This window comes from Peromyscus eremicus, chromosome 2 (assembly GCF_949786415.1).
Source record: "Peromyscus eremicus chromosome 2, PerEre_H2_v1, whole genome shotgun sequence".
In the NCBI taxonomy this organism is placed as follows: Eukaryota; Metazoa; Chordata; class Mammalia; order Rodentia; family Cricetidae; genus Peromyscus; species Peromyscus eremicus.
The window spans coordinates 7,758,716-7,830,804 of record NC_081417.1 but is presented as its reverse complement, the minus strand read 5'-3'; the positions used below and the strand labels follow the sequence as shown (position 1 = coordinate 7,830,804).

At 41.4% G+C, this 72,089-nt stretch overlaps 2 protein-coding genes across 3 annotated transcripts in view; both read left to right on the top strand.

The window, feature by feature from the left end:
• Nucleotides 1-16,621, top strand: part of LOC131904520 (short-chain dehydrogenase/reductase family 16C member 6) — a 21,958-nt gene extending 5,337 nt beyond the window's left edge. Inside the window, exons 2-6 of the mRNA XM_059255642.1 lie at nucleotides 1,506-1,637; nucleotides 4,925-5,024; nucleotides 5,607-5,751; nucleotides 13,957-14,082; nucleotides 16,341-16,621. Coding sequence (XP_059111625.1) covers nucleotides 1,506-1,637; nucleotides 4,925-5,024; nucleotides 5,607-5,751; nucleotides 13,957-14,082; nucleotides 16,341-16,467 — 630 coding nt within the window. The 3' untranslated portion in view covers nucleotides 16,468-16,621. The remainder of the gene's footprint in view (nucleotides 1-1,505; nucleotides 1,638-4,924; nucleotides 5,025-5,606; nucleotides 5,752-13,956; nucleotides 14,083-16,340) is intronic.
• Nucleotides 16,622-35,615: 18,994 nt separating this feature from the next.
• Sdr16c5 (short chain dehydrogenase/reductase family 16C member 5) lies at nucleotides 35,616-51,149 on the top strand. 2 transcript variants are annotated; one of them, XM_059255640.1, is made up of 6 exons: nucleotides 35,616-35,954; nucleotides 40,665-40,796; nucleotides 44,032-44,131; nucleotides 46,385-46,529; nucleotides 47,843-47,968; nucleotides 50,923-51,149. In XM_059255640.1, exons 1-6 carry the CDS (start codon nucleotides 35,622-35,624, stop codon nucleotides 51,014-51,016), a joined length of 930 nt encoding a protein of 309 aa, XP_059111623.1. In that variant the 5' UTR covers nucleotides 35,616-35,621; the 3' UTR covers nucleotides 51,017-51,149. The 2 variants fall into 2 exon arrangements, with proteins under 2 accessions (XP_059111623.1, XP_059111624.1); XM_059255641.1 differs by lacking the exon at nucleotides 40,665-40,796.
• The last annotated feature ends 20,940 nt before the right edge of the window (nucleotides 51,150-72,089 follow it).

Below are 72,089 nucleotides of genomic sequence, written 5' to 3'. Positions count from 1 at the left end.
TGGGTTTTTTTGGGGGGGGGAGTGTTTTTGTTTTTATTTTTTGTAATGGTCTCCATCTGTCACAAAGAGAAGTTTCTTACCTATGAGTTTAAGGACAAATGTTTAGAATACTGTTAGGTATTACTCTGGCTTAGTGAGTGGAGGTAGTGGGTTTTCTTCCCAGATCCATGATCTCAATAGCCCTTGGTAACTGATAGGTTTCCAGTACTAGGAATGATTTTCTTCCTGTGAAGCTGGCGTTAAGTTCATATAGATAGTTTTTGGTTACTGCCAAGATATGAGTGCCATTGTTTCACCTTTAGGGATATTTTGCCTGCTGGTCATTGTTGTGGTTCACCGTTGTCACAGCTGGCTAGTAATACTGGTTGCTCCATCACTTGGCAGCTTTCAAAGCACCTTGCATTACTATGTAAGCTGGTCCTTAGGGAAGGGGGCTTTCAGGGCAGATCTGGCTCAGATTCTCCAGGTCCTGTGTCCAGAATGAATGATGTCTTCACCAAGATAGTGTAGGTGATATGAAGAAGGAAATGGTAAAGACGAGGGATGGCTTTAACTGGGTGGGGTGAAAGATCAATACAGAAGGAGAGGGATGAAGGAAGGAAAAAGTAACACTGAGGATGTTCAAAAAATCCATAAGGAAGTGTATCATTTTTTATGTACCTAAAATCACATATAATACATATAAGTGTATATAAACGTGCATATTTAAATGAAGTTAAGTCACTTGGGCTGACAATGCTCCCAGTGAGAGCCATAGAGTTCCTAACATTTGCTCAGCCTTGGTGTAAGGAGGAGGGGACTGGACCTGCCTCGACTGAGTCTACCAGGCTGGGCTGACTCCCCAGGGAAGACCTTGCCTTGGAGGAGGTAGGAATGGGGGGGTGGATTGTGGGGGAAGGGCTGGGGGTGGGAGGAGGGAGGACAGGGGAATCCGTGGCTGATATGTGAAATTAAGTTAATTATAAAATAAACATATTTTTTTAAAAAAGCCCCAGTGCCAGACGTGAGAAACCCCTTTTAAAGTGTTCGTCAGAGGACTCTGAGACTCTCAGAACCATATAAGCTGCTGCTATGGCCTCGGTCACCTTCCAGAGGAAATCATGTTCTTTAAGCAGTATTTCCAAATTGAAGTGTTCTTTTCAAAGATTATAATTGGTCATAGGATTACTTTTGAATTGCTGGATTTCTTTATGAGAAACAATAGCAATAAATAGTTTTAATGAAATAATAGTCAAGTATGGTTGAATGATGGAGATGTGTTCTGAAGTTCACACTGCTAAGTGATTTCATAGTAGTGGGTACATCATAGTCTCCTTACCCAAGCAGATATGGCTACAATGTCACTAGACAATTTAATCTCGGACTACCTTTATCTGCCATTGACTAACACATTGTGCATTCCACAACTACACTTGAATAATGTTAAGTGAAAAGGTGACATAGGAAAGTAAACATCAAAAATTCAACACTTCAATCCATGTCATGTTTCTCTCATTTCTGGCCAGGTTAGAGAAGAAGTTGGTGATGTGACCATTCTCATTAATAATGCAGGTGTTGTAACAGGGAAGCCCTTCCTTGATATTCCAGATCACATGGTAGAAAAATCATTTCTTGTCAATGCCATCTCTCATTTCTGGGTAAGTCTCTCTTTCATTTTTATTAGTGAGTGTAAAAATCTCAAGCAACTGTTCAGTCACTTGTCTATAAATATAGCATTTGGTTGTTTCCTGTTTACAACTGGTGGAAGTCTCACCCTCACAAGGCTCTACTGTACCTAGCCTGGATTAGTTTTTCCTGGTCTTGCCCTAGTCCAAATTGTCAAGGACGTCTCTAAATGCCTTTGACAATAAAAATGTTTTCTATCTGCTTCCTCATATGATAACCACTTGAAACATGATTGATGAGAATGAAAAGCTAAACTCTTAAATTTATGCCCTTTAATAATACTATATAGTTTATAACAATTAATGTATATTAGCCACAAATGCCTAAAGGCTGAAGCCTTGGACAGTGCCACTCTACAGAGTGGGTAAGAGACTGAAGGTAGCTGGGATTACCAAAGTTCTTTCCACTGGGAGGGATTACACTCGTTGTGATAGAAAAATGATTACTGGTGGTGCATGGAAGATGTGGGATGTTCAAGTAACTGGAGCCAGGGCCATGGATAAGACAGAGACTTGCAAGGGGTAGCAGAGCCTCAGTCCTTTTTGTCTCTGAGAGATCTTGGAGTGGATTTGTTTCAAGTCTCCTAACTCCTACTTATAATCTTCATAAAACATGTCTTCTTCCTTGGTCACCAGGAAGTGGTGCGAAATGACACTGGAGCCCACAAACCTATTTCAGTCAATACTAATAAAACAACTAACACGGTGCTTACATACTTTAGGTTTCCTGTAAACATTTCTACAAGTCACTGGTTTCCTTACCTGCATCATTGACATCCTAGGCTTTTGCCTTGGTTGATGGCAAATACCGTGTTGGTAGATGGAACTAGGATCCACACACTCCTGATCCCACCACAGACCTAGAAGTCACCCTTGATTCCCTCCGTTGCTTTGACACTGTCCTGCCTGTCATACAACTCATGCTCAAGTACATGTCTCTCCACCCTTGATGACAGCTGTTCAAGCCACCTCGTCCCTTTACTGGCAGCTTATCATGGCTTTCCATCTTCAACACTGATACCTTCTAACTTATCTTCTTCATATGGAAGCAAGTTGATATATCTACTGTATTAATCAAATAATCTCATTCAACATATGGTTCAAACAACCCTCATTCAGAGGGTCCCAAACACATTGAGAGTGAAGTCCACTTACATAACACAGCTTGTAAACCCTAACATGACATCATAGTCTGTTTCCCAACTCTCACCTTCTCCACTTCCTGCTCATGTTCAATTAACTCCTGAGACCCTGACTAACCCCAGGATGTCAAGCCCTCCTCAGGGGGTCTTGGCACGAGCTGTTCTTTCCCCTGACTTGCCTCCTTCTGGCCTCCTATAGTCACTGATTCTGTACTTTTATATTGTGTGCAAGTACAGTCATGGCCTTAACTGGTTCACACAATTAACAGTGAAAGGAATCAATAAACACACAAAAGCGACTGTGGTGTGTATCAGAAAATTTAGATGTGATTCTGAGCAACCAATAAAACCAGGGAATCCACTTCCATCCAAAAACTAGGGAGAATCATCACTCATTTCTAAAATTTGAGAGACAAAAAATTTTATATATTTCCCCCTCGTACTGGATTCACCTGCTCCAAAGCTTGATGGCCAAACTCTCCATAGATATCTCCAAACACTGTGCCTGTAGCACTTCTAGAGAAAGATTTCCTTTTCTCAAACCTGTTAAGCTTCCTGGTCTGTCAAAAACTGCCTTCCCTTGTTGCCTACAAACATTTTTCACTGGATTCTGGTCGTACCGCAAAAAGAATTCACAAAGAATTTCACTCTACCTTGCAAGCACCTACAGTTTCACTAATAGAGAATTATAAATAAACCAAAACTGCAACACTTAACTTACATTACAAACTCATTCAAAAATGTCCTTATGTAAAAGTAGTATATGTAATAATTTTTAAAGAAATACATCAAGAATAAAGGGAAAGTGCTTCCTCACACACCTATCCATATACTCATCAAAGAATAAAACATTAATTACATTAAGTATCTCTCACTGATTCCATATTGCAGCCCTTTACAGCTTGTCCATATCTACAAATTCAATCAAGCACTAACTGAAAATATTTGAAATAGGATGTTGCATCTGGAGGGAACATCTATAAACACTTGCTATTATTAACTAAACAATACAGTATAAAAATAATATATTGATAGCATTTACATTGAATTATGTGTTATAGGGATTACGGATTTAGCTCAGTGGTAGAGCACTTGCCTAGCAAGCGCAAGGCCCTGGGTTCGGTCCTCAGCTCCAGAAAAAAAAAAGACAATTATGTGTTATAAATAACAGAGACATTTAAAATTTACAAAAGAATGATCACAGATTATACATAAACACTATATCATGCTATATTAAGAACCCGTATAGCTTTTAATTTTAGTATCTATGGGAGTCTGGAAACCAACATTCTTCCAAGACGTGGTCAGACTCTACTTCTCCATAGTCACTAGTTTGAGTTAAATTCTAAGCAGTATAACTATAAAAATATTATTTTTATCTTTCAATGTAACTTCAATAATTAATCTTATCATTCCATTAGAAGATAAGATATATACAACATTGAACTCATCATCTCAATTAACAATTGCTTTTAAAAAATGAAAACTGTGCTTGGTGGCTCAATACTTACTTACTATTGTCCTGGGGTATCCACCAGAGACTGCTCAGACATGGGTTGAAGCCAATAGAAATTCTTTATTAGCTGGCAGGCAACTACATTAGATGTTCAGACTCCCACTGTAGCACCAAGCCTTTCTCAGGGTGAGCTTAAGGACAAAAACCATGTTCTGGGTTGACTTACTTCAATTAACAACAGAAGCAGAACTACAGAAGCCCAAAAGCAAGATTGGTACATTTAGAGACTTTCCCAGAACTACAGACTTTGATGGAGTAGGTCTTTGTTTTCATTTTGGCAGGTGATACTGTCTTATGTGTTGAGTTTTAGAGCCTGAGTGGTATTTCCACAATAGTCAGTTGTGCTAAGTTCTGGGAGCCTACTAAGGTCTGAGACCCAGTTATACCATGAATTTTTACTTCTTTTAAAATATTATGACTAAGATTCTCATCTAATTACCCAACTAACAGTGTCTCTATACTTCCTACTTGTGTGCTGCCATAGAATTTAACACACCATGAGGGTTAAATAAAAATTGACTTAGTGGATTAATAAGTTCATCAAATGCTTACAGAATACTGAAAATAATTAGTTAATCAATTAATGTGCTTATATTTCCCAGACTTGTAAGGCCTTCCTTCCTGCCATGATTAAAGCTGACCATGGTCACCTGGTCTGTATTTCAAGCATAGCAGGACTAGTGGGTATTAATGGACTATCAGGTGAGTATTTCCATTTACCACACATCCTTCTATTCTCCTAGAGATGGGGACCTTCCAGAATGCAGAGAAGCTCTTCCTGTCCCAAACAGAACTCTTGAAACATTCAACCCTATTCATAATGCCAGGTGCATTCCTTCCCATTTCCTACCTCATAAGGGCAGACTAGGAGAGATACTCTCCTTCTTTTTTTTTTTTTTTTTTTTAAGACGGGGTTTCTCTGTGTAGTTTTGGTGCCTGTCCTGGATCTCGCTCTGTAGACCAGGCTGGCCTCAAAATCACAGAAATTGGCCTAGCTCTGCCTCCCAAGTGCTGGGATTAAAGGTGTGTGCCACCACTCCCCAGCTTGGTACTCTCCTTTTTAAAAACACATAAAATAATGTGTGTATGTGTGTGTGCCTATTGGTTTGTTGCTATTCTTGAGTTAAGAGAAACTGAAAAGAATTCACTGTTTTTATTGGCCACACAGTGTGGAGATACTCTGTCCTCAAGAATAAGCCAGAAAGAAAGAAAAGGAGGTTTATTTTTAAATCGTTATGAAAATTTCCCAAGCTGTATCACTAGTGGCTCCTCATTTTATTTCAGATTATTCTTCAAGCAAATTTGCAGCTTTTGGCTTTGCTGAGTCCCTCTTCCTTGAATTAACTATGCTAAGAAAATCTAAAGTTAAAAGCACCATCGTCTGCCCATATTTCATCCAAACTGGAATGTTTGAAGGTTGTGCAACCAAGTAAGTGAGTGCTTTCAGCAATCTCTGCTTGTATATAATATTAAGATATAACAGAAGTTGGCAATGAGAATTTATTAAGATAGCTTTGTTTTATTGAGAAAATAACTTGTTTCCTATATAAAATATTAAATTATAGATATCCCCAAATATAAAACATTTTGAAAGGTTTATGAAGGAAATGCTGCAAAATGATTTTTAATAGGAAGATAAAATTTATCTAGAATAATTTGAACTAGAATGCTAATGCAGCGTGGAGACTTTTGCACAGGGAACAGTGGACTATAATGACCTTATTGTGAGGACTGTGCCGCTATTACCTTTGCTAGATGATGAACTCACATGATCTGTAAGTAGCACATGAGTCACCTGTATTTGGAGAAAGACAGAGCGCCAGCAAAATGACCTTGAGGATATTTTGAGTCCACTGAAGCTATAAAATTAAGTTAAAAACTCCAAGGCATATGGTAAAGCATTATTTGAAATGTACAGGGTTAGGGGGAGTTTTGAGCTAAAGGTTTATTTATTAAGCTGCTGAAAGTCATAAAAACAATCATTTAAGATTTCTGGGGACTGATCAAAGAACGTACTGAAGTGGAGAAAACTATTCAAAGAATTTTTTTCAAAATCCCGTAATAATCCTGAGAGGCCATGAGATCAGGAGCTCCATACTACACCAGACTGTGTTGTAGCCGCTTCAGTGGGCATGGTAACTAAGAGACAATTCCCACCTCTCCTCAGCTCCCAGGACAGAAGAGCTATTCTTCACTTGCTGGCAGCAGGAAGTCCTTGTCAAATCTGCTTTCAGCAGCTCTGCAGAGTAGACAAAGTAGACAAACTACACTGAATGAGTAGCCTCATCTAGACAGGGCTTGTTCCTCTGACACCAACTGTCCTGAGTGGGGAAGCTTGGAAGAGGCCTTTGGCAAGGAGGGCAGGTCCCGGTTCTAGAGTGGCAGCTTGTTGTTATAGAGCCCCAGGATCCTTAGCAGTCGCACATCCAGCTCCCATGTCTTCAAGTCTCCTAAAACAGGCAAATTTTAGGTAGACTTAAAAGAAAGATGATGTCGGTAGATCTTGTCTTCCTGGACTCTAGGTTATGTAAAATCCACACAGGATGGTGGCAGCAGCTGTGAATTCCAGTTTCTTCCATCCTCCTTCAGAATAAGATGAATTAAACAGATTTAGTCAAGGAAAAACAAGGACCTGTATGCCCTGCTCTGTAGCAGAGATCTTACCCAGGTGAAGGCCAAAGACAATCTCAAACAATGCATCTCTTTCTCTGTGGTCCTGGCTTCAGTTAGACAGGACCGTGGATTCAGATATGTTTGAAGAATAGCATAAGCACTTGGCAGCTTTTGGAACTGGATGTGATATGACAGCAGCAGGCTATAAAGTTAACTGTCAGCAGAAAAGCTAGAAAAAGTCTGCTGGCTGCGGACTAGGAAGCTGACTCCAGGAGTGAAGGACTTGCTGCACAAGAAGGAGGAAGAGAGTTCAGATCCCTATCATCTATAAACACAGCCAGAGTGACAATGTGTACCTCCAACCCCAGTGCTAGGTGTGAGAAAGAGTTCAGATCCCTACCACCCATATACACAGCCAGAGTGACCATGTGTACCTGCAACCCCAGTGCTAGGTGTGAGAGAGAGTTCAGATCCTTATCATCTATATGCACAGCCAGAGTGACCATGTGTACCTGCAACCCCAGTGCTAGGTGTGAGAAAACTGAGTCCTGGGGCTTGTGAGTCAGCAAGCCTGTCTGAAACAGGAAGCCCCAGGTTCAGTGAGTTCATATCTCAGAAGAATAAGTAAGGTTGAAAGGCAATAGAGAAGGACATCCTGATGTCAACCTTTAGCTTCCACATGCTTACACACACACACACACACACACACACACACACACACACACACACACACATAAGAGTTTTGGTTAAAACCACAGTCATTGGTGCCTTTCAACAGCTAGGAAAATTTTGTTCTACCCAAGACTACATCCTCTGGAAAATGACATCAAAATTACACATTGACAGCATTCAGTCAGAAGAGATGGACTTCCCTGAACTAATCCAATAAAGCCATTAAACAAAAACACAAGCAAACATATGCACAACAGGCCCCACAGGAGAGCAATGGGTGTTGCTGCATTTGTTTGTGTGTTTGGGACATAATATCATGATATAGTTCATGCCAACCAGAGCTAGTTGTGCAACCTGTACTAGCCTTAAACTTGTAGTCCTCCTGCCTCAGATTACCAGTGCTATGATTATAGGCATGTGCTACTACATTCAGTCCACAACACTCACCCTCATCTAGGCAGTGAATCATTGACCATCCAGGACATCAAACTGACTTGTGTGGCATCTTATGTGTCTGGGGCAGAGGATGTGGGGGCAGTGGAGCCCACTTACCCACTCCCTGTATGTGAACATGGTGTACTGCCTTGGTGGGGGTAAGCAGCCATGGACAGTGGGGAGGACAATCATGTGGAGTCCATGTGCAACAGAAATCAATAACTCAGTGCTTCCAGCTTGTATTTGTTACCTTGATCAGGAACACTGATCTTCTTAAACAACAGCACTGAAAACTCTGAGTAGCTGTTCACCCAGTTGTGCCATTCCTTTGCCATTTGTTTCTGGACTGTTTGTATCTACATCGAATGATGGGTTTCAGAAAAAGGCTTAGAGTTGTCACCAGAACAGTTTCAGAAACTACGCAAAATTAATCTGGACTAGGGGACTCACAGACATCTTTATTAGGTGCTATAAATGGATAAATCACAAAAACCATGAGCCCTAATTCTGAAAATCTTTATACCACCAAACTTTCTGAAATTATTGTACAGCAGCTATAAATGCCACCGAGTGGTGTTTATATTGAATGATGGGCAAAATTCAGGTTCCAGATGACGTCATCAGGAGCTTGAATTTGCCGCCACTGCAATCAGTCGCTGACTTTGTTAAGGATGTCTGAACTGTGTTGGAAGGCAGGCCATCCCTACCCAGACCTTCTCTTTTATCCCTGTGTGGACCACATAGGATGCAACTGGGAGAAAACATCAGGAATTTGGGGAATCAGGACAGAATTGGAAATAACAAGTAAATCACCCTCCTGAAGTGTTCAAAAAAGCTGGTTTGTCATTAAGCTTTCAGGAGACTGACACGTGGGCATGAAAGGCGGCCAGTGCAATGACTACAGTGTATTAGACCACAGTGGCTTTTTTTCCCCCAAGGCAGTTCCAGCACATGGGAGACTCTACCCTCCAGAAGAGGAGCTGAGTGCAGTTATGTGACAAGGGAATTTCTGGGGACTGCCATTCCAAGTATCAGATAGGAAGCTAAAAGATTAAAATACTAATTATTTCCATGTAGTGTATAAAATGAATATGTTTTAAAAACAAAAACAGTGGATTTTCATCAACTGTTTACCCAGGATCACTCAACAACTGGAGGTATTTTAGAGTTGTTTGCTAAAACAGACTGGTTCCTAGCCAAATTAATAGTCATGTTATCATGGAACCAATAAATGGATCTTTTAAACAAGTGAAGACAGGCAGTATAGCTATCCACTAAATTACAAATATTGGTTATGAGATATAGCCTCTATGATGTCTTCATGTCTAAAATTCTTTGTTATTATTCAAGTAAGTTTTAATCATGCTAGTAAACTTCATTAGAAATTTTCTAAAACCTCAGTGAGCTCCAAGAAAGGTAAGCACTTGGTGTTCCACACACGGGTATGACATAGTCAAAATAATGAAAGACACAACAAAAGATAATCTTATAAGCAGCAAGAAGAAAAGCATCTTATCATAAGCAAGTCAACTAAGGTGTGATTAACAGCTGAACTTCCAACAGAAACAATGAAAGACACAAAAAACTTCAGATGACACAGTCAAAAAACTAAACAAAAAGTCAACCAAGAATCTTGTCCAGCAAAGCCATATTGCAAAAATGAAGACCACTAAAAACAGAGTTCATACTCTACCCTAAAAGAAACAGAAAAGGAAGTATTTCAGGATGTAACAGGTGACGCCAGAGAATAATCAGAATTCACATGAGAAAACAATCAAAAATTCACCAAAGTAGACAACTGTGTAAGGGGCAGTAAAGATGTGTATTTCTTTTCCTTCCTTGAACTAATTATGAATACACTGTCATAAACAATGTGTACATAGTAGTACTGTTAAACTGTCATAGACAATGTATACACAATAGTATTGTTAAAGCTCAAATGAGATGAGTGGGAACAAAGCTACATTAGACTTGGAAAATGAGAGCAGATAGAAAGAACCAGCATGGAGGCACTCTGTAATGTGTACCAGCTCTCCCTTGTCCCTTCACCTTTAAAACAGAGAACTTAGTAATAACCACAATGTTGTAATATATATACACAATTATATATTATAGTATTTCTATAAAAATATTATTGTTGCATAAAGAAAGAAAAAGTAGTAGAGCTTTGTAGGAACAAAATTTCTATATCACACCCAAATTAAGGTGCTATATATCAAAAGCAGATTCTGCTAGGTTAAAATATATAGTATATACCTCAGAAAAGCTAAATGGCAAATAACTTCAAAAATAAAATTTTAAGGTACTAAAGAACACCCTTGATAGCAAAAGACCCCAATCAAGCAGATGTAATAGACATTGACATTCGCTTTGCTCAACAGAAACAGAGTGCACACTGGTTCTGAGCATGAATAATGGAGTGCATACTCATGCTGAGGATGCCTCAAATATTGCCAAGAAGGAAGCATCTGCCTGGCTATGAAGCACCATCAATAATATCTAAAAGAATAAAGTCATATAAAGTATACTGTCTTGTTAAAATTGATAAAATTATAAATTAAAACAAAAGAAAATTTGAGAAATTTCCAAATATGCTGAAATAAAACCTACAAACTTTTATGAGTTTCAACTATTCAGTAACATTTATAATTGTAAATTACTATATAAAATATTAGATTAATACTTCATCTTCTGCCTTCAAAAACTGTGTAAACTAAGATCACAATGAATCCAATGAAAGCAGAAATATTAAATCTCACTACCAAATAAATTAGAGTAGAAAATTAGTGAAAAGTGATTAATCCAAAAGCTGGTCCATTGAAAAGATGAATGAAACTCTGGCTGTACTAGCAAAAGGAGAGGAAAGAGAAGACTCATGGCCAAAACCAAGAACTGAAGAGAGAACACCATGCCATTCCAAATGGGAAAGGAGCATAAAAAAAAAGAGTATGAGAACTCACACATTATCAAGCCAGACGTCACCAATGAAAGGACAAACTGTCTGGGGACATGAGCTGACTGGGAGAAAAATAGTGCTGAGACAATTGAAAAAAAGCAAAGTTGAACTCAAACTCCATCACACAAAAGTTAACTGAAAATGCATGAAAGTTAGATCATAAAGAAAAACTGGATTTTTGTAGCCTTGGACTATGTGGTGACCTACCAATTGTGACACCAATTGTGACCCCAAAGGTGCAAACAGCAACAAAAAACAAACTGGACCCATCAAATTGTAAAATGTTTGTGCTTCAAAGATAATCATTAAATGAATTCAGTCTGTGGTTTTTCTCATTTGTGTATCCTAGATTTTACATAGATACATAAAACCCTGTGTGTGTGTGTGCGTGTGTGTGTGTGTGTGTGTGTGTGTGTGTGTGTTCGCTCACATGTGTATGTTTGATCTGAAAATAGAAGTGAATCTGTCTAGAGAAAGGAGGTTGAAGATGAGAGGGGAAAGATAGAGAAAGAGGAGGGGAGAACTGTGTGGAGAAGTGTGCTGCAAGTACATTATATACTTGTTTGAAAATGTCTTCGTGGCCGGGCGGTGATGGCGCACGCCTTTAATCCCAGCACTCGGGAGGCAGAGCCAGGCGGATCTCTGTGAGTTCGAGGCCAGCCTGGGCTACCAAGTGAGTTCCAGGAAAGGCGCAAAGCTAAACAGAGAAACCCTGTCTCGAAAAACCAAAAAAAAAAAAAAAAAAGAAAATGTCTTTGTGAAACCCAGCATCATATACAATTAATATATGCCAGTTTAAAAACTTACTGAAAAAAGCCTTCTAGGCTCCAAAGGATGTCAATAAAGTAAATATATATATATATATACAAAAGAATGAGGAAAAATTATAAATCCTATAGGTTATTAAGGACTTCTCTCTAAACTACATAAAGAAATTTTAACAATGGACTAGTAAAAAAAACTTGGCAAATCTCAGTAAACATTTCCCCATGTGTGAGGAGAGACACATGCTCAGTATGTCTTTGCCATCTGTCTTAGTTAGGGTTCCTATTGCTGTGATAAAACACCATGGCTGTAAGCAAATTGGGGAGGGATTATTTCTCTTACACTTTCATATCACAATCCATCATCAAAGAAAGGCAAGGTAGGGGCCTGAAGGCACAAACTGATGCCGAGACCATGGTGGAGTGCTGTTCACTAGCTTGCTCAGCCTGCCTCTTATAGCACCCAGGACCAGTTTCCCAGGAGGAGCACCACCCAAAGTGAGCTTAGCCCTCCCATATTAATCATCAATCAAGAAAATTAAACACAGGCTTGCACACAGGCCAATTTGCTGGAGGCATTTGCTCAACTGAAGTTCCTTCTTCCCAAATGGTTCTGGCTTGTGCCAAGTTGACTTAAAGCTAGTTAGCACAATATCTTAACTATTTTATTTCTAACATTAATTTAAAGCAATATCAGTAAGAACTGATAGTAATGTGAGTAAATACTTTTTAAAATTTTAGGTTCAACTATTTCATTTTATGTGTGAGTGGTTTGCTTGCATGTATGTATGTACATCATGTGTAAGTAACCCTGGTGCCTGAAGAGGTTTGAAGAGGTCATCAGATCCCCTGGAACTGGAGTTAAACAGGTCTATGAACTATGATGTGAGTGCTAGGAACAGAACAGAGCTCCTCTGCAAGAGCAGTAAGTGTTCTTAACCACTGAGATACTCTCAAGCACCAAGTATATGATTTTAATGATAGATCGTCAAGGTCACACAAGGAGTATAAATGCCAGGAAATTGTTAAATGGTTGCAAGTAAAGGCTATGATGTTAAACAATGGTTTATATAATCTTGGAGTACCTATGTACATAAAAGACCAAAAAAAAAAAAAAAAAGAAGAAGAAGAAGTCTCCAGAAAAAAACAAAAGCTCCTTAATCCTAAGGTGATGTTTAAAGGATGAAACAAAACTGGTCTGTAGAGTTTCTATCTAAATGTGCTGAGCCCCTTAAGCTGGAGCACTGGGGACTTTCAAGAGTTGTCAAACTTCAGTCACAGAAAACTGATTACTTTCCAAAACTCAGAAGAGAAACAGTGTCTGAATGTATATGGTTCAAGTGATTGAAAAAATATAAAATATGAAAGTCTTTACTTTCAGTCTAGTCCACCACCTCCTATTGCTTCATAAATCATTTCACTTAATGATGGAACTATCATCTGCCTAAAATGATGCTTTACTCATGCTCAAGAGATAGTTTTGGTAAATTATTTTGCAATTTTACTTCTTAATAACATATGGTTTTGTCTATTATAATTCTGTATGTTTGTGAGGAAGGAGAGGAAAGAATGATACAAAAATCTAAAAGTAATTGCATCATTTTTACATTGTGTGTATGTGTGTGTGTTGCATGTGCATGTTTCTTCAAGTGTGGGTACACACTCACATGTGTACATGCAAGCTTATGGTTGACATAAGGAATCACCATGACCACATTTTCATTTTATCATTGAGGCAGACTCTCTGAATCAAACTCAGAGCTTGCTGATCTGGCTAGTCCTGTTAACCAGCTTGATCCCATCTCAAACTTCTGAGGCTGGAATAATAAGTGGTCTGCCATGCCCACCTTGCATTTACATGAATTCCAGGCATCAAACTCTGGTCCTCAAGCTTGTGAAGCAAGTACTTTAATCGCTGAGCCATCTCCCTAGACTAGTAATTGCATCTTTATATCCAGAGCATAGAGCAGAAAATAAGGAAGGACTGGGCATTCACATGAGGCAATAGAAGATATCCACAGTGCTCCCAGTGTTGGTTATGAGAGAAAATGCAAGTAACTCCAAGTATTCATTGTCTTTTTACTATTTGCAGCTATTGTTTCTACTGTAATTCAGTATCTGAAATCTAACACTCAATACTGATCACCATGGAAAAGACCACTCCACTGACCCAACCTCTGCATTTTCATTCCAGGTATCCACTTCTGTTACCTCTCCTGGAGCAAGAGTATGTGGCTCGAAAAATTTTCGATGCTATTTTAGAGGAACAAGTTTACCTCCTCATACCCAAGTTTGCGTATTTTGCATTGATTCTCAAACAGTAAGTTAATGAAGACCTAATTGGCCTTTGGGTTGATTGTGAACAAGTTGTCTGATCATTGCTAGTTTTTCTAGCTACAAGGTAACTTCACTGTTACTTAAAATTATGACAAGTAATTTTAATACTACACAAGGACAATTTATTGGACTATTGTGAACTATATCTTTGTTGTTTCAGGTATTAATTAAATTAAGGCATTATTTAGACCTCTCAAGAACACACTGTATTTATTCCTACACAGAAAAAACAGCACACAAATTCTGGGGTGGGGGGCACTGGGGAAGTTTTAAGGTTTGTAGCTAGAGTTTTCTTGCCTGGCCCACGGTCAGGGCAAATCTCTCTCACCTGCCAGTCCCACAGCCTCTCAGACCCGACCAAGTAAACACAGAGACTTATATTGGTTACAAACTGTATGGCTGTGGCAGGCTTCTTGCTAACTGTTCTTATAGCTTAAATTAATCCATTTCTATTCATCTATACCTTGCCATGTGGCTCATGGCTTTCCGGCATCTTCACATGCTGTTTCTCATCGTGGCGCCTGGCAGTGTCTCTCTGACTCAGCCTTCCACTTCCCAGCTTTATTCTCCTCCTTGTCCTGCCTACACTTCCTGCCTAGCCAATGGCTAATCAGTGTTTTATTTATTGGCTAATTAGCAGCACATTTGTCATACAGAACATCCCACAGCAAAGGTTGTTTCCTGTTGTTTTGTTGTTGTTATTGGTGGTGGTGATGGTGGTGGTGGTGGTGGTGTGTGTGTTTTTATTCACTTACTTGGGTTCTTTGAGATAATAATCATATTGCATATTCCAGGTTTTCAACCTCCTGCCTCAACTTCCCTGATTACTGTATACAACACCACATTCAGCTTTTTATTGTTGTTTTTGTCTTTATTTTTGATCAATTAATTTAGTTTATATAATACAGAGTTATATTTTTTGCAATAATGCATTAAAATTCTGATTTTTTTCTGGGAAAAACTAAGGTATTTGGTAATTTCTCCGTTTCACTCTGTGAAAGAGTTCCCAAAACTTCCTTGAAGGCCAACACGGTGAATTCTAGGGTATTTCTGTGTAGACTCTCATAGGCCCACATCTAGTATGGAGGCATTGTCTTCTGTGTGTTGCCCCCAGCCACGATGGATGTTCAGGAGGCTTGCAAGCATTAGAGAGGACAGAGAAATGACAAGATGAAACGGAGATGCTGAAGCTTTCACATCAGGCCCTCCTCCTGCTGTATTCGCAAGATGGATTGCCCTTCTGAACAGTGCTTGGGATCAGAAGTGCTCAAAACTTTAGATTTATTCAAATTTGGATTAGTTTATCTTGGAGATAGAATCTAAGTCTGAATGAGTATCCATGTGTTTCCTGCATACCTACACATGCACACAACCCAAAGGTCATCTCATGAAGCGCTTTTATTATGACTTGTCATATGTCATGTGTGGAGTTTTCCTCTCATGGCATCATGTTGGTGCTTTGAAAGTTGGAGCATGAGGAAGGATTGTGTTCCTGTGAAACACAGTACTTCCTTTACTATTTCTACCTACCCCATACATTCCCTATTCTTCCTCAGCTGCCCTAATTGCTTAGGAAAGCCAACATTCGTCTTTGTATGACCCATCACACTTGTCATGGCCTTCTAGCTCTTAACACACTGGACACTTGTGTGTGCTCTCTGAGGGCACAATTTCTAAGTTCTTTCCTGGTCTATGCTTACACCCAGGACAGGACCTGATAAACACGCTCGGTTAAGTTGAGCAGAACTGAACTGATCCAAGCAGAAGTGATGTGAAATTCAACATTATCCTCGATCTAAGCAATGGTTCTCAGTCTCACATGTGCATTAGAGCCATCCTCACACTTAAAGTTAGTGTGTCACATATCGTCTTCTTAGTTGGTATGCTTTTATTCTAATTCTTCCCATTCTTGTCAAGAAAATAAGGGTATTTGGAGTAAAGAAGGAACCATCTGGTCTCTCAAAAAGGCCAGGGAGCATAGGATGTGCAGAAACTGGGTTTTTTTCAAAGCATTGAGAATGATTCTAGGGTGTAGGAAGGGCTGAAAGCATCCACCATCATCCATAATGTTGATGGACCTGAACTATGATTGGTGGTATCCTCCCACCATCCCTCCCAGTAAGTGACAGATGCACAGCATGACCTTTCACACTTGATTTTATTTGCACTTAGTCTTTGCAATGCAGTCCCTTCGGCGAGTTTAAGTCTTAAAGGATCACAACTTTCTCTGCTTTTCTCTAGAATGATATCTCCAAAAATGATGATTGCCCTTGGTGAGTACCTTGGCGTGGATACCTGTATGACGTCATTCAGAGGGAGAACAAAGGCAGAAGAATTGCAGGCTGAAACAGAAAGGAAACAGGAATGACCTAGGTCGCAGACAGGATAATCACATGCGGAGATCAGATGGTATCCTGTTTGGCATCTCCCTAGCAGTTGCATCATGCCAGCCTACCCAGGCTTTCAAAAATTTGCAGCTTCTCTTCCCAGGAGACAGTTTGCACTCGGCTCTTTCTTTTCTTCTTGCCTCAGTTTTTTTTTTTTTTTTGTTTTTTGTTTTTTTTGGTGTTTTTGTTGTTGTTTGTTCGTTTGTTTGTTTTTAGTTCAAACAGGTTCTCAATATACTGTCTAGGTTGTCCTCCCACTTTAGCCTCTGAGGGCTGGATTTGTAGACATATATTACCACACCGATATTTTTCTAAACATTTATATTATCTATTCGGATTCCCATGTAATTCTTCAGTTTCCTAAATAAAAAATGTCACAGTCCTTCCAGTGAACTCTGATCATACAGATCATATATCTATAAAATGTTAATGCAAATTAGCCCTAATCTTTTTTTTTTATTTTTTTTTCCTAATCTTAATCAAAAATAGAATGTAAGACACTTCCAGGAATGAGGTAATTATAAGTAATGAGCTTGTAAATCAGTGTTGTGGACTGATAATTCTTTAATATCCTATTTAAACATAATATTAATTTTGTAGTTAAAAATGTTTACTTCACAAAATAAAGGCTGATTTGTATTGCCTTATTAACCCTAATAGGTTTAGATGATCGTATGAAGACTGTGAATGGAACTGAAACTGCACATGCTTATTGGATTGAAAAAAATCTGTAACATCAGTTTTGTTTGCATCCCAATATGTTGAACAATTCTTCACTCTTTTACTCTATAAGAAAAATAAACACTTTAGATCTTCTGTTCTCTGCTGGCTTATCAATAAAACTTATTTTTGTAATAACATCAAAAATACTGCCTTATTTAATATATCTTAATTCAGCGTATTTTTCAAACACCTAACATAGGAATTTATACTTCACATCTTGCCATTTCATACACAATCCTAACAACGGCACTTCTGGTGATATCTGGGCTAAAGATGCTTCTTTGACTGTAGTTACTATATACTGATCCCATTAACCTCTCCTACATCCAAGGACTAGTGATAGTGATGCCAGAAATCTACATTTCTACTGCATTACAATATGTCTTCCATTAGTGAGAGAGCTTATTACTAATATCTATTCTCATTTTACTGGGACACGGTCCTAATACATTCATGCAACTAAAGCATGGTTTACCTTGTGGCAGAAAAAGAAGGGAAAGGTGGCCTAACAGAAGAATAAAGCGGTAAGGTGAGAAGATGTCAGACGGTTTTGTGAGTTTAAAAATGGACATGTTTTTGCTTTCATTGTGTACTCTAGGGAGAGTCTTTTTATCCACTAGTTCAACACATATTTGCCAAGTACCTGATATCTATAACACTATAAACAGAGAGATGAGTAAGACACTCACTAAATATAGAACAAGAGCTTCTGGGTGCTGCTAACCACACAGAGACTTTGGTTTGGTTTAGTTTTGCCCTTTTCCTGGTCAATATTGTTGGTCAATATTGTAGACTTAGAAAATTTAAAAACTGTACAGTCTGTTCTCCTGCTTTTTATTTGTATTGACATATTCTGGATGAAACATTAATAAAATCTTTACCTCTCTGCATGAGAATTGCCTCAACTCCCTAATTCTATTCCCCCTGGTAATCCAGTAAGCATCACATATCATATATGTTTCTAAGAAACATTGCTTATAAGGATCCCTAGTTGGTAGTTGGTAACTTGATGGGAGTGATAAATGGACAAGATGCACCTGGTAGGGAATGACATCATACTCTGGGCTTCCTGGGGCTGGAGGATTCTGTTCCCTTGCAACGTGAAGGCTATGTCCATGAAGTATTGAGTCTATGAGGTTGTAAGACAAACATCGCATGTGTCCCATTCCAAAGCTAAAGAGAAAATGTGTCTGACCTGTGTCAATGGTGTAGTGACTTCTCCCACCCTTGGTGCCAATTCCTACTCTTGATTTTGCAATTGACTGCTGTGTTGAACATAAAAAGGTCTCCATAAGACATGGTGCTTTTCCTTCCTATTACAATATCTTTAAGTCTTCATGGTACAATGTCCATTGTAATTCATCCAGGATTGGTACAAAATGTCCATGAATAACAAAATCCAAGGATGCCTCAACCATGCGTGCGCGCGCGCACACGCACGCACGCACGCACACAGTGGTTTTTGTATATAATCACATACATTCTTCCATGTGTTTTCAATCATCTTCAGAGCAACAGTAATACCCAAGCCTCACTACCTCAGTGTGAATTCAGCAGAGTACTCAGCATGTGGCAAATTGAAGTTTCACCCTTTGTGCCTTTCTGGAATCTCTTTTTTTCCCCAAATCTTTTCTGTCTCGGGGTCTTTACATCTGAACTTTTGAATAAGGGGGGCCAACTACGTATAGCAGGTACCTGTGTAATGTTGCCCACGGTTTTACAATCGGCCATGAAAACTAACAAATTCATCAACACTAAATTGAGTGGGTCTGAGACTTGGTCACATATGATTTCCTTCTACCCACTTCTCAAAAAGTAACTGCACTTAAACATTTCATATGCTGTCTGTCTGGGAAGCAGGGGTTTGTGGGGAATGGCAGTCATTAAAACACAGGGTTCTCTCTCTCTCTCTCTCTCTCTCTCTCTCTCTCTCTCTCTCTCTCCTTTCTTTTTTCTACAACACTGTAATTTACAATTACCCTTATCTTTCAAAAAAGAGTTGTGCATCCTCTGGTGAGCCCACCAGTGTCCAGTGCATAGCTCCAAACCTAAGATCATGCAAATTGTCCTGAATAAACCCCACAGAGTCAAAAAAGATGATAGGATGTGAATGTAAAAAGGGTTTGTGGGAAGGAAAGAGTGGACAGGGATGGAAGGGAGATGAAAGGGGGTAGATGAGAGTAGTCAAAATACATTAGATAAATCTCTGAAACTATCAAAAATGACAAACTTGATTATTAAAAATTATCAAATATGCTAAAAATTTAAAAAGTGAAACTAGTATTTAATAATGAGTGAGCCACTCAAAATCAAATGTTTGGAGAAAATATTAAGAGCTAATGAAGTAGAATTTTGCTGTCATTGCACTAGAATGTCCCAGGGGCTTTAAAAATGAGCCTTTTTTTTTAATACGGGAAAGAATATTTGGCTTCGCACTAAAAAGAACTTCTTAATACTAATACCTGCTCAAGATTAAAGGGTGTTCTGAGTGTGAAAGGAGTTTTCCAGGAGTCAAAGACAGTGAGTGACCTGTCGCCTGACCCTGAAAACCTGAGTGACAGAAGTAAGTTAGCTTTCTTGCAACTATCTTTACTGGGAGCCTGAAAGCAACATTATTTGTGAAATCACTGAATGTACTTGGCCTTATAGACAGAGTTTGCTTTGGAAAAAGAAAACAGAGAGTCTGAGATAACTTTGCAGGACCTGGAAGAAAAGCAAGGGATGGGCAGAGGAAAGGACAATGGAAAGTGGAGATAATCTTCAAAGAATTACACCTTTTCCCAAGAACACTGTAGAAGCTTGAGTAAGGAAGCCCTCCTGGAATGCAGGAGTAGAGCTGGACTAGTACTAGCTTCTCTTGTCCTTAGGTTTACTCGAGAGTTCCTGGAGACAGTGTGGGGAAAAAGATGTGCTGCATAGCTGGAGAGAAGAGGAGCTTCCTGTAGGAAGCAAGGCATCCTGTGGGCCAACAGTGCTTCTGCTGGGTGTTGGTGGCACAGGTGATCTCTAAGTCATTTCTAGCAGTCTTGGGGCCCAAGGAGACCCATGTGCTTTGAATGAAGAGACTAATAAGAAGCACAAAGTATGGCCTCCAAGTGCAGCCAAGAAATAGTTGCCCCATGAAGACCCTACACTCAGACCATACAGTTGGTGGAAGGCAAAAACAGGCACTGGGCATGGTGGCACCAGCCTGCAATGCCAGTACTGGACGTGGGGATCTTGAGTTCCAGGACAGTCTGGGCTACACAGTAAGATTCCGTCAGGAAGAGGAAGAGAAGGGGAGGTAAATTAGAGGGAGAGGAACTAGAGACAAATCAAAGAAACACTAGGAAAGGAAAGAACGAACTATATACAAGTTTCCCCAAATGAAGAAATAGTGCCTCCAGCGAGCACCACAGTGTCCGGAGCAGGGGCCAGCTTCAAGGCACCCCGCAGAAAGACCCAGCAGCCATGGAGAACACTCATGCAAAGCTGGAACAGACAGAACCTCTGTCTGAAAACCAGAGTGGAAAAAGGTCACTAAAGTAGAAAGCTGATTCCTCTTTTAAAACATAATAAAAGTGTGTACTAATCACACTCAGGATCACTCTAATACATGTGTACCAGACACTGGTGGTTAGAACAAATGTAAAAACCTGGCTTTCTGATCTTATATAATACAATATAAAACAAATGTTTAAAAATCTGGTTATGTCATTCATGAATGTGAAAACTTGACTGATGTTAAGAATTTTCTGTCTCACATTTTTTTCCAGGTTCATTTCTAAGAACATAACAAACTGCTCTTTCAGCAGCTTTGAAGAGAAAATTTCTGTTGACACAATTGTCAAGAGTATATTCCAGGCTGTGACAATGTATATATTCCTACTCAATTTTTAATTTGAATACATCTGTAGTGAATACATATTGGGAATACTTTTTCTGGAAAGATTGTCTTTGTACACATTTGCTGCACTGTGTGTATTTATTGCTTTTTGGTTTTTTTTAAGATTTATTTATTTATTATGTATTCAGTATTCTGCCTGCATGTTTTGCCTGCAGGCTAGAAGAGGGCATCAAATCTCATTATAGATGGTTGTGAGCCACCATGTGGTTGCTGAGAATTGAACTCAGAACCTTTAGAAGAACAGCCAGTGCTCTTAACCGCTGAGTCATCTCTCCAGCCCATGCATTTATTGTAATGAGCATTTGTTCTTGGCAGGATAGTTTCCCTGTGACTGTTGAGTGTTAGATAAAGAACCCAAAGTGACTTTGTGACATTTTACTTAAATGCCTGTTCATACATTAAAATACCTTCAATTGTAAGGGAAGAATCGATTTCAAAAGTATCTTCCTCACTTTCTCATTGGTTCACATCAAGTTTCAAATTAAAATAGTGTTTTTGCAGCCAATGAAGATCTTTACATTCAGTTTCTATTTCTAAGCCTGTGGACATGTGCTTTGCAATAAATTGCGAGCTTCAGAATTGGGAATTATAAGTCTTTGAATAATTCTGATAATGTTTTGACTTACTTTATTAAAAGGTCCGGACATAAAATTTTACTTTGTAATGATTTATTTCAAAGGTTTACTGCCTAAGAGCTGACAGTTCCTTTTATGCCTCAAATGGAAGTGTTGCTATTAGTGTGGCTGCTCCAGGGACAGACTCTAGATATGACTGGCAAGCTTGCCACACAGATCTTGGTGCCACTCCAGTATAGAGCCGTTCTCTCTCCTAAAGGGAGAGAGAGCCACTGCCAACATGAATTATGTTAATATTGACACTGTGAGCACTACAGCCTGGGCCTAGATCCAGACCAGATGTGACCTCGGGACCCAGTGGCAGTCCAAATTTTCCCAAGAGTTCACTGCTGTGTGTGACTGCCCACTATGCCCATAAACCAAGCTCTACTGTGAGGATTTTCAAGGACATCCACCATGTGCATGCTAACCCTGGAACACATCTGTGCTCCTACATGAGCCCCATTGCCCCACTGACTTCACTTTCAAAGCACAAGTTCAAAAACAGGGTGTGCGGGATGTAAAGACAGTGAAGGCAGAGCAGTAACCTAGCCCTTCTGAGCACAGGGGCTTGTGTGGCCTCCAAGCCATCCCTGCCCTTAAATGTCACATACAAAGCCATGTTTTCTTCAAGGAAGCTTAAATGGTGGAGTCAAACTCCAAGATTAGGAACTTGGTGATCTTCATCAAAGCCACTGAGCCTCAGAGTTTTTACATGTAAAACTCTGGGAGCTATAACATATCACAATTGAATTGCTATGTTAAAAGGCTTTACAACAATCTATATTAAAACTCATGTGACACATTGTAACTGCCAAGAAAATTATAGCTCTTGATACTTACAAGAGGCAGAGCATCATAACTCTGTTTGAAACACAATCACATAACTCTGGGCAAGTAAGTGTTTCAGGACCCTTGTCTGTAGTGAAACTCATGAATTAATACACACAAAGAACTCAGATAAGTGCCTGGTATGTATTAAATACTCAATAGGTACTATGTAGGTATGTTTTCATTATCATAGTTCATTCCTAGTAACAACTAGAGTAGGCATGTGGTGTTATGCCCACTGCCCAGGTGAGCAAACTGAGCTCATAGAGCTCCAACAAGAGTTTACCCAACATCACACTGACAGGAATGGGGAGATTTGCACATCAAATATAAGACAACTCAATTTCCTTCCAGGTCAAGTTGTTCCAGAGGCTAATAACTCCTCATAACTCTTGCGATTCTCCAGAATAGAAAGCATGGGGACAGAACTGATCTGGTTCGATTGGTGGTCAGGGTCCCGCAGCTCCCGAGTTACTTCTGCAAACCCACAAATAGAAAACTTTCAGACAACGTAATTGCAAAATTCTTCCCAGTCCTAACGTGGGAAATTTGTTCTCTATCACATCCTTGGTTCTCTGCTTGTGAATTTCGGCCGCCTGCAGTCTACTGTATACACAGACACTGCTGACTCCCCATCAATAGATATCAGCAGACAAACAATGACGGTGTTCTCAACGATGTTGCTCATTGCCTCTGAACACGGTTAATGGTACGTTTCCTCCAGGGCTTCTGGTGAGCCAGTGTTCAGTAACTGCTGTGTCTGGCCTCTCTTTCCACCTCTTCTTCCTCATCTCTTATAGTTTAGATGTTAAACATCCCCAAAAGGCCACAGTTAAAGGCTTAGTCACCAGCCTGTTACTGTCAGGGGGTGAGGCCTCATGGGAGAAGTTAGGTGATGGGAGTATGTCCCTGAAGGGATACTGGGCTTCAGCCCCTCCTCTCTGCTTCCTTGCTGTCACGGACAAAGCAGTTTTCTCTCCATTTTGTGCTCTCCACATGGTGCGTGCTGCCTCACGAACATCGGTGCTAACCAACTATCGGCTGCGTACTCTGAAACTCCGTCAAACTAAACTTTTCCTTTGTTAAATTGGATGTCTCAGGCATTTTGTCACAGTGTCAAATGGCTGACTGAGACATCTTCCATTCCTGGGATTGTTCTGCTCAAGGAGCACCAATGTTTCAGAGACCAGGTTGGGTTCCAGACTCACTCAGGAGAGCCGAGAGGAAGGACAAAGAAGGCAAAGGCTTCACAACACAGGGTGGAAGTCAATTCCACTGGCTGCTGATCCAAGCAGGGGACAGGTGTCGTTGATCACACTGGAGAGGATGGACCTCCTCCTATAACACACCTGAAGAACACATCCTCGAGTTTATTACTACTGTCACCTTCAGGCTGTGACTGAAAGGATATATGCCAAAGCTGTGCATTTTATCATGTGAAAGCTCTCTGAAATGAATATAAATCTGCTGTCAAGTTTTGAAGGATTGGGGTCTAAAATCAAGAGATTGCCTCTCTTGGTGTTGTAGGTTAGGAACCTGCTGCAGAGCACCCCAGGAAGCAGTAAAGAAGGTGTAAAGCGTGGGGTGCCAAGAGTTCAGTGGGCTGAGAAGAGAGGAGGAGCAATGTTAGTATTAGCCAGGAGTCCTGTGTCCCTCTGCCTAAAGCTCTGTCCACTGTGCTTGGATTTGTCTCTCTCTGGCACTCAGCTGTCTGGAAACTCGGGCCCCAAGAAGCCTATAGGGAATATTCAAAGACTTAATCACGTGGCAGCCTCATAGCTGAACAAGAAAATCTTCCCATGGGGCTGGCATTATCTCTAGGCCTGGTTCTATCCCACCAGAAATGAGAGCTGGTGAAAGCAACACAGCTCAGGTGAAATGCGTTATATAAAAACCCTGCACACAATTGCACATGCCCAGCAGAGATTGTATCCACTGGGTCTACAGATAGGCTTAAGTCCTTAATCAGGTGGAACTTTGCCAAAGAGAAAAAAACCCCATTGTCCTGAAGCAGCCTATGCCTGTGGCTATGACTATGTATTCAAACTGGTCATTTTTCACCTGAATACTCCCAGTGGCCCAAAGAACCCATGTTGTCTGCATAGGCTTAGATTATATATTCTCACTGATATTTCCTGAGTAGGATTGCCCACAGCAGTAGCAATAAAAGATATATAAAAGAGATTGGAGTGTGACTCGATGGAAGAACACTCTCTGAGCATGTGGGAAGCCCTGGCTCAATTATCAATATAATTAATTTATTAACTAATTAATTAAGTAGTTAAAATAAATGTTTTGGTGGCTAGAGAGATGGCTTGATGGTTGAGAGCATTTGCTGATCTTCCAGAGGTAAAACTCTTCTGAGTTCAATGCCTAACACCCACGTGGGCTGCCCCACAACTGTTTATAACCCCAACTCTGGTAGCTCCAATGTACTTTCTCGCACATACATGTGGTATACATACACAAAGACACATGCATACATACATAAACAAAAATAAATCTTTAAAAATTTCTTTGATCACAAAAAGTCTTTTCTTTTTAAGTAAAGTTTTTATTGAAATAGAATTTACCTCCAGAAAAAGCCTGTGCATAGACCAGGTGAGTTTTACATACTAAACACAACTGTAGCCACCACCTATGTCCATCTGAGGACCACACGACGACTCCAGAAAACTTCCTTGTATTACCTCTCAACCATGAGACCTCAAAGGTAACACGTGTCTTTACTTTCATCACACAGATCTCCACCAGTGGTTTGAACTTCACAAACATGAAATTACACAGTATTGATTTAAATGGGTCACTTCACTCAGCATTTTGTTAATGAAAATCATCCACAGATTTTGTGTACTGAAAACACATTCCTTTACATTGCCGTGTGAAATTCTGCTGCAGGGATACATCACGTGCTTTCTGAATATTAGGTCCAGGTTTATGTTATTACAGACAACACTAAAATAAATACTTGGTACATGTCATTTAAATGAGTTTGGTATAAGACAAAGTTTATTTTCAATCATACCTGTCCTATATTTGGTAGCTAGATTGCCTTTCTGATTTCTTCCCATAGTTTCTAAATAAAAATCAGATTTCAAAGTTTTGCTGGCCAATTAGGTAAATTATCAAGTAAAAATACTTACCACACAAGCTTGACAACCTTGTCAATCCTCAGAGCCCATGGTGGAATGGGGGGACTGAGTCCTAAAGTTGCCCTATGACCTCCAAATGTGCACTGAAGCACGAGTTCCCACATGCACACAATCATAAATTTAAAAGTTTATAAGTTTCACAAATTAAGAACTAGAAATCTCCAAAATTATTACTAACATTACAAAAGTGATAAAATATTAAAATATGAATTATGAAAATACAAAGACAAAACATTGAAAGAAGAAAAATGGCATATGCCATGGGTCTTCAAATATGACTACCCCAAAAATGATTTATCTATCACTTCAGGCGTTTTAAACTTGGCACCTAAAACTTTTTAAATCACTATTTTAATTGAAAGATATGCATTCAATCTGATGTGTATTTCATATACACTAAGGGTATTTTTCATCATAACTTTGAAGCTCTACATTTAGTCCATCCAATTGGTGCTCACAGTGTGACTTAAAGGACAATGCCAGCCTTCAGTGCTGTGGTGGTTTGAATGAGAATGGCCTCTATAGACTCCTAGATTTGAACAGTTAGTCACCAGGGAGTGGCACTATTTGAAAGGATTAGGAGGTGTGGCCTTGTTGGAGGAAGTGTGTCACTGAGGGTAAACTTTGAGGTTTCAAAAAGTCCATTCCAAGCCCAGAGCCTTTCTCTTCCTGGTGCCCCACTGACCTGGATGTAGACCTCTCAGCTCCTTCTCCAGCTTCATGTCTGCCCACATGCCACCATGCTTTTTACCATGATAATAATGGAGGAAACCTCTGAAACTGTAACCAAGCCCCAATTAAAGTCTTTCTTTTATAAGAGTTGCTGTAGCAATAGAACACTGACTAAGACAAGTGTCAATCCAATGCACATGATCACACACTTAAACTGTTCCAAAAAGTTTGATTTGAATCTGGGTGTTAACATGCAATCCTGTGATGCTAACCACACTCAACTTCTCACTCTGAAGATAGACTGAGAAAGTGTCAAGAATTACAGTGAAAAACTGGGTGTGGGATTTATGTCTGACAATTACAAAGACTGAGGAGTGGAGAGTATCATGTAACAGTGGTGTCTTAGTGTCTGAAGTACTCAGACCCCAGGAGAATAGATCAAAACGTGAAAAACGTGGACCTTCATGTATTTTCTACTGCTTTAACAGACTTCAACTGGGAACAACACAGAGAGAAGAAATCTAGCAGTCACAGAGGCTGGGAAGTTAGGTGACGTCTTCCTGCTGCACCCTACCACAGTGGCGCCTCTTCCTCCCCATATCCCACTTGGGACAGACAACACAGTGCTCTCTGTAGCACTTAGCACTGCAGCTAACTTTGGGTTTGCTCCTGCTGATTTCTTCCTCAGAAGCTTCTTGGATTTCTCAATTCTCCAAGACTCACTCACACTTCATAAAGTGGAATGAGGCTGACTCTGACTCTGAAAAGAGGTAGAACTCCAGAAAAGACAGGAGACCTCAGGCTTTTCTCAGGCAGATCTGTTTGAGGAGAAGTACGTGTTTAAAGATCTGTGAACCAATTTCCTTAAATTCCTTTAACTCTCTGAACATCTCTCCACACTATCCCAGGTGCATCTTAGTGCATCATCTGCCACTGTCTCAGAATACCACACTCCTGAGAAAATACAGAGAAAATAAAGTTATTTCTCTCAGGTCTGGAGACTGGGAAGTCACCAGAGTTTGGTGAGGTGATCTTAGCATATTATCACATGATGGCAGGCACCCCATGAGAGAAGCTCAGTGGCCGTGTGTTCAAGTCTCCTCTCATTAAGCCATTATTCCAGCAATAGGGGCCTCTCCCTTACAAGTTCACATACCATCAGCCACTGAATCTAGGTGTTAACTTTCCAACAGATGAACTTCTAAGGACAAGTTCAAATCCTAGCAGCCTGTGAAATGAAAGAGGATGGACTTGAAAACATCCATAGGAAATGAGAATCCTGGGAAGTTCAGACTGTCATAGGGTTGAAAGGCAGAAAGGGGAATGCTGAGGGATGGCCATAGAGAGACACATTGAAGAAGCTTCTCATCTCAGAGTTCAGTGAAAAAGAAAACTGGGCAAAGCATTCCTTGGAGTTTGTTATCACATGTGTTTAGGGTTTGAATCTTTATCATCAATTTTATTTCTACTACCCAATAAAATTTAAGCCAATATGTGGTTTAAAATGTCTGCAACAGAACTTATTGGTAAAGGTGTTAGCACAAAACTGCACAACATACTAACACTCAGGCGATGTGCTTAATGCATGAGCTTTATATTCACAGCAGAATAAACCAAGAAAGACAGACAAGGGGACAGACACCGGCATGCTCCCCACCTTCTTATTCACTAATAATTCTTTCCATAACCAATATAAACAGTTAATGTCCTTTGTTAGTAGTATTTCCAGTGATCAAAGATGCCAAGAGAAAAGAAATCTCAGAAAAGAAAGGGAAACAGGGCCATGGGCACTGGCTCTGTCTGAATTATCTTCCAACATGATTTAAATGCAGCAATCTGGGTCACATCACATAAATTCATTACCATGCCATTCACGCTGCAATTACTCAGGGGGAAAATTGTTAGCAGTGATAATGATCTTGAAATAAATAGAAGAGCAAGAACCAACATATAACAATACGTCCTTTTGTGTTTGAGTGAGGTGGAATGAATGTTTGGCTTCCTGCCCGGCCATCCTGAGAAACGTAGTTTATAGCGAAGTCCAGTCATGTGCCTGTTCCGATCACCACCTTCCTCTGGTTTCAGGTTCCTAACATGTCTGCATCTCTTTGCTATGCACTGACTTTCCCCCAATAAGGTGGCAGGACAAACCCCCACCCACTCAGCCCTTGATGACTCACATGTACTGTTTGCTCCACTGTTTCCCAGGTCAGACGTGTTACTCTCTAGCCAGCCAGCAAAGTTCTCTTGTCCTGGAACAAGCAAAATGGAAGTTTTTTACTAATTAGTTCTCAGAAAGTTTTTAAATACCCCCTTCTAGCAGTACAATGTATTTTGATAAAATGGATACATTTTTAATGTATCAGCTGGTGACTGTATTTCAGTGTTTTACAAAGTATTTCCCCAAGGTTATGTTCTCAAAATTAGCCTTTTTAAATTGAAGATTTACGTGTTAATTTATTTTTGTTTTTAGCACCACCGACTAACTAATGAGTTTTTAAAAATACCAAACATCATAGAAGCAGATGCTAACACATGGAAAGCTACCATCCACTCCCCCACTCAATCATTTCCCCACCACCAAGAATGTGAAGAATCCTTCCAGACAAAATGTTCTGTGCATCTCCATGCATATTAAACTTATCAGCAAGTGTACACAGGCACAAACAGTGTGATTGTGAAATGAACCTGATGGAGTTAGTCTATGCTTTTTGTCTTAACTACTTTCTGGAGATTTCCTGCAGTAAGTATGGTGGTAGCCTCGGAGTTCTCTGACCTGACTGCAGCAGGTTAGCGTGGCAGCGGTGCCTAAGTGGTCTCTCGCTTCTTTGCTTTCACAAACAAGCCCCAGGGAAAATTCTTCATGCCCAGGGATCTATGCCAAGCTGTGAAGTAGCAGTCAACAGACATAAGTACGGTCCAACTGTCATCCATAAGGGACACACCAGAATATATCCCCGCAGTTCCGGTTTCTCATCTAATGTTTTAATGTATGGATATTGTTAGCTGGGGGAAACAAGACAATTCTTTCAACTGTTTTTTTCCAGAAAACCAGTGAAATGTAGCCCCTTTTCAGAGGCTTTCCATTATTTCTGTTTTTCAGTGAATTTCCTGTCATTTCTCTGTCCACTTTGCTTAGTTTATTCTAACTGCTCCACAGAAGTATTACTACTGTAGCTAGTTACCTACCTGTGATCATTTCCCACTGGTCTGCTATTTTACTTTGCTTATTTTCTTGCTGTTCAGAAGTTTCCCTGGTTTAGGTATGTACATGTGGCTTTTGTCCTGCCTTGCTCCAAATTATAGAATAGTCTCCTACATTTCCTTCCAATCTCACTAGCTGCTTGTCACACTGACATTCTTAGTCCATCTGTGTGCCCCATGGCCTACTTCCACATTTGTGCTTCTTACTGAATCTGGTTCTCTGAGTTTCTGTGGGGAAGGGTGACTCATCTCTGCAATGCCTTTTGGGGTGTGCTGCAGCTCTTGGTATCTTTTGCATTTGCTTGGTTTCTGGACATGGGATCAATTACGGGCCAGTCTCTAGGTGGCCCTCACTGGAAGCCACTTTTTTCATTTCTTCTTCTTCTTCTTCTTCTTCTTCTTCTTCTTCTTCTTCTTCTTCTTCTTCTTATTCTTCTTCTTTTTCTTTTTTCTTTTGTCATACTTCTACCTATCTAACCACGTTGTGTCTTTTCTTTCATTTCAAGGAAATTTGGGGGAAAAGCAGGATCTAAATGCACGTGTGCAGTCCACCATCTAAAAAGAAAATACCTGCATGTGCGCACCCTCAGAATCATTTTATCATGGAACAAAAGTATGTGCGAATAGAGCTCTTGGAGAATGCAAACAGAAGCCCAAGGAGATGGTAAAAGTCAATTAAAATGCCATTGCATCAGTGAGCAAAGGTGCTAAGCCTGGGGAATCCTTTGCAGTTGCTTTAATGTCTGTAGGTGAAATTCTCATTAAATATTTATGTTTATAAATTTTGTATTTTGTGAAGAGTATTTTTCATAGCCTTGAAAACCTTGACTTTATACAGTTATCTAGAAACTACCCCATTTGCACATAATTCTTAGAAATAAATAATCAAAGACTTTCCTTAATATATTTATTTCCTGGAAGGTAATAGATTCCATGATTCAGAGCAAAAGTCTTTTTCCATCTCTCACTCCCTGAGACCCACTTTCTCTTCTAGAAAGCATCGATAGTGCCTGACTCTCTGGAGAGAACTGGGTCAGAAGGTGTATGCTTTTCAGGTCTTGTGTGTGTGTGTGTGTGTGTGTGTGTGTGTGTGTGTGTGTGTGGTGTGTAGGTGTTTGAGAATTACATAACTGACACCCTGTATCCCAATATGAACACCCTCTCCTTTCTCAAAATATCTGTCTATTTGAAAGGAAATTATCCTTTAGTGTGTGTCTATCCAATCCAAGAAACTCAGACTGCACTGAGGCCATGTTCTAATACATCAATTAGCTCATGAAATGGTTTCCATCATAAGCTGTCCATTTCTTTCCCTTGCAGAAGGACTCTATTCAGGAACCCTCTCTTAGCTGAAAGCCTCAGGTCCCCCACCATCAAGTCAAAGCAGAGCCTTCACCACCTTTCAGGCTTCCGGCTGCTTCACCTGCGCCTGCAATGCACCCACATTGCCCACATCTGTATTTTGTATTGATGAAATTTCTAATAATGCTCCATTGCTTCGATGAGGTCTATCCCTAATGTTTGGCCAGAGAGAAGGGTGACATCCCAGGATTCTGCTCAGAGGAGCCATGAAATGATGGAAAGCTGGTGTTTTCCAGTGTCCGCTGATCTGAACTCATAGACAGGCTGTATGACCCAGGCCCATCAGCCAGCTTCTCTCCAAACCTCAGTCCACCATCGTTCCTAGGTATTGCTCCCCTGTACACCCTGGTCTGTTCTCCTTTCACAGCACCCCCAATCCCCTACAGCCTGCCACTTCTTCCTCCTCCCCAGGCTGCCTGCCTGCCCTCTTTCATGGCCCCTAGGGGCATCTGAGATGACTCCTCACTATACAGTCATTCACGGTCTCCACACTCCTTAGAAACTCTTCGATTCCCCAGAGAAATGTATGAGTGATGATGGCTAACCTAACAGCAATTTCCACACCCCTGTCCCACAGGACAGCCACCCAAATCTTTCTCTGCCTTTGCCAGGCAAACTTCTAAACACTGAGAACACAGCCAAGGCTTTCCCGGCTCCTGCTTTTCAAGGCTTTTTCTTCTTGCCCAAGCCTGTCCCAGATAAAGCCCGGCTATGGTTGCACTCCTCTGGGCCTTGCCCACTTGCTCTGTCCCTTCCCACTCTTGAAATTTACATCCAGACCCAAGCCGGTTCTTGCTCCCGGTTTTTCCTGTTCACTGTGGTGCCACCCATGAAACCCTACTCTCTATCATAAGCATTTCGTTGGTGAGGTGCTGACATCGGATCACTCACTAATTTTATTGACTTAGCTTGTTTTCTTGACTGTTACATTAGTTTTGTTTTATATTAGCTATGTTTTGTTGGGGGTCTTTGTACACAAGCAATGTCCTAGAAACAGGTCATAGTATACACTAACACTTACTCTACTTTTATTTCTCAACCCCATCTTGTTAAAAACAAACTCTCTCTCCCTTGGCCACCTGCCTGAGCTACAGGCACCCCAGCCACCACCCACCCACCTCTTGGCAGATCCCCAGCTCACACCCACGTTCCTTACAGACACCTGAGACTTTAGGTTCCAAGTGGCGGGCGGAATCAGACAGCGTTGAAGAATTTCGCATCTGTGCCCTGAGCTGCAGTTTGTTCGGTCCCTAAACCCTGTGAAACCTTGCTTGTGCTTGCAAACACACCTGGTGTTCGGAAGTCTCTTACCACTGACTCTGCCCTTTTTAAACCAGAGATTCTGTTTTAACAATCCTGCATCCCTCCTGGCACTGGGACATTTTAAAAGGGATGGGCAGTGCTGGGGCACGCGTCCAGGCTCCACTATCCAGTTACCACCTGCAGGAAAGGACTATGGACCAACGCGGTGCGCTGAGTCGTGCGTTCGCGGCCCCACCCCTGCGAGAGTCCCGCCCTTGGGCTTGGGCTCCAGCCTGCACCGGGATAAACACCCAAACCTCGAACCTCCTTGAGCTGCAAGCCAGGGACCTGTGTGCCTGAGGCCTGCAAAGTCAGCTTCTCCGTGGTGGCCCAGAGAGGGAGCTGTGTGCGAGGTGAGTAGTAGGGATCCCAGAGTCCGGGGCTGCTCTTAGAGAGGTGGCAAAAGCCACAGGGTGAGAGTTTAACCCAGGGGAACCTCAGCCACTGTCACGGACTAGCACCAAGCCCAAGACAGCAAGTTGTCTGCTCCCACCGCAGGGCAGCAGTGTACCGGACAAATCCCTCAGGTGTGAACTGTGGCTGCTTCCGAACAGAGTGGATGCCTGCTTGGCCCTTGTTCGTGCATTCTGCCCAGGCCTGCACATACACGACCTCCTCCCTGCAACCTCTAGTTCACCCCTTTCAGGAGCTGTGGTTGTAAGTCTATCTGCCCCGACCATCTGCTCCCTGCAACCAGGGCAGTATTGCTGCCATAAGGGACCCTGGGCTTGGGATCAAGTGTCACGGGCTTACTTTGTGCCTAGTTAGCTCAGCTTTCGGACTGGGGATGAGGACGCCAAGTTTTCAGCCTGATTAAATGGAATGCACTTGTAGCTTCCTAAGAACGAATCACTACGATAAACTTGAGGTGTGCATTCACTTTTTGCTTAGTGTACTTACTGTAATCTCCTTTCAAGGGTATAGCCAGAGAACATTGATTCATTTGTCCCCACGAATGCCCATTGACAGCACTAGAGAATTACTATACTGTCTCGGGGCCAGAGTTCCTAGTGAAGCATTCATGTCCTGAATGTGCCACCTCTGGAGACTGAGGAAGAGATGGGGTGATGATGTAACTAAAAGGCAGCCAGCTCCTCTGCATTGCATTCCCTAAATGGCATCTGTGTGCAGGCTGATGCCTACCTTTATTTCTTCTTAATTTGTCCAAATGGTTTTGAAGACTAATAGTAGCCATGTGCTGCTCCTACTCACACCTGCAGCCCCTAGCACATTAGCTTCTTAGAGAAGACTGAGATTTGCAATGAAATAATTCTGAGCAAAGTTGCCAAGTAAGACCCTGGCAGAGGTAGCATTCCATTCTGAAAATTACAGTCTCGGTCCTCACTGTGTGTGAGCACACAGAAGACACCTAAGTGGGGACTACTACATGCTACCACGTTCCTAAGTACCTAGAACACATCTGCCAAGGCGGGGGGGGGGGGAAGCCGGGCCTTATTTTAGGGTTTGCATCATCCTGACACTTCTCCACAGGGCTGGAGATCACCACTGAGGAGAGCTGTCTTCTGGCAGGAGATCACATGATGTTGTGCCAGAAAGGGGACATAGTGGCCTGGCTGGGTCACCTGCTGTGTGTTTTCTAATGGGAAGAATAATGGAAGTGAGATGCTGCTGTGTGGGAAGGGTGGCCAGAGTGTTCCTTTACTACGTGCATAATTTAGCATACACCCTGACAGGGCCGCAGGTACACACCCTGTGACTGTATATTAAAATGGAAGTCTTCCTTCAAGACATTACAGATTGCCTTGGTGGCCTGATCAATCATCCAAAAGTTACTCTGGAAATAAATCAGAGCAAATCTGGCAGAGGGTTTGAGTTGTCTCCAAAGTATAGTAAAGCCCACTGTTGAACCACAGATCAATACCTCAGTTCCCTCCCAAGAGCATTATTAACCCCTGAAAAGCCACAGATGCACAGATCAAGCCCACCTCAAGACACACCAAGCTATTGCCCCAGTCTCTGATTCCTACTGCCTATCCTTGGGAAGGTTGCTCCCCAGCAATCCTTCCTTCTTGCTTCTTTCCAATCTGGATCAAGTCTCCCACCACTCAGAACTTTTCTTTATGACACTCTTGCTTATGATGAATTCAGATATGTGCTTACAATCTGTTTCTTCACCTAGAACAGTTAAGAGTCCCGGTGCCGAGGTAATGAGAAACCAAATTCCAGCTCCGGAGCACAGAGAACCAACTGAAGCTGATAAGCATAACCTGGACCCAGCCTAGCCTTATGCTAAGCACAATGGCCTTGGCAGATCATGTATACATTCTCTTATCTGTCTTATCTGTAGAATAAACTAGAAACTAGTTTCAGCCATGCCAACTTTGTGTTAAACTCTTGTTATCGCATGTGCTAAACCCTTCTAAAAATGAACTGAACCACCCATTATCATTAACAGCTCAGCCAGCCAGCAAAATGAAGGCCTGCTACTGTCTGTCTTTCTATCTCTGGAAACCTATACCTGCATCTGAACCTCTCAATGGAACACCCCACTCAGGGAAGCCCTTTACCCCATCACAAAACCTGTTGCATGCTTTTTTGGTGATCTGCACTATGAATCCAAGAAAACTGATCCCATCTATCTGAGCCAGAGCTAGGATAAGTAATGGCGCATTCTCTGTACAGAACTTCCCTTACACCCAAGCCTGGTAAGGAGGAGAGAGAGAGGTCCAGAAAGACACAGGACCGCCTCAAGCCTCACAGAGGCAGAGAAGGCATCCAAATCTGTATCACCAAATCTTGCAAATGAAGGGGAGCTGACTGAATGGGGCCCTCAGCCTTGGAAAGGGACTTGGGGTATTGATGGAAAACCAGTCACTTCTCTTCAAATACTTCATGCAGATAGGATTTTACAATTTTCTCTTTTGCTTTTTTGCTGGGAATCAGATAGAAGTTACCTGCTAGGCAAGTACTCTTACACCGAACTAAATCCTTAGACTTCAACTCTTAAACTTAATCATTAAATGAAAGAATTGTACTGCAAATGAGAAGGAAGAAACCTAAAGGGAGACAAAAATGTAACACCATCAGAGTTATATCATACACATCATGATGCGACAGAGTAGTTAGTAAGGCAAAGGTTAACTACGAAGAAATACTGGCATGCCCCTTGGCATGAGTTTGGGTGCGGTGGTTCCAGCTGCCAGTTGACAAGCACTGTTGTTACGTGTGACACACAGCTGGCATGCAGGTCTGAATGGAACTGGAGAGTGTGTGAAAGTTGTGCCGGATATCACACACTGCGGTATTCCTGCCTGTCCCTGAGTTCAGTGTCGGCTACCAGAAAGAACATTTGCATCACGTTCTCAGTGCTTTCCTTCAGAATGGGGAACTGAGCAAACTTTCTCTTACTTTAAGGTGTTGGCCAGAACATGTCTTCCAACCTGGAATCAGTGAAGGACATGCTTGTTTTCTTAGGGAAGTCACTGTTTAGTATTTTGGAGGCCCTATTTTTTCAACTTATCCCAAAGCCAAAGAAGAATGTTGCTGGTGAAATAGTCCTCATAACAGGTGCTGGGAGTGGACTCGGAAGGCTCTTGGCCTTGCAGTTTGCCCGCCTGGGATCAGTGCTCGTTCTCTGGGATGTGAATAAGGAGGCAAACGAGGAGACACTACAGGTAGCTCGGGAAGCAGGAGCCACCAGAGTGCACGCCTACACCTGTGACTGCAGCCGAAGGGAAGACGTGTACAGAGTGGCCGACCAGGTACATCTCGGGGTCTCATTCTTTTTGTGGGTCGTGAGAATCCTGGGCAATTACATTGGCATGCATCTGTTTTGTTCATTGGCCTCTCTGTCTCAGCACCTTCCAATTGTCTCCAATATCCCTCTGCTCTAAAAATGATCTGAGGGAAGAGAAGTTAGGAAATTTTCATTCTTATTGAATGCAAAATGTTTTGCTAAAAACCCTTCATGTAGCATATCATAGCACTACAAGGTAAATTATTACCTCCCTTCGAAAATAAGAACAGTGAATTCATGTGGGCATGTAGTTTACTTTAGGAATAGAGCTGACAGTTAACAAAGGTGTGGCCAGGTCTTGAATTTCTTAATTCCTGTGTGCACCCTGTGCTCTGGATCACACCCCTACCACATGCGAACTGTGCTACTGTAGTGTAAGAAGGAGCAAGATGTGGAAGCATCGTTCTTTAAGGGGTCAGAAACAGATGTCAAACACTTTGCCTAAGATCTAATAGTTAGAATATGTGCACCCTGTTTAGTCTGAGTTAAATTCAGGCTGCGTTCACTCTCTCTCCATGGCTTCCATTAGAATATGTGTTTTTCACAGGTAGTGATAAGAAAATAAGAATTCTCATCCTGAGAATGTTTATTTGGTTTTGGTGGTAGTTGGGCTTGAACCCAGGGCCTTCGTGCTTACTCTAGCACTGAATTACACCCAAATCCTCTAAATCAGTGGTTCTCAACATGTGGGTCATGGCCCCTTTTAGGAGTGGAACAACCCTTTCACAAGGGTTGCATATCAGATATCCTGCATATCATATAGTTACATGATAGATATATGATTCAGAACAGTAACAAAATTGCAGTTATGGAGCAACAAAAGTAATTTTATGGTTGGTGGTCACCAACATTTTTGGTTGGTCTCAGCATTGAGGAGGTTGAGAACCACATATTAAAGGGTCACAGCATTAAGAAGGTTGAGAACCACTATGTTAAAGGGTCTCAGCAGTAGAAAGGTTGAGAACCACTGCTCTAAATGCATCTTTGGTAATAACATAATGGACTTCTAAAGTTTTAGGAAACTGAGACTCCAGCATATTGGCAAAGAGACTGTTACTTCGTCGAGGGACAGTTTTGTCCCTCATAAGGACTCCTGTGTCCTTATATTCACAGTAGGATGCATATGCCACATCCTTATATCCACACTGGGATGCATATACCATGCACTACTCTCCCAGGTCAACTAGAGGACTTAGTGTTGCCCAAGTTAGTGAAAAGGGAAGACCCAAGCCAGCTTGCTCCAACAGCCCTTCTACTTCCCATCTTTCTTACCACTAATTCCAGTTACAGGCTATCTGATGCTGTCTGAGGATCCAAACCTGATAAACTCACCAGGGCTTACTCTGGGACCACATCCCAAGTGCAGCCAACTGGCCAGCTGCACCTGTTTACCTATGAAGCACCTATCACCTAACATGTTGACTTGCACTAACTACAAACAACTTCCCTAGCCAGGGTTCAGCCATCATGAGTCTATACTCATACACTGAAGACCTTCACCTTAATGGCAAATTAATACAGGGTTCTATAAATAATTACCTGTGGTGATATATTGTGTACCCCAATAAAGCTTACCTGGGGATCAGAGGACAGAGCCAGCCATTAAATTAGACATAGAGGTCAGGCAGTGGTGGAACACACCTTTAATCCTATCACTCAGGAGGCAGAGATCCATATGGATCTCTGTGAGTTCAAGGCCACACTGGGCTACATGAGAGAAACAGAACCAGGCAGTGGTGACACATGCCTTTAATCCCAGGAAGTAATATGGCTGGACACAGAAAGGTATATAAGGTGTGAGGAAACAGGAACTCACTCTCTTGATGCTGAGGATTTCGTAGAGGTAAGAACGTGGCTGGCTGTTCTGCTTCTCTGATCTTTCAGCTTTCACCCTAATATCTGGCTTTGGGTTTTTTTTATTAATAAGACTGTTTAGCAATTTCATGTTACAATTACCTCCCTATCTCCTAAATCTGGACCTGCCTGTCCCAGCTGCTTGACTTCTGAAATGTCTACCATGCCGTATTCTAGCTTGTTCACCTTTTGTCACTTTGTGGTCTTGAAAACTATTGACAGTGTGCTCTTCTGCATTTAGGAGAAATGACTTGACTTATAAACTCACATTCCACTTCTCAGTCTAGATAGCAGAAAATTAAGATGTTTTAAGGCATGTTCCCAGAAAAACAACCAGGGAGAACAATTTGAAGTGATTCCTAGTGTTTTCTGTCTGCTCGGTCTTGAGTGGCTGGGTTACTTCATGGAACATCTGGATGACAGGTTATTTCAAACTGTCAAACATGAGCAGGCTGGGGCTATGTAATTTTCACGTATCCCTGATGTAGCACTAAGGGATCCTAGCTATGTGTTCAATGACTGTGGCCTTCAGACAGTCAGACACAATCAGTTTGGTTTATCATATCTCTGACTGAATAGCCTCTTCTCCAGTTAAACAAAGAAATGAAGGAAGAAAAGAGGAAGGAAACAAAGACAGGAAGGCAAGAAGGAAGGAAGGAAGGAAGGAAGGAAGGAAGGAAGGAAGGAAGGAAGGAAGGGAGGGAGGGAGGGAGGGAGGGAGGGAGGGAGGAAATAAAAGGAAGGAAGGAACGACAGACAAATCTTGAATTTCATTTGTAGTGTCTGAAATTTTCTTTAAATTAATAACTGATTTCCAAAATCATGGACTATCAGAATCAGACATTTCCTGCTGTCTTCTAGCACTAATAAGTAAAGGATGGGAAACCTATGCTGTTGCAGAATTCACATCAGCCATCCTGGAGGTTTAGAGTAAGATACAAAATGATTGACATCCCAGGGCCTTCCAGCGGGTTCTTTTTTACACCCCAAATCTCTCCCTGAAGTTTTTGATATTTGCTCCTTGTGAGGCAATCTAATTTCTAATCTTGACTGCTATTCAAGTTGAATTTGATGAACTACTAGCCAGTTTCCAAAGCAGGCATATATTTAGATTTTTTTTCCAGTGCTTTATCTGAAAACGGGTACAAAACATAGGTTCCCACTGTTCCTGTGTCCACAGACCTAGTCAGCTAAGGTAAATGCACAGCCATGTCGCCCGCTGCTGAACCTGTGATTTCCACAACAGCAGTTTCCACGTTTCCTCAGTAGTGGTATGTCTTCATCAGCACCATTCTGTGGTACTGTGGTTCACCTCACACTATCCATTCTGTCAGGTGCACACACACACACACACACACACACACACACACACACACACACACATTCATACACACCTGCACACACACATGCATGTGTATATTGGTGGAAATATTAAGGTAACTCCACGTAGTTAAAAGGGAGGTTTATTTGGGGGTTTCTACTTACAACAAGTAAAGGGATAGGTTACAGGGTCCGGGAGAGGTGAAGTGCAGTCCAGTGGTGTTCTCTGGTGAACTCTACTCGATCTACCTCCAACATCCAGGATCCAGGAACCAAGGGAGCGGGCACATCCGGATCTCGAGTGTTAAGGGCTCGTGTCTCGGCCCTGCCTCGTAGGTGTGACAGTTACCGGAAGCCTCAATGGGGGTAATACTTCCAGGTCAAAGCTGGAACAACTACCCACTACATGTGTGTACACACCATATACACAGACATGTACAAACACATATACACATGAACACACACATATACATGCATACATATACACACACAAGCACAAACATGGACACACACAGATAGAGATACAAGAGGAACTGCTGTGACCCTCCTTTGTGAACACATGGTAGCTACTATGGGTAATTATTTCTCAGTGGTGGGGCCAGGACTGCTAGTGTATGGTCTAAATTGCACTGATGAAATTCAGAACACGATGGAGAACATAAGGATAGAACCAGCTTTGTCATCATCCTGGAAAGGCTCACATGCACTAGGAACCAAGATGACTAACTGAAGGCTGGTTAGAGGGGAGGGGTCCACTGTTACACCTGGAGCCCTTCGTTTTAAAGTAACAGTGACCCAATGCTGTTTCAAGCTGGTATTTCAGCAACAAATATGACTCACAGATGTTGTTCCTAAAAGTTTGAGGTGGCGAGAAGAAAGCCAGTCTGCTGAGGAAAACAAGACAGCGGCTACTAATCTGCCTTGTCTTCAAGATATATTTTTTTTTCCATTGGCTCCTGCCTCCTCTCTATCTCTGTGTATGCCAGGATGGGGTCTGTATGCTATTTGGTTATAATAAAGCTGTTCTTATATCTATCACTTGACTAAAATGATGTGCTACCAGCCAGAACACAAAACAAGGTTATTAGACACAGAGGGTAAGACAAGCTCAGAATGGAGAAGGAAAGTGGATTTCAACATTCAAGTCTATACTGGAGAAGAGAATGAAGTGAGTGTGGGCTTAGAAATCTAGTCAGTAGGGACTCTGCAAAGAGCACATGGATCCAGCCTAAAGTGGGATCAAGAATATATAAATAGCCAGGTGGCAGTGGTGAACGCCTTTAATCCCAGCACTTGGGAGGCAGAGCCAGGAGGATCTCTGTGATTTCGAGGACAGCCTGGTCTACAGAACGAGATCCAGGACAGGCACCAAAACTACACAGAGAAACCCTGTCTCGAAAAACCAAAAAGAAAAGAAAAAAGAATATATATAAATATTGGGGAAAAAAGATCATATACAGAATCACTAGTTTGATGGTGGCATTCTTCTTGTTCAATTCAGGTTAAAAAAGAAGTCGGTGATGTCTCTATCCTCATCAACAATGCTGGCATTGTAACAGGCAAGAAGTTCCTTGACTGCCCTGATGACCTCATGGAGAAGTCACTTGATGTCAATTTCAAAGCACATTTATGGGTGATTTTATTTTTTATTCTCACACAAAATGTAAACTTACTCTGGCATTCAAAGTATTTTTCTCTTGTTCTGTAACAGTATTATCAATCTCTAAATAAAACACACATCTTAATCATGGGGGAGGTTACGAATCCACACAGGTCCTTACATAGCCTAAGGTTAAGAATCCACACAGGTCCTTACACAGCCTAAGGTTAGGAATCCACACAGGTTCTTACACAGCCTAAGGTTAGGAATCCACACAAGTCCTTACACAGCCTAAGGTTAGGAATCCACACGGGTCCTTACACAGCCTATGGAGGCACTGAACCACTGAGCTGCATCTAGCTTATCATCTTAATTTTGGATATGTCCACTCAGTTGTTCCCTCTTGATCCAACTTGGCCTTACAGCTCCCAGAAACTCTACTCAGTGACAGAGCTGTCCTTCAAAGGCAGAACTGTCCTTGTCACTGAGCTACCTTTCATTGATCACCAGCAAATGTCAGGGACTGGCCCACATGTCTTACATGCACAGTCAGCTTCTGTATCTGCCAATTTCACTTCTATGTATCCAACAAATCACAGATTTAAAACAATTTTTAAAATAGTGTGTCTGTGCCAAACATGTGCAGACTTTCCTTACGATCAGTCTTAACTAATACACTTTATTTTCCAGCTTTCCATTGTCCTGGATATCATATCATCTAGAGGTGGTTTAAAGGATAACAAGGATGTGTGTGGTTCTTTGTGAGCACTTCACTAGTTTATAAAAGAATTTGAGTGTCCATGAAGTTTGCCATCTACAGGAGTTCCTGAGCCTGACCCTTTCTTAACAAAGGGGATGACTATATTTCTTGTAGCAGGTTGGAGAGGTATTTGTAAGGGACCACAGAACTTAAAATATTTTTTTCAAGAATAGGTAGTAAGTAAATTACTTTGGCATAACTAGGGTAATTTATAATTTGTCTATGCAAGGACACTTTTGGAAGTGAAAGTAGCATTATTAATGAGCAAGCATTAATCAGGTATGTCCTGGGCAAACCAAGACCTCACTCAGTACCTACCTGGAGAAAGCATAGGTTTTCTCAGTATGTACCACATGTCACCATCACAAAGGGACTCAGCCCTGACTTTCATAGTACTGCACCCAGGCCCAGAGAGTAAATTTTCCTGGCTTTGCCTGCGACCAACCATTTCCCACACCCACAGTCCACACCTCTGTCTGGGGCCTCTTCCTGCCTCTCTGTTACCCAGTTGGTTTCAGTCCTGTTCACAGCTCAGCTTTCCCTAAACAAGACTTTCTTGAGAGGGCTTGCTGAAGATCACCCTCCCTTCTTTTCACATTTCCCCAGCTCTCCTTCAGGTGCTTTGACTCATGTTTGGAGGTTTTATGTTTTCTATCTCCACTTTCACTACAGTATAGTGGTGCTGCTGCAATTCTTGATATCCTGCAAGACCTTCAGGAGAAAAATGGAAAGATCCAAATGTTAGTAACTACTGTGTCCCCATTGAAGCTACTTCTCTTGTCCCAAATGTCCTCTCATTTGTGGTTTATTTGTGCAGTGTGTGTGTGTATATGTGTGTGTGCACGCGTGTGTGTGTGCACAAGTGTGTGTGTGTTTGTGTGTATTGTGCGTGTGTGCACACGCGTGTATGCATTTGTGTGTGCAGTGTATGTGTGCACGCGTGTATGCATTTGTGTTTGTGCACAAGTGTGTGTATTTGTGTGTGTGTATTTGTGTGTGTATGTGTGTGTGTGTGTGTGTGTGTGTGTATCAGGTGAATTACTTTCATCATTGTATCTAGACAGTTCAGTCTCCTTTGGAGTCTCCTCCTGTGGCTTTCATATCTGTCCTACTTCTTTTTTTCCCCAGTCTCCTTCTCTTTCTCTGATAGTTACTACTTACATATTGTTGTTTCCCTGGCCCCTTCCATCCCTCCTGTCTCTTCACTCTGGTGGTTCATATCTTTGAAACTCTGTGTGTGACCAAGCATAGGGCATGTGACTTACTTGCCAGAGGCTCAACGAACTTCCTGATCACTGGGCTCCAGCTTTCATGGCAGAGTCACAGAGGGGCCACTGGACCCTGAATACAGGGTCCCTGTTATGATGCTGTCTGTCTTCTTCACTTGATTTTCTGCCTCTCTCTCTCTCTCTCTGAAACAAAACAGTGAAAATCAGGTGATTGAAGAGACGGGGCCTTTACAAGAGGATCCTTTTATCTCTTTCTTTTATTATTATTGTTAGCTTTGATTTGTTTTGGTTTAGTTTGGGGTTTGGTTTTTTTTTTTTGCTTTTTTTGTTTGTTTTGTGTATGTGTGTGTGCATGTGTGTGTGTGCATGTGTGTGTATGTGTATGTGTGCATGTGTGTGTGCACGTGTGTGTATGTGTGTATATGTGCATGTGTGTGTATGTGTGTGTGCATGTGTGTATGTGCGTGTGTGTGTGTGTGTGTGTGTACAGACAGCAAACACCCACATAGTTGCTTCTTGAGCCTAGAACTCATTTTCTTAACCTCCTTGTCTGTATCTGTGGTTGATTTCTGCTTATTGCCCAAGCATTGGGCATTGCTCTTCCTGTACCACCTTTCTCCAGGTTCCCAGTTTAAAAAAAAAAAAAAAAAAAAAAAAAGTGAAGGTATTCTGTATGACTGAGACACAGCCTAAGCACCCATTGTCTAAAACATATTTTACTTTATGAATTAGTATTAAAGTAAAAAGACCACCGTTCAAAGAAGTATAGACTGGTTTAAAACAAAGTTCTTTCTCAATGGAAGCAGAATGTCTTGTGAATTGTGTTCAGGAAAAGTTTTAAAATCAGAATTAAGCCAAGGAAGGCAACAAAATGTACACCTAAACAATGACGTCATAGGTACTCGTGGGTTTGTGGCTGTCAACAGTTCAGATTTCCCTGCACCATGCTGATTGTGGTCTTAATGTTGTACATATGTATACATGTACAACATCATATATTGTACTAATGTATATTATATGTATAATATATTATATAATACATACATGAATAAAGCATTAATGTGGATAAATTGTTTTTAATATTGTTGACAATATCATGGTGAGATAGTGGTTTAATGGTATAAAATACTCTTTAATGTGTGCTTAGGTTCTCATATCCAATGTCTTTAGATAATTTCATTAGCTTAAAAAAAGTTTTAATCATAGTACCCATATACATGTCTGAGAAAAGCATAGAGTGTGCTATTAGGTATTAAAAGCTTCCCTTTGCTCTTCTTAGACATATAAAGCCTTCCTGCCTGCCATGGTTGCTAACAACCATGGCCATTTGGTTTGCATTTCAAGTTCAGCTGGACTAATTGGAGTAAATGGGCTGGCAGGTAAGAGAATTCCTGACAACCTTAACTTGCAGAATACCACTAAGTCACTAGCATCTACTCGTGTCCTAATAATAAAAAGGTCAATGAACTAACGGTCTGATCAGGAAGGTAAATGAGGATTGCTTTGTGTAGCAGAACTGCTGTCAGCTGGACTGACATCAACCTGGACTATGTGCTTTGGAGTCATGTGGTCTCATGCAGCCCCCTCTATTTAAGAGAAAGGGGAGATAGGGAGAGAGGAAGAAAGCTCACCAATGCAGTTGTGTGCACAGAGATCAAATTCACTGTTGCAGGATACTAAAGAGCCCACCAGCTTTCTCCTGAGCTTCCATTAACTGGTCCCTAACTGTGAACCTACAGAATTTGGAAAGTAATAGAACCTCCTCACTTTCCCACTGGCTAAACGCCTGCGTGCATATCAGTCTCACCTCTCTTCCCACACCCAGCTGATTTGATAACCCCATTAGGCAGATGACGAAGAGGTGACTAAGATCTCTAGTCAAGAAGGCCTAACTTGGGACAGGCACCTTCTCCAGGAGTCTGCCTCACATCGTGTGTGCAGGGCAAAGACACTCACCTTCTCCAGGAGTCTGGTTTAAAATGGTTTTAAATTGTCACACTGACATTATCTGTATCTGTATGCAAAACTGCTAGGTTTTTTTTTTTTTTTTTTTAAGCTTTGGCATTACAGGGAGGTTGTAGAACTGTTAGAGTATATGGCCTGGTGGAAGGGAGTTAGGAGGCCACTAGGAGTATGCCCATGGAGGGGAGACAGAGGGGGCTCCTTCCTGCCACCATCTTTGTCTCTCAACTGCCATGAGGTAAGCTGGTTTCCTCTGTCACATGCCTGTGCTTGAGGATATCACCTTACCTTGGTCCAAAAGCAACAAGACCAAGTAACCATGAAGAAAAAGCCTTAGAGCCATGAGCCAGAGTAAAGCCTTCCTCTTTTCAGGCTGATTATCTCAAGCACTTGTCACAGGGTGGGGAGCTAGCAGAATCCTGGTCCTCGGGGGTTGACTATGGAAGCTTCGTCTTGCTGTGTTTCAGAAGCTCCTTATACTGGCAATATGAGGTTTATGGTTGGAAGGACATTTATTTCTGAGTACCACAGACCATGCTGAGCTTTCTTGCTTAGATCCCCGTATTATTTACTATTGTATGTATTTTGTATGTATTTATACTTCCTGAGGTTAAGTTACTTGAAATAAGGACTGACCATCCTATATCCTGTTTAATAGTTTGACACAGGCTCAACATAGCATTGACTTGTAAGTGAATCTAGCAGTATGGTCTAGAAGAGCATTCAGCAGCCTTTCTCATCTCTGAGTCCACTTGTCTGCTAGCATATTATTGCAATGGCCCATGTTCCTACTTACTACACATTCTTCCCCATACACTCATTCTGAAATGATTGCCACATCTTCTGTCACAATCAGAATTGTGAGTGACTTTAATGTAATGCCATTTAAAAACTTGACAATACAAATAGAAATATTAGGCATCTGATTCTAGATCACTACAAGAAAGCAAGTCATGTAACATTTTTGGTTAGTCCAAGTATATAAAAGTTGTATGTATATCATTCTGTAATCTCTTAAAGGTACCATGCCATTATAGCTTTAAAAAATTCTGTGCATACCTCATTTTAAAATAAAAGTTATCTTAGCTAGGATTACTATTGCTGTGATGAAACACTATGACCAAAGCAACTTGGAGAAGAAGTGGTTTATTTGACTTATGCTTCGTCTTCACTGTTCATCATTGAAGGAAGTCAGGTCAGGAACTCAAACAGAGCAGGAACCTGGAGGCAGGAGCTGATGTAGAGGCCATGGAGGGGTGCTGCTTACTGGCTTGCTCCACATGACTTGCTCAGCCTGCTTTCTCATAAAACCCAGGACCACCAGCTCCAGGATATCACCACCCACAATGTACAGACCCTTCCCCATTAATCACTAAATAAGAAAATGCCCTTGTGTGGTGTTATCGAGGCATTTTCTCAATTGAGGCTCCCTCCTCTCCAATAACTCTAGCTGTGTCAAGTTTACTTAAAAGTAGCCAGCACAACAGAACTGCTAAAAGTTGGTACTAATGATCACCTGAGCAATTAGAAAGATGGAGGCAGACTTGCTCAGTGCAAGGTTGTCATTAATCTTTGAATCATAAAGAACTCAATCACTGAGCTCCATGATGACATAGAGTGCAAGGAGACCACGTAGACATGTACACTTCAGCTCCCTCTCTCTCTTCCAGACTATTGTGCTACTAAATTCGCAGCCCTTGGATTTGCTGAATCTATGTTTGTCGAAACATTTGCGGAAAAACAAACGGGGATCAAAACTACAATTGTGTGCCCATTCTTTATAAAAACTGGAATGTTTGAAGGTTGCACTACTAAGTAAGTATGTCTTCTGATTTTAAACTGACTGTCCGCCCATCCAATTTGATTCTTTTCTTGGAGTTGCTTGGGTCTTTTTCTAAAATATTTTCTGATCCACGAGTGGTTTCTGAATTGTCTCCCTCACGTGTATTTAAGGTGCTGATTGAAACATGCTGTTTATCATCAGTGTCTAACTAGTACACATTCTGTGGTCCTAGCTCTGCTTTTCTGTTTCCTGTCCTGACCATAGTCCCTCTCTGCACCCAATGCCATTTAGACCTCTTCCCTGATCCCAGGTAAACTAGAACTTATTAAAGGAAAACAGCCCCAGGATTCTTTAAAAGAGCACCACATGTCTGTATCAACAACAGAATTCCTCAAATAATACCATGCATGGATTAACACAGAAAGGTCTTACTCATAGCACTACAGTTCAAGAGCCAGGTGTAGGTAGGCTTATGGCCACCTTCTTGTTGTCAGTGAGACCTTGGTTGTTTTTGTTTGTTTGTTTTTGTTTTTTATTTTGATGATTCTTTTTATTTTTATTTATTTATTAAGAGATTTTTCTATTTGTTTTACATATCAACCATGGATTCCCCTGTCCTGCCTCCTCCCACCCCCCAGCCTCCTTCCTTCAACCCAGCCCCCATTCCCACCTCCTCCAAGGCAAGGTCTCCCCTGGGGAGTCAGCAGAGCCTGGTATATTCAGTTGAGGCAGGTCCAAGCCCCTCCTCCCTGCGCCAAGGCTGAGCAAAGTGTCTCAGCATAGGCACTAGGTTCCAAAAAGCCGGCTCATGTACTAAGGACAGGTCCTGAACATCAGTGAGACCTTGTTTGCCAAGGAAAAAAGGGAGGAAAAGACAGAGGGAAGGTCCACCTTTGCTGTGGCTCTTTCCATAAGAGCATTAATCTCATTCACAAGGGCCCCACTCCCGTGACCGAATTATTTTCCGAGATCCAACACCTGATCCAGATGCATCATGTGGAGATTCGGCTTACGTGTAATTTGAGGGGAACAAGTTCAGGCCCTTACAGACACAGAGACCCAGTTTTGCATCTTATGAACAGAGCCCAGTTTGTTTCCACTGACTCACTACACTCTTAGACCATTTAATAAAGTTTTAGATGGCTATTTGTAACATGAATATATTAATTACAATGGATTTCCATTTCACATTATAGTTGTTTTATTACTACTCTGACAATAAGTGAGTAAATATAGAAATAGATGGGGATTGAGAGAGAAAGGGATATGTTTTATAAATTCTTTATTCCTAACCTTAAGGAATGATTTTTTTTTTTATTAATTTGAGTTTTTTGTCTTACCTTAGGTGTCCTACTTTGTTACCAATTCTGGACCCAGAATATGCAGTCAGAAAAATAATTGAAGCAATTCTGCAGGAGAAGTTATACTTGTATATGCCCAAGTTTTTGTACTTCATGATGTTCTTAAAAAGGTAATGGCATCATCCTCCATATTTCTCTGTGGGGCAATCACCAGATTATCCCAGGTCCTACCAGGAAGAGCCACTGAGCAAATACTAGTTAAATTAATCGATTTTTAAAGGAAATTTTTCTCCATACTGGTTTTCATCTCTATGACCCTTTATTGACACAGTCTCAAATGTATTCAGTTGCAATGCCCTGCACTACAATTCCAGACCCTCTCTAACAGCTTAGTATTATTGTCAAAAATTAATGGTCTTACAAAATGATCTCTGGATAGATTTAAAAGTTACTTGGTTTTTGCTTAGTAAAGATCTTCTTACAGACATCATGAAATGATCGTGTCAGCATAGATATGGGATCTATGCTTCCTCGAGTGCAGTCAGCCAGATGCCTTAGGAATCTGCAGTACTGGTAAAACTGGCAATTGCTATTAAATTTTTTAGCAAGATAGTTAAAGAACTTGAGAAGAAAAAATTCTTAAAACCAGGCAAAAGAGGGCTGGATATAAGTTAGTAGTAGAGTGCTTGCCTGGCGTACACAAGGTTCTGGGTCTGATTTCCTGCACCAGAAAGAAAGAAAGAAAAGAAGAAAGGAATGAGAGAGACATGGGGAGAGGGAGGGAGGGAAAGTGGGAGGGGAGAAGAAAAGAAGGAAGGATGAAGGAAAGGAAAGAAAGCAAGAAAAAAGAAGGAAAGGAAGGAAGGGAGGGAAGAAGTGAAAGAAGGAAAGGAAGGGAGGGAAGAAGTGAAAGAAGGAAAGGAAGGAAGGGAGGGAAGAAGTGAAAGAAGGAAAGGAAGGGAGGGAAGAAGTGAAAGAAGGAAAGGAAGGGAGGGAAGAAGTGAAAGAAGGAAAGGAAGGAAGGGAGGGAAGAAGTGAAAGAAGGAAAGGAAGGAAGAAGGAAAGGAAATAAATAGAAGAAAATAAGGGATGAAGAAGGAAAGATGAAGGGAAAGAAGCAAATGATGAAAAGAAGGGAACGATGGAGATAGGGAAGGAAGAAGGGAGGAAAGAAGGGAGAGATGAAAGTAGGTATGAAGTAAAAAGGAAAAACAGGAAGGAAGGAGGGAGGGAGGAATTAAAGAACAGAGGAAAGAAGGATGGAAGGAAGGAGAAAGAAATAGGAAGGAAAAGGAAAGAAGGAAGGGAAGAAAGGGAGGATGGGAGGGAGGGAGGGAGGGAGGGAAGGAGGGAGGGAAGAGAGTATCGTTGCCTACTCCCTGTGCCCTAGTGCAGGCCGCTGCTTGACTGCTGAGTCCACTGCTCATTCCTAGTCTCTCAGCTCAGTTTCAATGATGCCTCATGTGTTTGTGCCTCCCCTCACGGGGACCACACCTTTATAAAGAACACACTCCATGGCCAGCCACGACTTTCTGTTGAGTTGAATTGGTTTTTCCTGTATCTCTTGTTATTTCTCTCTTGGTCCACCAGTTCTGTACACAGCTCTACTCCCTATGACAATGACAGTTCTTCAAATGTTTGAGTGTAGACATTATTCTTCAAGTTTGTCACGTGACTAACAGTCACAGACCTGCTTTTCCCCTTGTGCAATGAAACAGAAATCATTCTTACACCCTTTCCCTTTCCACACTTCTCTACATAGGAGGGATCCCTGCGGCTGACAGGCTGTGGTAGGCCACACAAAGGGTCTCTGAGTAGCAATCTGAAACCCAGGATTATGATCCTGCTCTTTATCAAGTCTATGATGTTTACATGCCTTGTGTTCTCCAGGCTCAGTTGCCTTGTCCACGATGATAGTCTTTGGTCGTGCATACAGGTTAGCTTTTTTTTTTTTTTCACTCTGAATAATTGTGGAAGTTATATTAATTTAATGGCATACCCATTCTAGGATATGTTTTGGGAAAGGACTAGATCATTCTGGAGAAGTAGAAGAAAAACAAACAGGCTCACGAAACATTCCTTCAAGGATCTGGGATTACATAAAAGAACAAGACACAAAGCAACCCCTATTAAGATAGAAATTGTCTTCTCAGAGATAGATGTCAGGTGAGAAAACAAATGGAAATGGAAACATAGGCTACGTGGGCAGGCTGTCTCACCCCATGACACCAGCATCAGGGAAGCTGACGCAAGAGGAGTGCTGAGTCTGCAGCCAGCCTGCACTGTAGAGTGAGACCCTGTCTCAGGACCCTCCCCCCCCCCAGAAGAATCTGTCCTGGGCGTCATGAGTACATACATAAATACTGAGCCAGAAACGGGGATCTCAGAGCTGCAGTGACAAAGGGAGCTTTAAGTACTCATGGAAAGCTCCCCAGTACGTTAACAATTTACCAGAGCCCTGGAGCTGTGGACGACACAGACCACTTGGAGGCCTTGGTGTGCCAAACAGAGGAGTGGACACATATCCTTTCCCTCACCCTAGCCCTAAAACAAAGCTCAGATTTTCTGCATCTGCTTGCCAGTTTACTCACTCTGAAATGTTAGGTGTCATGGTCAACAGGGGCAGAGTGCTAGATGGTGGTCCGGGGGTCTCTGTGGGTCTTCCCAGGCACAGATGGGGATGGAAGGGATAAACATCTTAGTTTGGTTGGCCAGATGCAAGAGGATCCTTTGCATCCTCACCGTGGTCTTAGGAAGAAGGACACCCTCAGTTTATGTCTGAGGACATGGAGCTGTACAAGCTGGTAAGTCACCTAAGCTGGTATTGAAAGTGCCAGAGCCCAGTCTCCAGGCAGATCTACCTTCTCCAAACATGTGTTGACAATCCTAGTACTCTAAAGTGCATCTTCAGAGTACACACAGTACTCTAAATTGGTGATATTTTGGAGACCAAAATAAGTGAACGGAATGTCCTAAGCAGTGCAGGAGATGTCTGAGCCCAAGCCTGAATGATGAGTACATGAGGAAGTGACTTCATCTGCAAAAATGACAATCCTCAGCTGACCTAGCAAAGATGTTTTCACAGTTGATAACCAAAAAACATTTACTCTTGTGCTCTTTTTAGCTTCTTGCCTATCGAGACAGGGATGCTTATAGCTGACTATCTGGGAGTCTTTCATGTGATGGATGGCTTCACTGGTCAAAAGAAGAAAGCTTAAAGAGAAGTTCCATGCCCAATGTCGTCTGACACCCAAGGCTACAGCAGGCTTCTTTCAAAGAAGAAGGGTGATTCTGTCTGACCGAACCCAAAGACAAGTACCACCCTTGTTCTTCTATAGACCAGAATGTCCCTCCAGTGTCTTTTAAATGCAATGTTATCTTTTCCTTTTTTGTTGAGTGTTTTTGTTGTTGTTGTTCATTGTTTGGAAAATAAAACTGACCTTTTTGTCATTTCTACTTCAACAATTATGTCAGTGAAACTGTATTACCCACAAATAACAAAAACAGACTCAGCAAGTTCTATTTATATATATTTGTGCGTGCACATATATGTGTATGTAACAAATTTAATCAAAGAAAATGAGGCTATGTGAGGGGTGATGTGAGAAAGGTTGGAGAGGGAGTAACTGGGAAGGGCTAGAGGGAGAAAAAGTAGGGGAGGGGTGTTTCAGTTAAATTCTGTTTCAATTAAAAACATTTTTAAAACAAAACAAAATTTTCATTAAAGGAGAGAGAGGTAAGATCAATGAGCTGCCCTAAGTATGGTGGCTCCTGTGGAGCAGGTGACTGCGGCTGAACTTCTGTGGGGCAAAGAAGGTGTGACGAGTGTCTTGCTTCAAGACCTCTCTGGAGGACACAAACATGCAGATTTTCTGTTACCTTATTTTCAGTTTGGGCTTCTTTGAACCTGGTCCTCGTGTGTGCCAGGGGCTTGCTGCTTCAGTTGTGTGAGCAGCTGAGACAGAGCAGCTGACAGAAGTCACTTGGAGAAGAGAACATTTATTTTGACAGGACAGTCCATGGGGTGGGGAGTTGTGGTACCCAGAAGTCAGGGAGTAGAGATGAATGCTGGTGCTCAGCTAGCCCTCCACTGTTTATGTAGTGCAGGACCTCCACCCATGCAGTAGTGCTGCCCACGGGGTGGGTCGTCCTACCGAGTTTAACCACTCTGCGTAACCCCTCATAGACAGAGCTTTCTCTCAAAGTTGGTTGGATCCTGTAGCCTGGCAGTATTAAGCATCCCAGTGCCCTAACAAGTGCCACTTGTTAGATAATCGCCTGTCAGACACAAGGCACCAGGGATTTCCTGGTGGTGACATTAGTCCAGACCTACAGATAGGATCACATTTTATCCAAGACGAGATTAGAAACTGGTTGTTTCTTACTTTGAAAATGAAATTCTGCTGAGTTAGATTTGTTGTTACTAACTGATCCAAAAGCCACACCCAGAGTTAATTTCACTGTTTAACTTAATAATTCAAGCTGGGATTCACAGTTAGGTGTATTTCACAGAATGAACAATTTCATTCATCTGTATTCATTAGAGGCACCCTCGCCTCCAAGCTATTGCGTTCTTGAAGTCTAATCAACAGGCAAACTGCTTTCATGCTTTGTAAATTAACTATAAAAGCAAGATTAAGAAACATATGTTAATTACCATATCACAGCAACTCATTCCCAAGCTGCTGGAGCCTCCACCCTGTGGGAGAAACAGGTTCCTTTTTGTGTCTTGCCTCTGGCGGGACTGGAAGAATAAGTTATCTTGGTCGACTCTGTAAAAGATGAAAGAATCTAGAATTTAAGTATCTTCCGGGTAAGATGCTCTTTGAGGGGTCAGCCATGCAGTGAAGGTCCAGGGATATTGCAGACTGGTTGCTGTTGAGTGTTCTTCATGATCCTAGAACCTGTTTCTGTTCCTTTACATTCAACCTCAAATATCACATCATGATAGCGGTGATAACTAATATTTATTTTGTTCAGCCCTAAGCTAAATGCTTCCCACACATCATTTCATTAAAAAAAAAAACACTCTATCATGCCCCAAAGAATTAAAAAGGGGATTTCATGTATGCCAAAGAATACAAAGCACTTCATTTCACACAGGCATCCTTCACTACTGTGGATGCGTAGTGAGATGATCAAAGACCCCTCAGACCAACCAACTGATGTTGTAAATCCTTGGCTAACAAGGTTAATTAGGAGAGAGGCACAATATTGCTCCTATACTGTGATTCTGAGAGCATGTATTCTGAGGCCTGTCTATTTAGTTGAAGGATAAAGAGGAGACTCTTAGGGAATTCAACAGAACAAAGGTCCAAGACTGAGTGGGCATCCACCACATCATAACAGCATTAACAGCAATTACTTCTAATTGGAGTGCATCTCAGCTGGGCTGCTACAAAGGTCTGAAATTCAATTGTGGTTTTATAATACCCATAAAATTGTCTAAACAAATTCAGATTAACTTGAGGCACTTCTATGAGAAGAGACCACATGTAAATTAGAGGATTCTAGAGGGTGATAAATAACAAGGTGATTTAATGGCCCTAGGGAGCAACTGTTCCCAGCATATTTCATACCCGTTTCTAGCTGAAATTCAGTCCTAATAAAGCCATGCTCAAGAGCCAAGCACCTAAACAAGTCTGAAGAAACAGAGGCTACAAACTACACTGAGTCCCCTAGACAGGCCACTCTGCCTTCTGAGGCATGTTTCCAGCATTTGAGATACTTGCTGCTCAAAACCAAGAAGAATTCTCTAATAAGAAGTAATTTGACTGAACTGTATATGTGGTCTTTTTAATGTATGGGTGTTTTTATATTATGATGCTATCTTTAGTTGGTTTGAGTTGCCATAACAAAATACCACTGACTGAGCAGCTTATTCATCAGAAGTTCCTCCTCAGTTTGGAAGCTAGAAGTCTAGGATGGAGGAGCCAGCTAATTTATTTTCTGGTGAGAGTTGTGTTCTTAACTTTCAGATAGCCAGCTTTTCACTACGTCCTCACACAGTCTTTTCTTCAGGTACATGAAAAGGGAGATTTTCGTCTTCCTGTAAGCATAAGCACTCCATCCTGACAGCTCATCCTTGTATCCTCCTGTAATCATAGTCACACCCACAGCCTCTTCCAGTATCATCACACTGGAGGGTAGAGCTTCAACATATGACTCCCTGGGGACAGGCACTATAGAGGCCAGATGGAAAAGTTTGTGCCTGACTTCAGAGACCTGGTGCTAAAATTGTCACACCACATCCAATGCAGCCATACAAGTGGCATCTGGGAAACAGAATGAATTGGAGATGTTTTTAAAGACTAATTTTAGTTCCCAAAAGTCGGAACTTGAGAAAAGCATGATGGACTAATTGGGCCACTAAACAAAACCTGACATGGGGCAGGATGTGCTGATTGGAGCCACTGTGTGATGAGAGTGAATGGCAGCCTCAACCCCCTTCACATTAATAGACTATGGACATGCCAGGCTTGTTTAAGCATCCCTTCCTGGCTGATGGATGACAATTCTTCTACTGTTATTGTAAATGCCACCACTGGGCTGTTGAGGAAGGCTTCCAATCTGTATTCTTCATTTTTCTTATAACCTTGCTACCTGTTGAAAAACAAACCAGTAAGTACACCAGCCACTGTTGCTCATCCCTTGTGGGCAGTTGCTTGTGAGGGTGGACATGAATAAGGCCCTATCCACACAGCATCTGTGTCCCTAGACATCCTTGCTATACAGTCACACAAACTGAATGAAGCCTTGACAACAGAGGTACTAGGCAGCTCATCTCTGCACCATTAGTTATTGCATCATTCCTAGGACCACATTGCTGTACTTAGAATTTTTCTTTGCCATCAGTGAATATTAAAGTCACACTGACACTACAGAACCTATAGGCCAGCTTCCTACTTCTATATGATTTTGACTGTCTTGTTTTCTCCTTCCCCAAAGTACTCTTTCAGATCTTTTTTCTTCCTCAAGCCAAAACAGTACCACTACCTTCTCTTCCTCAAGTGCATCATTCTCTCCTACCTTATCAAGAAAATTGATACTGGAAAGTATAAACTCCCACAGTTCTCCAAACCAATACCTCCAAGGCATTGTTTTGTCCCCACCCTACACAAGTTGCTTTTCATCAGCCTTAGAGGAACCAGAGCACCTAGTCAAGGCTCCTCCCCAGGCAGTGACCCCCATGAGGTACCTCCAGCGCTTCATCAGAGATTTTGCTTTCCCATTTATAAACATCCCATGTTTGTTGTTCCCTCCTGTCCTCCCAACACCCTACAGAGCATGTGTACCATAAGAGTCCCACTATGACAGCAGCATTCTCTCCTCCCCATCACTAACATTGTTTACAGCGGATCCCAGATTATCTGTCCATCTCCACCTCACACTGATTCCCAAGCCAATTCCATGTCTTGGTGGATTTTATGAAAAGATCTTCAAGGGTTGAGTTCTGCATCAAACATTGCTTCCCACAGTGACACTACTCATCTCTCAGTCTTTGGTCCTGGGATACCCTCTAGCCAATGGACTCTTTAGCTGCTCATTCTTAATTTGTCAGTATTCCTCAAAGTTAAGGATTTCCCACTTGATCATCCAATATAGAAGCCCAAGTGCATGCTCTGCCTTTCCTTTTACTTTATCCTGTTGTCAATCAAGCTGTCTCACCCTCCCCCAACTCAGGCAGCAGCTCTCCTTACCATCCAAGCTGCTACTTATGAGTTCAGGCTTTCATAAGTAATTTCTGCTGCTTTGTTGGTCTGCTGGCCAGTCTCTACAGCAAGGCTTTCTCACTCTTACTGAAGACTACAATTAAGTGACATAACTAAGCACCCCAATATGACAAGAGCTTGAAGAAAGCAGGCAAGCACTGTTCTCTGATGGTTAAATGTATATAGATGTAATGGGGGAACCCTCCATTTTCTGCTAGGCATCCATCTTGGTACCCACTAACTATTTGTCTCTGACTCCAGTCCCTGGAAGATAAGTTCCCAGTAACCCTGACTCAGTGACCATCCACCCAGAAATGTACAGCTGTAACCATCTTGTAGCCAGAGTTTTCCTGTGCCCCACCCAGTCCACAGCCACTCAGACACAAGTAAACAAACAGAGGCTTATATTAATTAGAATTGCTTGGCCATTAGCTCAGGCTTCCTACTGACTAGCTCTTACTCTTAAACTCAGCCCATTTTTGTTAATCTATATGTCGCCATGTGTTTCATGGCTTTACCTATGTATCTTTACATGCTGCTCCCTGGACAGTGGGCTGGCATGTCCTGACTCAGCCTTCCTTTTCCCAGAATTCTCCTTATTTCTTTATCCTGTCTATACTTCCTCCCTGGCTACTGGCCAATCAGCATTTTATTTATCAACCAATCAGAGCAACACATATTCACAGCATATAGAACATCCCACAGCACCATCTACTTGTTAAGTTATGACTAACTGCTTTTTGGTTTCTGTAAGCTGCTTGTGCAGACATTCAGGTGGCCTTGACTACCTAATCTTGGGAGAGCAAAACCGCACTTGTCTTGTTGTTGCAGATAGTGGTTCTTCTTGTGGTTTTCAACTTTAAAAATCCTTCCCTCACTCCCATTCTTAAGTTTGGCTCAGGGATTGTTGTCCTGTTAGCAGTAATCAATAAATCTTTAGATTATAATTGGATTAAGACTATGGTCTTTTTTGCATGGGTCAGGAATTCCATAGCATTTGGAGTGCCCCAGCAAGATCTCCGGGAGACATCAGACTCTGCACCAAGGATCTCAGATATGCCCTGGTGGACCTGGAAGTCCAAGGATCCCAAGACCACAGCTGCCATAAAATTAAAGGGGATAGGCCCCAGAAGGAGCAATCCCAAAGGGGACTGGATAGGCCCCAGGAAATCCAGATTACAACTGACCCAAATCTGCAAATTGAAAGCAAAACTGAAATAAGAATTGCTGGCCAACATGCTTTAGAAGCTCAGACCCTTAAGAGTAGATTCAATAATCTACCTCTTATTTATTGGTATATAAGGCATGAGGAAACAGAAACTCACACTCTTGAGGCTGAGGATTTCATAGAGATAAGCTAGTGGCTGAATGTTCTGCTTCTCTGATCTTTGAGCTTTCACCCCAATATTCTGGCTCTGGGTTTTTTATTATAAGACTTTTTAAGATTCGGGTTATAGCTGGGCGGTGGTGGCACACGCCTTTAATCCCAGCACTCGGGAGGGAGAGGCAGGCGGATCTCTGTGAGTTCGAGGCCAGCCTGGTATCCAAAGCGAGTTCCAGAAAAGGCGCAAAGCTACACAGAGAAACCCTGTCAGAAAAAAAAAAAATCGGGTTATATCTGGCATCTAACATTTGTAGCACACATTCACAAAAAATTCGCTTGCCTGTGGCCTTGCAGGCCCCAGCTCAGTCCTCCAACCTCAGAAATAAACCATAAACTAACACATGTTTTTGAGAAAAATATTAGAAGGTATTACAAAGAACAGTCACCAGCCGTCCAAATTGTATAAGAACAGGGCATAATAGCTGCTGGTCTTTCAAAGATACCAACAGCACTACCTTTAAAATGGTTAACAGACAAGCCTACATGTGTTCAGCAATGGCCTTTAACAAAAGAGAAACTAGGGGCCTTGGAAGAGCTGGTACCAGAGCAGTTAAATGATCAGCATATTGAAGAATCAGCCAGCCCTTGGAATTCTCCTGTATTTGTTACTAAAAAGAAATTTGTAAGTGGAGAATGGTAACAGACCTAAGAGCAATTAACAAGGTAATTCAGCCAGTGGGCTCTCTACAATCTGGACTTCCTTTGCCTACTCTGTTACCTAAAGGATGGCCTCTTAGAGTTATCAATTTAAAAGACCGTTTCTTCTCAATACCCTTACAAGAAAAACACAGAGAAAAATTTGCCTTCACAGTGCCTACTTATAATAATTCCCAGCCTGACAATGGAAGATTCTCCCACAGGGAACGTTAAATAGCCCAACCCTGTGCCCATATTTTGCATGACAGCCATTGGAAGTGATACATAAACCATTTCCTAAATCTATAATTTATCATTACACAGATGACATCGTACTAGCTGATTCAAATGCAGATATTTTAGAAAGAATGTTTGAAGAAGTAAAGAAAATTTTGCCCTGTTGAGGATAACAAATTGCTCCTGAAAAGATACAAAGAGGTGATTCTATTAATTATTTAGGATATAAAATAGATCTACAAAAAAATTAGACTCCAAAAGGTGCAAATTAGGAGAGATCAATTACAGACTCTTAATGACTTTCAAAGATTATTCAGAGACATTTCCCATCTACAAACTATTGCTGGAGTAAAAAATGATGAACTGAGTAATTTGTTCAACATCTTAGAGGGTGACAAGGACTTAAATAGTCCAAGAGAATTATCAGCTGAAGCTGAGAAAGAATTGGCTTTGATGGAAAAGAGAATGATGCACATGTTGGTGCGTGTGGATCATGTGGATCCAAAGCTTGATTGCATTTTGGTTATTTTACCCTCTAAGCATTCTCCTACAGAAATTTTAATGCAAAGGGAAGATATTATAATGGAATGGATATTTCCACCAAATAAACAGAGTAAAAATTAAAAACTTAGGTGGGGGCTAGAGAGATAGCTCAGCGGTTAAGAGCACTGGCTGTTCCTCCAGAGGTCCTGAGTTCAATTCCCAGCAACCACATGGTGGCTCATAACCATCTGTAATGAGATCTGATGCCCTCTTCTGGCCTGTGAGCATGCATGTAGGCAGAACACTGTATACATAATAAATACATTAATTAATTTAAAAAAAACTTAGGTGGAAAAGATCTCTGAGTTGATTTCAAAAGGAAAATTAAGACTTCGTCAATTAGCAGAAATTATAATACCTTTAACTAATGATGAAATTGACAAATTATGGGCAGAAAGTGAAACTTGGCAAAGAGGTTGCAGTAATTTTTTGAGAGAGATTAACAACAAATATCCCAAAAGTGATAGAATTAAACTTATAAAGAGAGCTGATTGGATCCTGCCTCACATTGTACAGGAAACACCAATATCTGGAGCCTCTATATTTTATACTGATGCAAACAAACAAGGAAAGGCAGGTTACAAATCAGAAAATTTAAGTAAAGTGGTTCAAAGTCCTTATAATTTGGTCCAAAAATCAGAATTATATGTCATTCTCATGGTATTAATGGATTTTTTTGGAACCTCTCAACATAGTTACTGACCCTCAGTATGCTGAAAGAGTGGTCTTACATATTGAAACAACAGAATTTATCCCTGATGAGTCAGAATTAACTTTGTTATTTATTTAGTTACAAGAAATAATCAGGAATAGGAATCATCTCTTATATATAACTCACATCTGATCTGCCAGGCCCTTCAGCACAAGGAAATGGTGAGATCAATCAACTATTAATAGGAAATGTACTGGAGGCTTCAGAATTTCATAAAAAAAAAAATCATGTCAATAGTAAAGGTTTAAAAAAAGGATTTTTTCATAGCCTAGCAACAAACCAAGGAAATGTCCTACTTTTTCTTTATACAATCAAACTCCACTATCAGCAGGATGTAACCCAAAGAGTACTCAGAGGAATGAAATCTGGCAAATGGGTGTGTTTCATTTTGTAGAATTTGGAAAATTGAAATATGTATACCACACCATTGATACCTATTCAAGATTTCAATGGGCAACTGCTCTGAGTTCCGAGAAGGCTGACTCTGTAATCATGCATTTGCTAGAAGTTATGGCCATCATGGGTATACCTATACAAATTAAAACTGACAATGCTCCAGCATATGTCTCAGGTAAAATGAAACAGGTTTTTTGTTTTGTTTTGGTTTGGTTTTGGTTTTGTTTTTTGTGTCCTGCTTGTCCATTTTGGCCAGCATACTGTCAGCACCTTGCCAAGACAAAGTAGTACAGCCCTTCAGAAAACTCTGCTTTACAGAAAAGTCTGTCAGGTATGCTAAAGACTGGAGGCTGAAGACGGATGTCCCAGCATTGCAGAGGAACCTTGGGTGACTGTCCAGGCAGCCAGCTGTTTCTGTCATTTTTCACATTTTTTGAAAGTCGCTTTTTTGCACTTTCTGCTTACTTAGATATAATTATTTCCTTTTCGGGTCTCTGAGGGAGATGAAGATTAGATAGTTATAGTTTTCCTTGTTAACAAACTCAGAAAAAAAACTCACTAAAGAGGTGTAAAGTGTATAAGTTTCAAAGACAAGACATCAAATGTGGTGATACTGTGTCTCCCAATATATTGTGTACCCTAATAAACTTATCTGGGGTCAGAGAACAGAGCAGCCACTAGATAGACATAGAGACCAGAAAATGGTGGCACACATGCCTTTAATCCTAGCATTCCAGAGGCAGATATCCATCCAGATCGCTGTGAGTTCAAAGCCACACTAAAAACAGCCTCCAGATTAACAGATGGCCACACAATCATCATGCTTGTAGGTAGAACAGAGCTTCCTGTAGACTTCAGCTTGTACACAATGTTCTCCAGACTTTGATACTACTTTGAGTATCTGCTTAAGGCAGCAGAACACTCAAGCCATTAAAACAATTCTGCAAGTATCTTACACTTGCCCATCAGTGGCTGCACCTATGCTTACCTCGTGATGTCTTCCAATGTGCAGAAAGATCCATTTCAACCAAATGTTTACCTTTGTACACAAGTGCCACCTCCCACCTGAGAATTTGCCCATAGCTATCACAAAAATTTCCATTTCTGTTACATGCACCATCCCCTACAAAATACTACATTCCCTGTTAGCTTAAAGGGGATGGGTTTAGCTGCACATGGCGGCTGAAGAACAGTGATTTACAAACTATAAAAAACATAAGTCCAGAGGTAGAAAAGTCATGTCTTCTATGTTGGCTGTGAGTTATAAAGCTCTAGCAACCACAGCTACTAATAGTGCCTTACACTGCCATCCTACCATTGTGACCACCATTATTGTGGTCAAAATGGAGACCAGGGAGGCTACCTTCTGGGCAGCAGACATAGAAATGGAAGATGGAAAAGACTAAGGAATCAATTTACCTTTTAAAATATTTCTACAAATATTCACACATTATTCCCTTCAAATATTATTAACCAGATGCAAGAGTCACAAGAGATGGCAAGTTCTGCTATACTAAAAGGATCCCACCTAGTAATTGTGTGGACTTCTAAAACTGAAAAGAAAAAAGGGGCATTAGCAGTCTTTACAAGTATGCATTGAAATAAGTTTTCCATATCATTAATAGTTGCAATTCCTCACGTGACTATTGTAAAGTGTTAATGGGTTGTCAATCACAAAATGCCTCAAACAAAGCTTAGTACATACTAGTGTTCAGTGGACATCATCTCTTCCATGTTCCTTGTCTAAATTCTGGCTTTAAATTTCCTGTCTCAACTATCACTTGAAATCTCTTTATATTCACTGTCTTATACGCTAGTGAAATTCTGAGGGCTTACTTTGGGGATTAGAATTGGTTACACCTATTATAGATATTCTTCTAACTCATAATTTAAGAATATTGGGGCTGGAGCAATAGGTCAGTGTTAAAGAGTACTTGTTACTTTTGCAGAGGATCCAGGTTTGGTTCCCAGCACCCACATAGTAGCACACAACCATCAATTACTCCAGTTCTCGGGGATCTGACACCCCATTCTGACCTCTGTGGTCATTAGGTACACACATGGTGCACAGATATACATACAACCAAGAGTGTCACAGACATGAAATAAATCTTTAAAAAGAATATTTACATAATACTTACCAAATATTTTTCTATAATAATATACATAAATTTTAAAGAAAAATGCATTCCCATGTGGGAGATATGTTTCTCTTTAGTGTTTCCTATATAAGCCGTTTATGTTGATGCTCTATTCACAATGTCTATTCACAAAACGATCAGCCTATCTGTCCATCAACCAATAGAGGATAATGAAAATGTGGTATATGTACACAATGGAATTCTATTCAGCTCTAGAGAAAAAATTATAAAATTTTCAGATAAATAGATGGAACTGGAAAATAGTATACTGAGTAGGGTAACCCAGGCCCAGAATGACAAACCCCACACGTTCTCTCTCATCTAGAGACTCCAGTTTAAATTTTTAGATTTCTATCTTTATTTTGGAGTGAGTGTACAGACTAAGAAGCAAGAAGGGAGCCATGTGAGTCTGGGGGCAGGTCTTAAGAGAGAGGAAGAAAAAAGGGAAGAAGGGAGGGAGGAAGGGGAGGGAGGGAGAGAGGGGGGAGGGAGATGATGTACGATGATGTGTGAAAGTGGAGGAAGGAATACTAAAAGTGGAAAGGTTTAATCAGGCATGGAGCAGAGGAATGAGGGATAGGATCAAAGGTCAACCGAAACTAAGAACATATGGGCAAGCCATACAGAAACCTACTGTTTTATATGCTATCTAAAAAGTATATTTAAACAAAAAAAAAAAAAAGAGTTTGAATGTAGTTACCTTACATGGGTGGATAATGCTGTGCCCAGAAGCTACAGATTTTTAAATGAAAATCCCAGTGTAGGATTGTGAGTTATCAACCAGGGAGATAAAAACAACACAGGCTATTGCCATTGTTAAATAAAATGGGAACCAGATAGTAAGCTACCATTGCTAAAAACATTTCATATAAGACACCAAGCTGGAACTGAGCTGAATGCTTCCTCCTTGCTGACTAGCATTCATAGTTCTCAAAGGTCTTGGCAGGTTGTGGAAAGAAAACTCATCAGTAATCTGACCTCATGTGGATCCCCACTGCTATAATATCAACCTGTGAGGCCAGGTGTCCCCACTGGTATAATAGTGACATGACTGTTTGGGTTTAACCAACCACTTCCTGATTTGATGCCATCTTAAAGGGAGGAATACCTGCCTGGTATTGTACATAGAAGAAATTTTGTACCATTAAATACAGCAAATAGAAAAGGAAAAAGTTCTCAAACCAGTAACCTAATTCTCTACTTTTTCAAAAACAGAAAAATTAAAGCAATTTGCATGCACAAGCTGTAAATTAATGGTACACCATTCGCCAGAGTTTGCTCCCCAGAAGTAATGTGTGTGTGTGTGTATGTGTGCGTGTAAAATAATGTAAATATCTGGCAAACAGAAGAAAGATAAGACTTATTAGAGCAGAAATATATAACACTAAAAACAATACAATAAAGAAAATCAGTGAAATGCTAAGAAGGAACATAAAACAGATTCACCAAAAAAAAAACAAAAAAAAAAAACAGTTAACACAAGAGAAGGCCTTCCAGACTGTAGAGACTGGCTCAGTTAACACAAGAGAAGGCCTTCTGGACTGTGGAGACTGGCTCAGTTAACACAAGAGAAGGCCTTCCGGACTGTGGAGACTGGCTCAGTTAACACAAGAGAAGGCCTTCCGGACTGTGGAGACTGGCTCAGTTAACACAAGAGAAGGCCTTCCGGACTGTGGAGACTGGCTCAGTTAACACAAGAGAAGGCCTTCCGGACTGTGGAGACTGGCTCAGTTAACACAAGAGAAGGCCTTCCGGACTGTGGAGACTGGCTCAGTTAACACAAGAGAAGGCCTTCCGGACTGTGGAGACTGGCTCAGTTAACACAAGAGAAGGCCTTCCGGACTGTGGAGACTGGCTGCAGAGAGGAAGCTTTCTGGTCAGTGCCAATGGTTTCCAGGTCAGGTGACCAAAGTGTGTGCTGTGTTCAGTGATAGGGTTTTACCATGGTGTTCTGGTGGGCAGCCAAAAGCAATGACAACAGCCTGTATCAGCCTGTATTGTTCAGGGAGGCCTCTTGAACTGCTCTGACCAGCAACTCAAGCTGAGACATCCCACACCTGCACTGGGATATTTATTTGACAGTTTATGACTTCCGTTTTGGGATATACATAATACACATACATTTATATATAATGAAACTTATAAAATAGTAGGTTTTTGTATGGCCCTTTCAACGACCTTAATGTTAGTTATTCCTCCCCCATCCTCTTCTTCCCTACCTTCCCATCCCTCTACTTATTTAAAGCTTCCTCTTATTATCTGTGTCTACCATCCCCCTCCCTAAGATCTTTCTTCCCTCTAAATACCAATGGTCCCTTCCTAGTTTACTGGCTTCTACAGGTACTCCAAGTTAAACACACAAATCTAAAGATATGATGCTAGGATCCACATGTGAATGAGAACATGCCACATCTCTCTTTGAAGTCTGGACTACTCAGCATATCTTCAGTTTCATCCACTCACCAGCTCCATCCATTTACCTTCAAGTTTCATAATTTCATTGTGTATAGGCACTACATTTTTCATATCCATTCATCAGTAGATAGACATCTAGACTGTTTGCACATCCTAGCTAGTGTGGAAAAGCAGCAATGAACACGGATGACTGTGTGTCTCTGTAGAAGGATATGAAAGACTATAGAAGTATATACCCAGGAGTGTTATAGCTGGGTCATATGGTAGTTCTATTTCTAGTTTTTGCAGAATTTCCACGCCAGTTTCCATAATGACTATAGCAGCTTGCATTCCCATGAACAGTGCATGAGGGTTCCCCTTTTCCACATCCTCAACAGCATTTGTTGCCATTTGGTTTCTTAACAGTAGCCATTCTGGTAAAAACAAAATATCACAGTAGTTTCTATTTGCATCTCTGTGAAGGTCTGGAACTCAGGGCTTAGCACAGACTAGGCAAAATTCTGCTGGTGAGCTACATTATCAGCCCCGGGTTTTCTAAGATGAGAATCTCAGTGTGTGGCCCAGACTGGCCTCAAACTCACAGTCCTCCCCTGGGCCACTCCCCCATGTGCTGGGAAGTACAAATCTCAAAGACGAAACTGGGAGCAGGGCAAGAATCTTGGATTACAGACTAGACTGGAATCTTCATTCTGCTGTCCACAGAAGGTTGTCACTCCTGTATCCTCCTTCTCTGCAGGATACGGGAGTGACAACCATGGGGATGCTTCCAGTGTGTTCTACTAACAAAGCCATTGTCCTACAGGTTGTCATTCACTGCTTAAAAGAGCAATCCAGACATCACTTGTGCCCAGTTCTCATTATTTGTGGTCATTGTATTCTATGAAGCTGTTTGAACACTGAATTGGTGAAGACTGAAACATTGCTCCTAGGGAAAACACAAAATACAATTCCCGCAAGCCCCAGGTCATGTTTCTGTCAACCTATTAGCACACAGAGGTGCTTTGTGTGTGTTTCTCTTTAAAGAGCTCCAGCTAAAGGCTCTAGAGCTCAGAACTACAGAGCCAAGGCATAGCACAGCCTCCCTGCACTGAGCAACATGAAGCAACACTTCAGTACTATACTTAGAGGCAATTTTAAACCTCAAAATCACCAAAAAGCAAACAAGAAATACACAAACATGCAAAAAATGTGGCACTAAACGGACCAAGAAAAAGATACTTGTTCCCAGCGTGGGAGCACAAGTAAGAAAGCAAAATGTTCCAGTGTTCAACTTCAGCCAGCAGTGTACTTATTGGGTGACTCAAGTATTTTGTTTTTATTTTAGATGTCCACAGATAACCACAAATGTGCCACAAGATTTGGGGGTTGCAAGTAAACTTTAGCAAGTAGATGAATTCATAAATAAATAATCCATAATGGATAAGGATCAACTATGCTGGGTTCTGGGCCTCTTTGAGGCTGGGCCTGGGCTGTGGTCAGGTATGAAAACCTTGCTTGGCATTGTTCTGACCCCTAACATTGATCAGAACATCAGCTCGGGTCAAATCATTGTTAAAAAAGATGAGTGTGTCTCTGGTACTTTAGCCTTTCTGGGATGCGTACAAGCAAGTCCTCGCCTGTGAATTACCAGTTCCTATACTTTGCCACAGTTTGAGGGAGTGGCTTACAGTCCTCTGTCCATGGAAGACACAGATAGCTTGTTCACACTAGATACAACAAACAGCTAATCCCATCCTGTCATCTCACCAACTGCTGGCCTTTTACGGCCTTCAGTAGGAAGCTCCTCCCACGCAGCTGACAGGGATGTTTTTCCATTGCCGATTCAACTCTCTAGGGTTCACATTTGGGCTTTTTTTGTCCACATGCAGCCGGCCTTCACAGGTGTATCCAGTATAGCCTGGTTCTCATGTTCTCTTTGCTCCCCATCATTTCTCTGTCATGTTTTGGGTGTCACAGGGAGCTGAGGCTGTCTCTGAGCTCCTAGTTTCTCCACAGTTCTTATCTGCCTGTACCAGCCCTAACTGTTATTCACGCCAGAGCTTTTGTGGTTTTCCTCATGGCTGGTAGAAAAGGATTGGACATTCTTTTGAAGGTGTCCACAAAACTTTAAATATGTTTGTTTTACAATCTAGCTGTATTTTTTATTTCAGGAATTTATACTTTTTTTTTTTTTTTTTTTTTTTTTGGTTTTTTGAGACAGGGTTTCTCTGTGTAGCTTTGCACCTTTTCCTGGAACTCACTTGGTAGCCCAGGCTGGCCTCGAACTCACAGAGATCCGCCTGGCTCTGCCTCCCGAGTGCTGGGATTAAAGGCGTGCGCCACCACCGCCCGGCTGGAATTTATACATTTTTTCCAAGATTTTGTACCTCTGTAGTCTTTAACTGCTCTGCTCCACCCCCATCCGAAAGTACAGAATTCCTCTATGTTCATTTGGATAATTTAAAATGTCTTTTTAACTTTTCAGTATGAATTGCAGTCACCCTCCAACTCACAATCCCTCTGCCATTACGCCACCATCTCTGCCTTTTCTCCTTCCTCCTCCCTGCTGCCTTCTGTCCTAGACGACAGCATTGAGGAAATATATATTCCCAAGTATCCGAAGAAAGACTTGTCACACTCTCCTTCCCAAATACAGACCCTGCACAGTTTTGTGGATCAAACCAGGACTTTGAACTTGTCAGGAAAGCACCTCACCACTAAGCTGCATTCCCAGACTATGTTTTTTTTCAGACAGATCTATCAATGCAGCCCAATCTGTCTTTGAACTACTGAGAGCTAGAATTACAGCTATTCACCACCATGCCTGGCCTTTTAACATCTTTTTTTAAGATTTACTTTGTATTTATGTTTATGTGTATGTTTATTTACTTTTTATTCATGTATAAGTGAGTGTCTATAGGTAAGTGTACGCCACAAACACATAGATGGCTGCAGAAGCCAGAGGCATCATCAGATCCCTGGAGCCACCCAATGTGGGTGCTGGGAACTGAATTCTGGGTCTGTGGAAGAACAGCAAGTGGTTTTAACATTTGAGCAAGTTCACTACACTTCCACACACTCGTCCCTTTTAATATATTTTAATGGCTTTAGGGGGGGCAGAGGAGAGGTGGGGGAGGGAATGGGAGGAAAGGAGAGAGGAGAAACTGCAGTTGGGATGTAAAATAAATTTTAAAAAATAATTAATAAAAAGAAAAAAGAGAGTGAAAGAAAAAACAAAAAAGTTGTTCTCTATGGATGTCTTGCACATTTTGCTTAATTCTTAGATAATGTGATAAGTAACCTTTGTTGCTGAGTATAACCTTATTTGTAATGAGTTTTTTAAGTAATCATGAAAAGCTTTTGCATTTTCAGGCTGATTTTCATACCTGGGAAACTGGCTGGCATCTCACCACTGATCGTTTGTTTGCCTGGTTGGCATGCAGTTTCTCCAGGTAAGGCTTCACCCATGCTTTCATTTCTCTTTCCTTTCTGTACTGGATCTGTCCTTCCGTCCTTCCATAGTAGCAATCAATAGCATTCCCAGCTCGTTGTTAGTGAGAATGTACTCAGGGTCAGAGACTCTGAGCTTGCTTTACCCAGCAGGGCTGCCTAGGAGAGGATTTGGCCATGGACGTGGTTGCCAGGTGTTTGGAAGGGTCTGCACTTGGCTGTGCAGTATGCTTTGATCTAGCAAGGGAGAGGTCTTTTCCCCACCCCTTGGCATTGTTATAAAAAGCCCTTTTGAATAAACGAAGTGGCTGTTGGATGTTGACCCAGGCCCTCCTGAAGCTATCCTGTGTTTCTGTCTTTCTTCTCATCTTTCTGTCATTTCTTAATTCCTCTCTCCTCTACCTAAGAACCCTTCAAAAGGTGGGAGCAGGTTGGAGCAGGACTCCTACAGACTCCCACAGCTTGTCCTGACAATGTCTTCACAAGTATAGAGTTTTCTCTCTTTATAAAGCAAAGAGAATGCTTTTTCCTTACCTTTCAAGTATTATTAAGGTCATAGGTACAATTTTTCAGTGTTTCACATAACTCATAACTCACAAAATAAGAATTACTTGTAAACTGCTGATTGAGCTAATGAAACTGTGGGTTGTAAGTTCTGGGGATGAGGAGACTGTTGGTCATTACTTCATACACCTAACTCTCACTGGTGGATTCAGATTCTCTACTTCCTTTTGCATAAATTTTGAACTTGTACATTTTTCTAGGAATTAAATTGTTTTCCTCAGAGTTTTGTTATGATACATCTATGGGCATCTATGAAATCATTAATTATAAGTCCCATTTTCTGTCTGGCCCCAGCTTTCTTAGACAGTATTATCTTTATTAGAAGTTGAAGCTTCTGTGTTTATTTTTAAATCTAGAAAAAAATTAAACTGAACTTGGTCTTTACTTGAGAGATTGTCTTTTGAGTAGAGATCACAGTAGAGTTTACCACTGAGTCTCCAAGGCTAGTTGTGTGGGTTGACTCGGTGTAGCAGGGCTTGTTGGAAGCTGCGAGAAAGGCAGAGCCTGCTGGCAGGAGAGATTTGAGAGGGTCAGAGTCAAAAAGGAGGAGGGTGGTTGAGAGGTTAGGGAGCTACTCATTGTCATTGCACAACCTGGTTTCTTAACCTGTCACCTACAGTCTGCATGGCCTCTGTAACAAGGACAACAAGGATTAGTGTGAATGTCACCCTTCCTGCTGAACTTAATCTACACTGTCTGAAGAAAACAAAACCGGTTAGTCTTTCTTCCTCACACTCTTTCTGCCCCCTCCCCCATGTTAGCTCCCCTCAAATCCCCACAAAGTACCACAGGACAACCTTGGCTCTAGCAGCATTCCCTTTTGTGTGTTCCTTCACTCTGATTTGATGTGCATATTGTGTGTTACTGTATTCTAGGGGTGATATTTGGATTTGGAGGTGCTAGTATAATATATTCTCCCTTTATTACCATTATGAATCCATCACCCATAAATGCAAGGTCTTTAGCAGACCCATCTTCCATCTCCTCTAGTGTACGGGCAACAGCACACATGCTTTCTGCTCGTGCCTGACAAGTTGCCATAGCAACCTCTTAGGACCAGACAAGCTCTATCTATAACCTTAATTTTTATGTGTCATATGAAATTAAGGTTTCATTGTGAGAAAAACATGTTTAAATGTTTGTGTTGTGATTTAAAAATCATATTTCTAAGAATCTTATAATGAATAGGAAGCACTGTGACAATAAGAACTCTAAGAAGTAGAATAACAAATTGTGTACAATCCTGTGTAAGTAAAAATTTAAAAAGATCATTCATGGGTCAGTAAATGGCTCAGTGGGCAAAGGCACTTGTAAACCACTCAGATGACTTAGTTCAGTCATGGGAATCCTCATGGTTGAAGGAGAGGACGTACTCCACAAGCTGTCCCTTGACCTTCAACTCAAGCGCACCTATGGCAGGTGCATGTGCCCACACACCTGTGCACACAAATAGAATAAACATAATTTTTTAGAAATCACTTATGAAAAATATTATGAAAATAAGCCAAAAATATTGGCTATTGTCTCCACTATTAATATTGACTATGGATGACAGGCTTTTCCTGTGTCTTTCGATTGAAATGAGGGTGCTATAGGTTCTTTGCTGCCCTACCCAAATCTCCTCCGCTGATGCCACTCAGAGCTTCTGCCAGTCATTGCTAATAGCTCATTCCTGAGATTGTCTCCCAGGATGCCTCCTTACCTAGCTGAAGCCAACCAAACCTGCCACAGTTACCAGGGTCTGAGTCTGGATGAAAAGGGGAAAATTCCATGGAGCAATAATTCACTTTCTCACATTCTTGCTCTGCTTTTCTCCTTCCCTAAGGCTTTACTCACTGGCCTATGGCTTTTTAGCAACAAACATATACACTGGGTGATATCTTCATCACTAATAGGATTAAAGCTGCCAGACCGAGTGATTCAATATCAGAAAGGACTCTACACTGCAGTCAAGCTGTGTCCAGATGGCACTACTACTGCCCTATATGACCCTGAAGATCTCATGATACTAGAGAGTCATCAGAATGACGCAGGTGAATCTTTAGGCTCTGAACTTTAGGCTTTCTGTCTGTAGTTTAAAATCAGCTGTCAGTGTTCAACTGTGTTTGTGGCCAGAACTTCTCGTGTGGATGGAAAGTTTCAAACGCACCAAGTAAAACTCACAAAATCAGGCAAATCCAGCATCAGTAGACCTCACGCATTCATATCTCATCTGAGCCTCTGCGGCTAGGGATTCTGATCTAAGGCAGCTGATGTCAAGACGAGGCCAAATAAACAGGCACTAGAGAAGGAAGTCTGAAGTGGAATCACCTGTTAGCAAAGTAGACTCCACTGGTGAAACCCCGGATGTGTTGTAGCAGTGCAATTGCTCAGGGGTCCCTGTGGTAAAGTAGTCCAACTATACTGATGGGCACAATCTTTTCACATGTGACACGAAGAGAAAAGCAGTGATTTCCAAGGGCTGTGTAGCTCAGCTGAATTTTAGGGAGAGAACAACTAGCCCCACTTGGCTCATCTTTGTGTGAGAGACACTGTGAAAGCCAGAAATCCGGCAGTGCGTAAACGCCTCTTATTATCTGTGGTATGGGTGAGAACAGCTCAGTAAGGCATGGAACTTACCTGAAAGGGTTGCAAAACTTCAGAGGAGACAATCTCTTACACCAAAGCCTTGGCCGTGGCAGGGAAGCAATGGAATTTTGAAACCTAGCCTGGAATGCCTAGGTAGATGCAGTTGAGAAACTTTAATCCCCAGATTCTCCAGCAAATTCCCCTTTGAAGAAAGAAAAAGACCACCTGTATTGGATAAGGGCTTCTCTTCATACTGGAAGACTGGACAAAGTCTCAAATTCGGGTTTTTATGAGTCAATGTGATCTGTTTCAAGATGACTTCCTCTCCAAGTCACCACACCGAGAAGTAGTGTCAACTCTCAGCAGAGCCCTGTGAGGAAATTTATCAGACTCTAGAAATGAACAAACATGTTATACAGCAAAATGGCCATAATATTTAGTCTAACACATGGCCAGAACTAGGAAAGGATCCCTAGAAGTGAATTCTGAAGATGCTTAGTGAAGAGACCAAAATAAGGGGTTAAGAAAGGAAGATTCAGAAATGTATGCAAACTCTCCTATAGTACTCACAAGGTTTGGTACTTTCAAGGGCCCAAAAAGATAGTTCTAAGTTCCATCATACAGTGAAGCTGGTCTCCTTAACCAAAGAAGAGATGCTGAAAATTCTCATGACTGAAGAGGAAGAAATCAAAGGGAGCAAAGAAGGCTTAGTAGAGTGGATGAGCCCCTGACTAATGATTCTCCTTAGGAAGGCCCAAAGGAAATTTGGCTTCATGAAGTTGTAACAGATGTACTTGCAAAAAGGATCAATAAAAGTTTCAGTAGTGGTCTTTCCTTTATAGGCTCGAGCTGGAGGAAAAAGATGTTACTGAGAGATGTTACTGCCTCACAGACTAAAGAATGTCCTAACAAGCAGAAAAGACAGGTAAAGTTAGAACACTGACTACTGACTACTGAAGATCTCAGCATGAGAGACTAAACCAAGCTGGCTTCAGAGCAGACACATTCTTTTTCTATTGGTGTTGCTTCTTTGTTTTGTTGTTTTAGCAGACTCATTCTTTAGATAACCCAGTAACTGATTAATCCATTGATTGCATTAATGGGTTAATCCATTCTTGGAGGCAGAGTTCTAATCCCTTGTCTCACTTAATCTCATTTCTTAATATCTCATAGTTGAGATTAAATCTTAACATGAGTTTTAGAGGGGACAAGATCTAGTCAGACCACAGTAGACTCTGGGACCTAACTCTGGCCTGCAACACAAATTAATATACAGCTGACCTCAGACTTTGGATTATCCAATCGTGCTATCTTTTGATTGTGTGTATCAAGCAATCCCTTAGGGCTGCCCACCTAGCTTTTTTTGTGAAGTATGAAGCTTTTTAAATGATGCCTAAAATGTCTCATGATGTCATGAATTCCAGCTCCACAGTGGTCCCTTTGGCCATTGTGTAAGAATGATATGCGTCTAAGCTCCAGGAATCCAATTGATGAGAGAGAGGAGGGATTCTGCAGGTGAGGGACGTCAAGATCATGATGGGAGGACATGCAGAG

Coding starts and splice junctions, on each gene's coding strand:
- Sdr16c5 (XM_059255640.1), top strand. CDS start 35,622: ATGTCTTCCAACCTGGAATCAGTGAAGGACATGCTTGTTTTCTTAGGG. Junction 46,530..47,842: donor TTTGAAGGTTGCACTACTAA/GTAAGTATGTCT, acceptor GTCTTACCTTAG/GTGTCCTACTTTGTTACCAA. Junction 47,969..50,922: donor TTCATGATGTTCTTAAAAAG/GTAATGGCATCA, acceptor TGCTCTTTTTAG/CTTCTTGCCTATCGAGACAG.